This window comes from Diadema setosum, chromosome 21 (assembly GCF_964275005.1).
Source record: "Diadema setosum chromosome 21, eeDiaSeto1, whole genome shotgun sequence".
NCBI lineage: Eukaryota > Metazoa > Echinodermata > Echinoidea > Diadematoida > Diadematidae > Diadema > Diadema setosum.
The window spans coordinates 25,678,430-25,750,518 of record NC_092705.1 but is presented as its reverse complement, the minus strand read 5'-3'; the positions used below and the strand labels follow the sequence as shown (position 1 = coordinate 25,750,518).

The 72,089-nt window shown below is 36.9% G+C and overlaps 3 protein-coding genes across 3 annotated transcripts; 2 read left to right on the top strand and 1 right to left on the bottom strand.

The window, feature by feature from the left end:
* The first annotated feature begins 1,479 nt into the window (after positions 1–1,479).
* On the top strand, positions 1,480–11,904 carry LOC140244711 (pleckstrin homology domain-containing family B member 1-like). Its single transcript, XM_072324327.1, has 7 exons — positions 1,480–1,578; positions 4,011–4,105; positions 5,143–5,276; positions 6,261–6,416; positions 7,861–8,176; positions 11,046–11,102; positions 11,650–11,904. Exons 2-6 carry the CDS (start codon positions 4,042–4,044, stop codon positions 11,072–11,074), a joined length of 699 nt encoding a protein of 232 aa, XP_072180428.1. The 5' UTR covers positions 1,480–1,578; positions 4,011–4,041; the 3' UTR covers positions 11,075–11,102; positions 11,650–11,904.
* A 4,545-nt stretch (positions 11,905–16,449) lies between these two features.
* On the bottom strand, positions 16,450–26,272 carry LOC140244183 (spliceosome-associated protein CWC15 homolog). Its single transcript, XM_072323814.1, has 7 exons — positions 26,151–26,272; positions 23,827–24,059; positions 23,185–23,297; positions 21,584–21,687; positions 20,929–21,021; positions 20,358–20,461; positions 16,450–19,268 (listed from the first exon to the last, which is right to left on the bottom strand). Exons 2-7 carry the CDS (start codon positions 23,955–23,957, stop codon positions 19,142–19,144), a joined length of 672 nt encoding a protein of 223 aa, XP_072179915.1. The 5' UTR covers positions 23,958–24,059; positions 26,151–26,272; the 3' UTR covers positions 16,450–19,141.
* An 8,088-nt stretch (positions 26,273–34,360) lies between these two features.
* Positions 34,361–55,195, top strand: LOC140244436 (uncharacterized). The gene is made up of 3 exons (XM_072324076.1): positions 34,361–35,049; positions 47,385–47,430; positions 53,731–55,195. Exons 1-3 carry the CDS (start codon positions 34,361–34,363, stop codon positions 54,517–54,519), a joined length of 1,524 nt encoding a protein of 507 aa, XP_072180177.1. The 3' UTR covers positions 54,520–55,195.
* The last annotated feature ends 16,894 nt before the right edge of the window (positions 55,196–72,089 follow it).

Here is a 72,089-nt window from a genome sequence, read left to right as displayed (position 1 = left end):
AAGCTAGTCTTTTTCTGCCTGTATACTTTCTTGAATACTTGATTGATTTATTAGAACCGTTAAGATATCTTAAAAAGTAAGCCTATACTAATTAATACTTCCATGTGTAGGCTTTGATTGGGGCTGACTAACTTTCTTGATATATTTACTTACTTACTTATTTACTTACTTACCGGTACTTACCTACTAGCTTACTTACCGGTACTTATCTACTAGCTTACTTATAGGCTCAGAAATGAATTACAGTAGGACATAGGCCCTATAGGGCCTATTTACTTACTAACAAAAGTTGGGTCGAGTTGTCCAATCGCAAACCCGACCCTGGACAACTCAACCCGGTCGAGCTGGGCCAGCCTCCAGGGTCGGGCTACTGTATCCCGCAGTCGAGTTGTCCAACTGAGGTACAAATTTTGTGGTTGTTGTTATTATTTTAGTTTGAATTTACATTTAATTACATTTGCAACGATTAAACTAGCTTTGATTCACTGCCAAGTACAAATATAATCTTATGACTTAAATTTTCATCATACATTTACAGTCCGCGGGAAATAAGTCGTGGGAAGCCGAAAGAAGCTGTATAAAACAAAATGTAAAGAACCTGTAAACACAGTGGTACATTTCATGTGCAAACAGGGGAAACTCTTTAAAGGGTCCTTTCATTTGCCCAGAACGAATTTCGTTAGCAGAAAAAACAATTAACCTAACACATCACAAACAACCAAACACATCTACAAACAAAATCAAAACGAAAAGAATTTACAGCCATGTCACAATTATTCATTGCATGATTCGGGCAGGCAAAACAAGCTGGTGAATCAGATCAAGGCTGAGTTGTATCATTGAAATTTCAATGATGTGATTTTCTTTTTCGTTTTTACGTGCTATCATGATCGTTTCCATCTGACTTTTACTTGACTGTCTATTACTTTTCTGTTCTCATTGTTTGTTTATCAGCATTTCGTATACTTGAACGGATATTTTTATATTTTATAATACTCAGTAATTATTTATTTACTATAATCCACTTGACGCCAGTCTTGCCATAGTCGCAATCACAAGACAAATTACTTGATTTTACTAGCAGTTTTAGACAGCGTAGCACTCGGAAAGGAATGTGAGGATAATTTATCTTTGTGAGGAAAAAAAATACATCATCGTAATATTATCAAAACACTAATTATGAGGTATGGTCGGAATATCATCCTAAACTAGAGTATGAATTCATCATAATAATTTGAGAGAAATACTTTAGGTGTGCTTCATAGACTAGTCATAATGATGACGTCATGCTCACAAGTTGAGTTCAGCAAGCAGAGGAGAGGAGAGGACGGAGCGCTAGCGCACGGTTTACGGAGCATTGCATGGCTTTGCGTGTGTGAATTCCGAATGCAATAGATTCGATCACGCAATAGTTTATTTACAGCAAAGAACGTACAGTGTACGCTCTTTGATTAACAGTCACCTGATAAGTTATAGCTGTGTATGTGAATCTCCACGTCAAAAGTTAGTAGGACCAGCTACCAGTTTTGATCTGAGTTTGCGCGTCGAAAGTCGAAACAATCTCCTATAAAGAGTGACGTGAGTATGAATGATTGCGAGGAAACTGACATGCGATCAGCTGATCAGCGGTAGATTAATCTATAGATGTTGTTAGACGATAGATCATCGACAGACCCATGGAGACAAGAGCATGCCCTGAGGAGTTTTCATCCGATACAAGGCGCTAGGCCCTAACGTTACAACAGTGATGTTGCTCTGCTCTTGTGCACACACATCTCTGCCTGAATGCATCTTTACGTTTGCGTTGTGATACGTATAGTAAGGGTATGGTTGAGGGGTCTAGATATCGCGCACGAAAATTTGAAATGCTCTTATAATAGAAGTTATTCCATAATCTACCTGAATTTCTCAATGAATATCACGAAAATGCAGAAAAATCACCTCCCAGAATCTCCTGATGATACGATGACGGAGTAGTGCGCTGTCGCCGTTTGTATGTCGGACTTTTTTTTATGCGTTCACCTTCTCGGGGTATGTAAGGATCGCGCAGCTGCCCTATGTAGTTTCATGCGTGAAAGTGTCTGCCCCTCTCTGCGGCTGTAGCGTGCTTCGGCTTTCGTAGAATATTATCAACGATCGATCGAACAAATTACGCATTCTATCGGCTACGATCATACGAACGAGACAAGCGAGACGACACGTCTAGGCTACAACATCCTTAAAAAAAGATTTTAAGCTGAGGTAGGTAAATTATATTGTAAAAAACTGGAAATTTAGTGAAAAATTTGTTCCAAAAAATTGGAAATTTGGTGCAAAATTTGTTTGAAATCAAAATTTCTTACCTGCTTTCTTCTCATATTTAGCGGTTGTCAGGTATTTTTATTCCATGGGCGTATCGGCAAATTTTGCGCTTAGTCCTACGCGTAATATTGCTTGCTATACGCAGTTACGCTATGCGCGATCATTACGTCCCTGCGCGAGACCTAGTATAGTAAGGGTACTAGGTCTCGCGCAGGGACTTATCATAATACATCATAATACATCATAATACTCACTCTCATAATCTCAGTAATACTTCCTTACTTGTTGTAGTGAGTTGTACTTGTAATACCGGTACGTGTTTTACGCTTCCGGCTTTCTGTGCATAAGCCATAAATGCATAAATGCGTCACCGAGTTTCTAGACGAGATTCTGATTAACGTTAGAGTCCTCTCTCTTTCTCTGTGTCTATGCAACACGGTCTTGTTGGATGATGAAATGAATTACTAATTAAATGTTAGGCCTAGATCTAACTGTTGAGTAGATCTAACACGTTGACTATACTGTATCGATTGTAATACAGTAATAGACTAGTGCTAACTTTAGTAGAACTGTGCTAGTTAGACTTTTTTTTAAGGTGTAACTGCTAAGGGATTGTACAGTTTTGGTTGAGACCTATTATTTCAGGTTTCTAACATTTTTGGTGAGATAATGAGAAACCTCTTATGAAATATGAAAGAGCATGTAATTCTTCAAGGAATTCAACGTTTTGATGAAAATTGGTTTTGAAATGGCCGAGATATCCAAAAAAGAGCGATTCTAATAAATTGTGGGACCCACACTCTAGACTAATACCATCGCTTTGTTTTACTTTATTTTTGGATGTTTCAGTCATTCTAAACCCGATTTTCATCAAATAAACTTTGAATTCCTCTTAAAATGGTATTCTCTGTACTACATGTACAATCATAAGTGTTTTCTTGGTATCTCACAAAAAGTTAATAAAAGCCCAATTCTCATCTCCACCAATACTGTACGACCCCTTGATACAAGGTATTCACTCAAAAAGTGGTCGATGAGTAGTAGGTCCAACTTAACAACTAGAAGTCTAGACTAACGTTGGGTCTAACCGTTTTCATAGATACGAATGAAGTGGGTGATTATGGCATGGGGATACTCATTCATTCCAAGAATTTTCTACTAAGTATCATAAATTGGAACGCACTACCACCGATAGTCACTGGCATCACATGTTGAATGTTTGTTGGGTTTGTTGGTTAGGTATGTTAAAGCAGATCCTATTTACAAACAGTATATGAGGGTTTTAAGAAAACCTCAAAAGAACACTTCACTATCATCACTTCTTTTTTTTCTACCTACCATATCTATAAAAAAAAAAAAAAAATGTTAGATCTAACATTGAATTACAGTATTAGTTTAAACTCAAGTCCAGAACTTTAGCCCATTGTTCTTCATTGTGGGATGCATAAAGCCAAGAAAGGGAATGAACCCCCCCCCCCCCCCAAAAAAAAAAAAAAAAAAAAAATCATGTTGAACAAGCTCTATTCTGTGCAGTGGAATGGATGCTGGAGTTGTGTTCTTTTTTTCTTTCTTTTTTTCCATGTTTCATGATAAGTCCCATGTCAGAGTATACGAGTTGCTATTTTTATGATGGTCACTCATTCCTCTTTCCCACAACTTTCTGTTTTAAATCCAGCTCTGCAGCTTTGTATTTTTGTTTCTCATTTTAGATTTTGCAAGTTTCAGGAGAATCTGGTCGCTATGGCAACAAGTGCTGATGCAGCGAGTCAGAATGTCATCAAAGCTGGATGGCTTCAGAGAGAAAGTATGTCTTTTTTTTTTCCAGGGATGAATTCTTTTTCCCCAAATAAGATTAAAATGGAAAGTTGCCTCAGTTGATGTCATCATCTGAAACTACTAAATTGGACAGAACATATTGGAAGAATTGAATGTAACAATGGTTTTGATAGTGAACACAATATTTTGAGTGCCAGAACATCTTACCACAGTATGACTACCAGCTTGGTGAAGATCTGTCCCTGTAGCATTTAGCATTTTAGGATTACTCCACAATTTCTGTATGTACACAATCTGACAAAAATGTTTTATTTGTGTATGTATGTGTGTGTGTGTGTGTGTGTGTGCGTGTGTGTGCATACACAGGAAGATAATTTATTCTCTCTGCTGGAAGATATCAGAAAGGCTTTTACTGTTTGTTAGTATAATATACAAGATGTATAATATGTTGACAAAATTATTGAGGAAATATTTCTATCTGAGATGAGTAAAGCTAAACTGAAAAACTGGAGTGAATATTTAACACCTGCTGGGCACTAAATCAGTTGATATACATGTATATAGACAGCCGTTTGATTCTCAAACTCTCTGCAATCTTTAGGCCACCATTTTATATCAATTTTTCAAACCCATTTTCACTGTGGGAGTATTTTTTCCTTGTAGATAAAAGTGTAGCAAATTACATTTGCTTTGAACAAGAGGCTCCAGTACAGTTAACCTCACATAAAGATGGTAGCTTTGCATCAAGTTGAAAACTTGGCTAACTTGATTTCTAGACTGTAGTCTAAATTACATAGTAATAGTCATTAAATTACAAAGTCATATATCCTGAAAGAGACAAGGGTTCCTCGTTCCCATTACTTTGTATATTACAGAAAGTCGACCATGCCTTATTGTTCTTCATAGATTGTGGGCTATGTGTGATGTTCCATTCAAGCTTTACCCAGTCTCCTTTGTGCTCAACTTCATTCCCAAAAGTTTGTAGACACTTGGAAGATGCATCATTTGTTTTATAAAAATGGAAGTGTTTTATGAATAATATGATTCCTTTTACGATTATGGCAGGTGACATCCTGAAAAAATGGAAGAGCTCATACTGTGTGCTCAGGACCAACGGTCTGTTTTCCATTTACACAAATGAGAGATTGATGGAGGCACATGGCCACGTCAACCTTCCAAGAGAGTGCTTCGTTCTTAAGGTGAGGATCCTGGTCTAGAAACTCAATAAAGATTCCACTAGCCCGTCCTTCCAAGAAATCCCTTATATCAGCTATAGGCACTGCTTAAAGGCACACAGAGGGGAGGGATGGGAGGCATAAAGCTAGTTAAACAAGTGCGCATCCATGTTCTGAACGTCTGAATTAAACTGATTCGTACGGTAATTATATAAAAAATGATTGAAATAATGTTACAGTCGGTTCGTCTTGTGCTACAATTGTTTCACCATACGTACGCTTCTACAATGTACATAACAGCAAATCATGAATGGCTATCAAACCTGTACAAAACAGAGAGCATGTAATAGGTGCCCATGATCTACTCTGATTGGCAATTGCCTGGCCTCATACATCATCAGTACCGTACTCATAAAGAAGATGGCTGCAATAATTATGCCATCCAACAGTGCCCTCTTGGCAAATTGATTTAGTTTTTTCCCTTTTTTTTTAAATATATTTCCAGAATCAGAAAGAGTTCAAATCTAAGATTATTTTTTAAAATGTATACCAGAAGTATGCATGAAATCACACAATGACCAGCATAAGTATAAAAAAATCTCCCTACCATGGAAGGGAGGATACTTGTAACAGCATTATTTTAAGGACCTACATGTATGTTGGAGTATTATTTCATGTATTTGAACATTATCATATGGCTCAGTTAGTAAAGTTCTACATGTTTTAAAAATGGAGTCACTGCATTGATGAATAGTGTTTTTTGATGTCAATTTGTTTTTTAAACAGCCATGCAGTCAAAGTAGACAAAAGACTATAAAATTTAAAAATCAAAAGAAGAACTTGCACAAACTCCAAACGGAATGTATGCTGGATTAATGCAGAGCCTACTTCATGTTGCTCTTGCCATTTGTGTATTGATGTTTCAAGCTCTCCGTTGAGCTGTAGCATCATATATCTACACTCCGATGATACCAGTCCCGATTGTTTTTCTTCAAAATTCGCCTTCAGATCGGTCGCGATGTGCAAGGCGTGGCCGCACCCTTTGGTCGCTTTGGCTCCCTCATCGAGATCCGCACCAGCCAGGCAGCCTACATCTTCTGTGCCGACACGGATGACGACGCCCAGACGTGGAAGCTGGTGATGGACGATGTCATCAGGAGTCACGTAAGTCTCAAATTTCTGTTCCGCTTTAATATTTGAGTATGCTACAGGGTTCATAGGGGTCATGGAAAACCTGGAAAGTCATGGAATTTGGCTAAGTCTTTTTCCAGGCCTTGAAAGTCATGAAAAACTGATATTTTCATCAAAAGGTCATGGAAAGTCATGGAATTGCAAAAATTATAAAAGTTTAAGTTTGTCTGTTGTTTGTGTGAGATGTGTAGGTACCCCCTTTGCTTTGCTTTGATTTGAGATCAAATTTTCAGTCTAATATGTAAAAAAAAAAAAAAAAAAAAAAATTGTATAAAAGTCATGGAAAGGTCATGGAATTCTGGCTAAAAAGGTCATGGAAAGTCATGGAATTCAATTCATGAGAGAGAGTATGAACCCTGTGCTAAGCCTTCAGCTGGGAAACAGTAACTTCTGGAGTAGTAGCTCAAATTTTGTCCCAGTGCATGCTCAGTAATAAGCCATCAAAGGAGACCTCCAGATAAATTAGTTATACTGAGTACCGAGTTTCAGAATTTATAGTGATTGGGATGAGGAACATGTTTTCCAAATTTATAACAAATTGCAATGAACAAGAATGATGACATAGCAGCCTTACAATAAGAATGCATAAAGTGAGGCTCAAGGAAGCAGAACAAAAGAAAAGGCATGCATAGATTCTACACCGGTGAACATGTTAAGCAAGCGGCATTGTAAATGGATTATGCTTCTACAGTTCTGAAATATGTGAGGCTCTTATGTCAGCAACACTTTTCAGTGTAATATTTTAAAGATTTTTCAGAGTATTAGTTTCTCTGCTCGAGGACCACAATAAATTCCACAAATCTATACATGGAACTGTCAATTTGTGTACTACATGATGTGAAATTATGAAAATCATCTGGAATGCCCCTTTAAGTGCTGGGAGATCTGGCTGATCTCACAATCACTCTTTCACCTGCTCTTTTCGCTGCCTGTGAGACAAACACATTTTATGTATCCCACAAAGCATATCATTCAATTCATATGAATGACGACTTGTTTATACTGGGGAAAGTTATGCTGTATACCAATGAATGTTTGTGTGCAAGCTAATTTTGCGAGAGCCAAGATTCACAAAATCAAAATGCATGCTAAAGTACTTGTCCTCACTATATGCATTGAGTGCCAGTGGTGATTCGTGAAGATTTCATGCCACTGAAAGAGGCTGTCGGCTCCAATTCGGGAATTCAGGGAGAATTGTGAATTTTGCATAATTTCGTTCAAGAAATGAACATTTTCGTAATGGCTTTATTTTCTCTAAACTTCACACACACTTCATATACATAAAATGTTTGATTTCTATGTAGTTCTCTCTCTCTCCTCTCTCTCTCTTTCTCTGTGTGTTATTTTAAGAGATGAATTTTCCTTTTTTTTTCCATTTCATTTATCTTTGAACTCTTGTCCTACCCACTTTTTCCAGAGAGCTCCGCCCCCTGCTCCTGCCGTGGTGAACGCCCCGCCCCCAGCCTACGTTCAGGCTCCCCCAGTGGTTCCGCCTGTCGTGTATGCCAGCCCGCCCCCTGTCTACCAGGCTGCGGCGCCTGTCACCTTGGTGACGCCCGGGTCCACCTCGCGGGTCACGTCCACCACGTACTACCAAGATGGCCGCACGGTGACGGTCAGGCAGGGCCCAACGGCCAGCTACCCTGTCCAGCAGACGGTGTATGCCTACCCGGGACAAACTATCCTCAACCCTGGGGGCACTACCACCTTCACAACTTACCCAGCCCCTCATAGTGAGTCTATTTTTGTGATTTTATTACCTCCACCAAGGAAGGAGGAGGTTAAGTGATCATTAGTGTTGGTTTGTCTGTTTGCAAAATGACTCAAAAAGTTGAGTACGGATTAAAATGAAACTTGCATAAAAAGTTGATGTTGACACAAGGAACACCTCATTCAATTTTGGTAGTGATCTGGGAATTTTTGTGGATTTTTGAAGGACTTTTCCTCTTTTGGCATATAAGGTCAACGAACTTGGGGTTCAAGCTGTGCGTACTGGAGGTTTAAATACGCACATTAAAGTGCGTGCTCTGCTCGGGCAAGGTGCCGTGCAATGACGTAAACAAAATGCGTACTTTGGAAAATTGCATGCATGTAAGGGTGGAAGTGAGTTGCTGGCGTGGCGGAGGTCTGTGTTGTCCGAGTGCTTTTCTAGTGTTTTTAATGTGTGTATGTGTGGTACTGCAGCACTGCAGCAGTAATTGTGTCTGAATGATGTTTGGAGCAGATCTTCTATATCAGATTGAAATGACCATGCGCTCAAATCAGCATACCGGTATGCTTTGTTTTGCTTCAGTTTAACTTTGGTTTTGTTTTTTTCCAAGTGATTCCGTGCTGTCTTTACATCAGAAGTGATTTGTGAAAACTTTGGAGACAGACATGTGTACATGCTTTTCCTGGATTTTCAAGTTCGAAACACGTAGCAGTAAAAAAGTTCGAAATTGCAGCTGCCTCTACTTGGAGGAATTTCAGACTTCAAGCACATTAGAAAGAGAAATACAGGCTCGCATCACCACCTGTCCATGAAATGATTGATAACTGTTTCTGATCGAAGTGCAAATGTCATTTAAACCTGCTTTGACCCATTAAAGGTAGGGAATCCCATTTGCATGCCTTAAATGAAGAGTTGTATAAATACAGTGGTATGTTGAAGAGAGTATCATTTTAGAAACTCCCATAACGTATTGAAAATGGAAGGTAACATTTAGTACATTTTTATTGACCGTTAGATTTTGAATTGAATTTTTTTCGGGGCTCACCGTAAATTCCAGTACATTACTAGGCTACCTTTGCAGACCCATGCACTGCATGTGTGTCCATCATGTATATTTTGTGAAGAAAGTTCATCAAAACTTACAAATATTTCTGTATACATTCTTGCCACACACTCTATATGTTATTACATCAGCTCTTATACTTTTAGATTTGTGTTTATAGATAAAAAATACAGAAGATTGCAACAAAAAAGCCTAAGTGTGGCTGACACACAGAACTACTGAGTAGTTGAGTTTTGTGCATTATTCAAATTGTAGATAACTGTTGACTTCCAAATTTCTCAGCAGTGGCCTAAACAAGTCCCCTGAGGTTCATATTTAATGTTTTGCTGCATTTTGGGAGGTCTGTAAAAGGTATCCCCTACCTTAAAAGACTAGTCCCGTGTATACTCGGGTAGGAGTCTATGGGAACTGTGTGTTGTAGCAAAATCAGCCCATCCTCAACGGGTTGAGAATGGATGGAACACCTCTCAGTATGGGCAGCCATAATGTGTATTTTTGTGTGTGTGTTTGTATGTATGTATGTGTGTGTGTGTGTGTGTGTGAGATTATGAAGACAGATGTATACATATGTACACACACACAACATAAATATTGAAAATAGATAGATGTATAGATTGAGAGAAAGGTAAAACGAGGAATGTTCGCACGCATTTTGATTTCGCAAATTTCGCGAGAGCGAGAGCCAAGGTTTGTGAAATTAGAATGTATGTGAAAGTTCTTGTATACACTATATGCATTGAATGACAGAGGCTCCTTGTGGAAATTTTTTGTTGTAAAAAAGGCCACCGGCTCCAATTCACGAAAAATTCATGCTGCAAAAATGTCATGTTTTACAGTATGTTATGAACATGCATGAATATGTTTATGTTTATGAATATGTTTGTGTGTGTGTGTTTGTAAGCTTAGTCTTATGGCTTATGTCACTGACAGTTAGAGAATCATTTTTAGCTACAACCACTTAAAAAAAAGAAAGAAAAAAGAAATGACTGGCCATCATGGCTTTGTCAGAGGGTTATTTCTGTTCATATCTGTGGTATGATTGGCATGAAACCTGAATGAACAAGCATTGACGCCTCTTGGTGATGAAATCTCTGTGTATTTTACTGCAAAAGTCCTACAGTGAAGAGATGGTCAAGTATCATTCCCTTTTACACTTTCCTCAGTATCCCCGTACAATAATGCTGTCTGTCCTATTGTGACAAATGGGCCTGCATGGTTGGTGTCTGTTGATGTGTGAAATCTAAGCTATTAACTCCAAAAAGACTGGGGGGGGGCCTAAAAGGCCCCCCCCCCTCGACATTTCGCGCGATCCACGGCCGAGATCTTAAGGGGGGGCCCTTTAGGCCCCCCCCCCCCCCCAGTCTTTCGAGCTACCAAAATAGCCCAGTCTTTTTAGGGTTAAAGGGATGTTCAAATTGTGAGAAAGATTTGGAACCAGTGAAATTGGATTTTTTTTTTTTACTTATGTTTCACATCAATCCCACAGAATTTGGGGGAAGTTGTTCAGTTTTAATACGTCTGATGTGTTTTTCTTCTTTACGGCAAGAGTTTGTGTGCACCTGGTATAGATTTATTGTTTATGCTGTTATTTTTGCGTAAAGATATTTTCGCGGATGAGGGGGTCATAGACATTTTCGCGAATTGACGCCATCGCTGAAGTAAATGCACTAACATCCAAGCGCACTGAGACATTTTTGCTTGTTGTTTAACTCGAGATCCAACTGTGATTCGCGAAATTCACGAAAATTAAACCCTCTCGAAAATAACAGTGTATAAATATATGTCCCTGTCACCTTCTAATGTGCACTTTAATTTCTCACTCTTTCAGCTACCACCCAGGTGTATCGATACAACTAAGACAAAGATGGTCATCAGTCACTGTGAGGTAAGGTGATATTGCAAGGGACAAACAGTACTGTCAAAAGTTTATATTTTGGCTCAAGTGATGAAAAAAGAAGTTGTTGCAGATGTTGTTTGTTTGTTGTTGTTTGTTGTTGTTGTTGCCGTCGTTGTTGTTGCCATCGTTGTTGTTGTTGTTGGGGGGGGGGGGGGTTGGGGGAAGGAGGTCCAGTTTACTGATGTATTAAAATGTTTAGCATACACATGTAATAGAAGATGTTCCTGACAATCACACAGCTGGTATCGCAACATCTACACACTCCACCTGGATTCTAGTTATTGAAAAGGGTTGAGAATGTACATGTGGACGAAAAGCTCATAACTACTCTGTAGGTGCTTAAGTTAGAGGGAATGTACATAAATAATTATAGATATGTTGGTAAATCTGCCTTTGTACATAGAGTATAGGAGGGCTGCAACATCCACAGATTTTAAGCAAGTCCATCCAAGTATTGATTGTTACACGCTTTCCAGTCTCCTAACTGCTTCATGTGTTTTTTGTTTCATTTTTGTTTTGTTTTTTGTTGTGGCAGATAAACACACCAGGTGAGGTGGACGCATGGGACTAGAGGCGATTATTTGGAATGCAGTCGTCTTCGTGGATTCCAATCCTTTTTTTTTCTCTCTCAGTTGTCAGATCAAATGCCATCATGACAACAATGCTTGTATGTTTGCTATTCTGCAAATAAATAGCCGGGTTCACACGTACAAATTAGCGGGATGACGATCGCGATGCTCATCCCGAGTTTTTTTGCGCGCGTCCACACATACCAAATTAGCGGGATAGCGATCGCGATCGGTATCCCGCTAACTTGGCGAGCGTCCACACGTACCGAATTATCCCGCTAATTGCCGATAGAGATAACAGCAAAGCCAGCAAACTGGGTCACGCAGCACCCTTCTCTATCACTGCCTGCGCGTACTTACCTTTGTCCATTGTCTTTTACGCGTCAGTGGTGTGGTTTGCGCGCTGTTGTTGTTCTGCTCCAAAGAGGTGAAAGACCTCTTCGCAGAGGCCTCGCTGTTGTGATGTGCGCATTGCATGATGGGATGTAAAAACTCGAGATTCTAATCCCGACCGTTCACACGTACCAGCGCGGTGCCAATTATCCCGCTAATTGGCGAACCAGCGCAAGATTTCTTGGGATTAGCATCGCGATGCTTATCCCGCTAATTTTCGGGTTTTTTCTGTCCACACGTGCCAAAAACTCGGGATGACGATCGCGATGCAAATCTCGAGATTTGTATCCTGCTAATTGGTGTACGTGTGAACCCGGCTAATAAATATCTCTGTCAGGAATATAAGTAGAACTTCAGCATGCTTATATGATTTAAAACAAAATACATATTTTAATTTGTTTCATAGCCCTGTTAGTGGCAGGGGAGAGATTATGAGCTCAGGAGGACAATGCACATTTATAGCCGATAACATATGTACTTACCTTCACCTTAATAAGATGCAAAAGGCATTATTGTAAAAGTCAAAATATTTGTGCGAGTAATCTTTTTGCGCTCAGTCGGGTAAGATGAATTACACATGGTACGTAGTTCCGCAGAATCAAAATGTGAAATAGTATTACATACAGCAAACAAAAATTTTGGCATATTTTTATTTTCGAGCTAGTTTCAGGTCACGTGATATGCACAAATATTTCCACTTTTTCCAGTGACCTTTAATTTCTCATGCAATTTTCTTCAAAGCTGAGATCCAGTAAAATTTATGAGTAAATCTAATCATCCCTACTCTAAACCATTCCCCCATTTAAAAAGAAAGAAAAGAAGAAGGGAAAAGGGGGGGGGGGGGGAGGCAGTTACAAGTAATTTTTGTACAAGAAATGTGTCAATTTAGAGTAAAGTCAATGCTCATATTATGTGTTATAGCATTGCACCCAGTGAGGTACTAATTTGGCCTTAATGCGCTGGCATTACCGTTAATGAAGTTAGGCCATATTTTTCAGGGTTTTGTTTTTGATACTCCATACATTTTTGCCATTCTACTACTAAATAACTCTCATAAAGCTTGCCAACTCTTAGATGCTATAGGAGACAGCGCTTACATTGTTAATTATCATGCTACATTCCTGCTTTTAATGCTTGACCTCAAGGAATTTGCCGTTTTTGCCGTCATCATTCTGTCTGTCCATATCTTGGACAAAATTGAGAAATTTCCTTTGTATGCAGTGGAATAGAGTGGGTTTGGCTGTCATTTGTTTTTTTTTTTATGGTCAATTTGAAACGGGAATAAATGGATGTGTTAATTCAAGTGGTATAGCAAAAGTTTGTCATTGGTTCATTGCTATATGTAGCTGTCACTCTATATATGTTAAGGTAAGTTGCGCCAGTGTGATTGAATTTCAGACCAATTCCAATTTTGTTCTTATAGTACTACTTATTTTAGAAAGCATAGTGTGTTGTGATCATGAGTATAGGAAGAAATGATACTCATTCCTGTGCACCTTATTGTTTGTACTGTAGTCTTTCAAGCTAATAATGTCTATAAAAAATTCAGTTTTAAAGCTATTTTGTGTATATATTTAAGAGTAACTTTATGATAATTTGATATGCTGGTAATATGCATTTCCTTTTTTTTTTAAGTTGTAATATTTCATGCAGTTTGTTTTGTTGGTGATGATATTTTAAGTGTTGTGTGATTGTTGCGATTTATGTTAATATTCAACACCAGTTTGAGATATGTTGCTTCATTAACCTCTCGTCAGGTACCAGGTAAATCTTGGTATGCACCTCAATGCTTGCTTTACAGCCTAGCTTTTCGCCATCATCAATGACTGTCTAGAAGAGGGCGCATGTTGTCATAGTGCGACCATTCACTCGTGGGACCAAAGATCTCGGTTGTGTTGCTTTGTTAATTTTCACAGTCTGCCTTAGTACCGCAAGAAAACCAGACCTGTCACAGGTTATATCTCTCATGTTTGATTTTTGCAAGATGTGGTGATATCAGTAAGGAAGAGGGTTCAAGGGTGAAGAAGTCCTTGTGAAATAAAGATGCACAGAAATAACTCTTACATTTAATGTATTCAAATCAGTGTTTAAGGTATAATGTTTATAAGTTAATGGTTATTCGTAAGTGCTGTGTAAACTGAATACAGCTGTATACCGGTATGCACTATTGGGTATGAAGGTAAAAAGTTGTGTTTGCTTTCGGATACACTTGTATTTAGGACTTTGTGCTTCTCAAGTGATGTTAACAAAAGGACAGTGATATAGATCTTGCATCTCAAAGTGTAGTACAAATGCTGAATTTAAAAATTTTGTTCATCTGTATTATATATTTTTCTATCAAAGCACTTGATCATGTTTCCGCAGTCATGCAGGCGATTTTATCTATCTTGCACACGAAAAGCCATGTTCACCAAGTAATAATTAATCAGTATAAGATAATGAAACTTTGTTTAGCTGAGTTACTCATGTTCTGTAAGTTCCAACACTGAACAAAATTATGTTATCAGCCCTTCTTTAGATGCATAGAATTCAAGGGTATTATATTTATCACATGATTTTGCTTCAAACTTCTCCAATTTGTTACTTAACTGCACACGCTGTATATCTCTGTCACAATCCTGCAACCATTCTTAAAGTGTATAACCCATTTCATACTTATGACCGGAAGATAGCATTAGACAGAAGTGCTAAATGTACAATTTTCTTCGCAAATGTGAAAGGGAACGACCAGCATTTGTAACCAGCGGGTACTGTGAGAGTACTATGTGGGGTACACTTGTAGTTGTATGTCTGCACAAGTTAAGATGGAAGGCCGTACTGAAAGCATTCGATGAAGGTACAAAGTATTTGAAAAGAATTTAGATAATGCCCAAACAAAATATAATAATGAATATGAAAATGAGAAATGTCAAAGAACATGCGTGAGGAATTACCCTGTAGTGGAATTCTGTCGTTTGCATATGCTTGTTAAGTGCTGGCACACTTTAGGGCCATTTTTCTTTAAATTTGGGGAGTGGAAAAACGCGAGAAAAGTGGAACATTGAAATCAGAACAACTCATGCCTTACGACTCTGCATAAAGGGATTATTTAGCAATCTGTATGCAGGCGCTTCTAATTGCTGCAAATTAATCTACTAATGCAGTTTGTTTTGGCAGTAAAAAGGAGTGCATCAGCAGACTATTGGTCAGTTATGCTAGATCAGACAAAGCCATGTTGTCTTTATACCATATTTTGGAATACATTTTGGCTATTTTTAATCAGTAACGTAAATGTTTCCAATTACTGCAACTAGAGAATCTTCATTTTATCTTGATAAATCCTTGCCTTGTGTGAAATAATTTCAAAGGGAAAGGCAGATACCGGTACCCGTTATGTTTTAGTGTCTTCTGTATCGTAAAGAAACTTATTTTGCTACTGTGCCATCTGTAAAGACAATGATGTTGGATAGTGTATGTAGGTCTCTGTGTGTCCTTGTGTCTGTGTGTGTGAATGATCATGTGCACACACACATACATGCGCCTGAGAGAGAGAGAGAGAGAGAGAAAGACAGGCAGCTGATGAAATGTTCTGGAGAGAGAAAGTCATGAGATCTTTTATGCGTAATAAACTTCCAAAAACTTGGAGACCACTGTTGTTATCTTTTGTGTTCTGTTTCTTTTCTCTTGCCCCAAGTACATATACATGTTGTGTAATGTAATTGTAATTACAGTAGTTACCAGGTACTCATTTCTTATGCAAACTTACCTCATTTACCCTTTCAACCCACCCCCCCCCCCCCCCATACTTATGCCACTGATTTGATAATGAACAGACGGAAAATAAATACTGCAAAACACAATCTTTTCGCGGCATGAAATTTTCACGAATTGGAGCCAATGACCTTTTTCGCGGCATGAAATTTTCGCGAGTTGCCTCTAACATTCAATGCATATGCATTGTACTGTAAAACGAGGAATGTTCGAGTGCATTTTAATTTCACAAGGGTCAAGATTTGCGAAATTAAAATGCACGCGAAAGTTCTTGTCTACACTATATGCATTGAACGCTAGAGGCAATTCGCAAGAATTTCATACCACGAAAAATGCCGTCACCTCCAATTCGCAAAAATTTCATGCCGCGAATATATCATGTTTTACAGTAGTGTAGACAAGAATTTTTGTGTGCACTTTAATTTCGTGAATCTTGCCTCTCGTGAAATTGAAATGCACGTGAACATTCCTCGTTTCACAGTTTCAAAGTACCCTTGTGATTTTGCATAACCAAAATTGAGACAGTGATTTTCTTAGTCGCATATACAAATACCGATACCTACAAGTATTCACACAATACACCCCTCCCCCACACACATACACAAACTTTGCTTTTTGCTCTATTACTTTTCTAACACATTGTTTATTGACAGTAAGTGACGTGGATAAGCGTAATTATCAAGACATTTCACAATTTCAGAATGAAAGGAAAAGACACCATGTAATGCACACATCTTTCAATGTTCTTTGTTGGCCATATTAATATCAATATTGATGTTTTATTGATTCTTGTTTTACCCTGCACACGTACATCATTGCAAAACTTTGCAATAAACTACATCATGTATTACAATACAGGCTTGTTTAACAGTCTACATGACCATAATGGCAATTGAAAGTAGACTCAAAAAACGTACGGGAAGAGTGAGACAGGAACTGCAACTTAGCACAATCCTGAAAAACTTGCAGCTCTCAGAATTTGGGGGAAAAAAAAAAAACTGGCATGAAGCCCATCACAATACACTACATACTAGCACAGATGGATTGGTGGATGGATGAAGAAATAGACAGAGTGAGAAAGACGGGTAGAAGGACAAGAAGTGAAAGTTGCTTTGCTCTGTATTTGAACATTCACACAGAGCCTCTGGTCTAAAACTTCCCCATCGTGTGTCAACAGGGGCAACCCAGCTGAGACATCTCAAAAAAGGAAACAAAGAGCACAGGTGATACATATGCTTCCATCTTGTGAGTCGCTTGTACAGTGGAACCTCGGTCACTATAACGAGGTCAGATATGACAAGATACCTCATACAACAAAGTACCGTTACAAGTCCCATACCTCTTATATTTTTTTTAAATCTTTATCCTTGCTATAATGATATACCCGATATAACCAGGAAATTTAAGTGGTCCCACAAGCAGCTCATTAATAACAAAGTTTAACGAAGTTCCCTTGTACATATATCTACAATGACAATGACGAGTGATGGGTTTGACATGATAAAGGGAAGATAGAAGAGAAGCACCCAAAGGCGAATGTATTTGTATATGTTTCTTATTCTTAAATATGTTTCCTAAATATGCTTCCGATGTGGCATTTGTTTTGTATGTTTCAGTAGGAGCCTATACAGTGTAGTTGACAAAGCCACATGGGGGAAACTACACATTAGGACCACAGAACTATAGGCCTGAGTGAGGTGTGCACATTGCAACCACCGTCACTAACTGGCTGGACAAATGTGACCAGCACTCTATTCCAGCCGAATTGACCACCATCTGATGGTAATTGTGCTCTAGCACTATAGTTAGAAGATGGGAAGATTTTTATTGACATGTCACAAAACCCGCATGGGGATTTGGGAATTCAAAGAGAAATCAATTTCATGTTATTGTTCAAATTGCCTGTAACATAAAGTAATAGTACAGAACAATCAAATGAATAGAACAGTCACTGTTTCACTTATATCAAACACAAATTCTTGGGGCCCTCATATTTCAACAAAAAGGTAATGCATTGGTTTCAGTCAAAAGTCAATTCTTCACCATGTCTACTGGTAGGTAAAGTTTGCAAACTTGGTCTGTGTGTCTGTTTCATTGAATTAAACACAAATTTTCAGGGTCTTATAAATAAATATTACAACAAAACAGTGATCCAATATTTGTTTTAGTCAAATATCAATTCTTGGCCAAAACCTGCATTTGCCTGACAAACGGTGAGTAGAATTCACAATCCTGGTCTGTCTATTGAGTAACTTTGCCCATACAGATGTCTATTTACACTTTTTACATAAATAATTACATGTACAAGAGGTCAAGTGAATTCTAAAGACACGACAGCTAGAGAGGTTAGATCATATTGTGCCTTTCTGCATGGGAATATGACATGGTACAAATAGCTTTCAGGAAGTCAAATTGTTACCAAAAAGCACATTTGATAGATTTTCTGATCAAACATACTTCAAAGAAAATTAGTGTGCCTTTCCTACCTCCCCTTTTTTGGAGTGGATTCTTTCTGCCGAGTATTGGCTTTGTTAAGAGGAGCATCTCGCTCAAAAAATCCTGATGTACCATGAATTATTCTTTTTTCTCTTGAACTTTGCACAAACTCATTTATATCTAAAGATATTGTGAGTTTCAGACCTTAACTAAAGACTGATTTATCAATATTCATTTGATTATTTGTACCTGTAATCATTTAATTTTCTAACATTGCAATTTCTGTGCACAAATTTGCACAAAATATGAACCATACAAATGTCAATACATGCATGCATCTCAATGCCATGTATCACGAAATACTTGGGACATCAAAACTAAATGTGCCAAGGGACTCAAGACATAAGCTAGCACTATTTGTTGTGAATGGCTGTAACCATTAAAATACACCATCATGGACATGAACCCCAAGCTGCTGGCCTTGGTACTGAAGGACGCCACACCCATGTTCCTTTTCCCGTCTTCTTGCCTTGAAATGCTGCCAAGTAGAAGTGCCAGTGTGCACTACTTTCATCACGATGAGTTCAAGTCAATGTACACATACATCATGTGGGTAACTCTACGCCCCTTCTCTAGGCTGGGAAGGCTTGCTGTATCACGTCTCAACAGACATGAAAAGCATGTGCCAGTCAGCAGCGTGATGTGCTGGCTCGATAAAATCAAATATGCGTTTCACTGCGGTCTCGATTTCGGTCGGGAACTCCATGGGCCTTGCCATTTAGTGCTTCACGAGTCTCGTCTGTCACATTTACTGGCCGCCTCACGTTGGCGAGCGCCAAGTTTGATTCTCAGTCCAGTCACTGCCTCATATAGCAGGCGCTAGTGGATGTACTTTTGAAGAAATCTCTGGTGGAATTCTGAGCGCAGCGTGTCGTTGATGAATTTCTTCTCCTTCTTGTCATCTTCTCCCCTGGCACAGTTCTTGAAAACCACATCATCATCCCACCTATGGGGAAGGAAATGAAACAAAGATTCTTACTACAGAGATAGGGCAATGCTGCACACTGGCATTGGTCTGACGGTCCAAGACCAGTAACAATCACTGTCAGACCAGTAACTTTTTCTGGAATGAAGCAGTAAAAAATTGAAAAACTGGGTACCTGCTGGTCTGACAGACAGGTCGGACCGGTAGAAAAAAATGGGTTAGTGTGCAGCCCTGGATAAGGAATGTGATCTTGTCTGGATTGGTTGAAAAAACAAATACAGGTTTGTTTCCACAAATACAGTTGAAACTAAATTTCATTACAATGAAGGAAAAATCCAGGTCCCAAAATTATCATCATGAAAATTTATGGTGCAAAATTCGCTTTGACTATTTACGCACCAACAAAATTTCGATATAAAGAAAGAAAACGGCCAGTCCCAAGGACTTTGTTACAATGAGAATCACCTGTATAATACAAATCTCAATCAATGGTGATAAAAACTGTTCTGAGATCCCAATCCTTTCACCTACATTTTACCAAAATGCTATTCTGTCAAACGCAGGTACATAAAATTGTATTCTCCCACTTCTTTTCTTTCTTTCCTTTTGCTTTTACAGTTCTTCTGGTGTTGACGTATATTCCTAGCCTCTGGCACTTCTTTTGGGAAACATATCAATGCTGTTTAAACATCATGAAATACATTCACTGCCTGGCCTATGTCAAGTACTTTTATAATGGAAACTGGCACATCTAATTAGTTGCTGCACTTAAAAAAAAACAACAACATAAAAACACTGTTAATGTCACATGAAAAAAAGAGAAAAAGACAGTTTCCACTTGAGAATCTAGTGCTACAATAGGGAAGTATACACTGAGCACTGCTAAGCCCCATACATTAAGTGCTACTTCAGTTCTCATAGAGAGGAACCTATCTAAATTGTAATTCACTGCTGCAGCAATTAGAATTGTTTTTCAGTTAGTCCTGGTTGACAATCAATATTTAGTTCCCTTGTTGTTGTTGTTTGTGCTTTTAATCAGACTGTAGAGGTTGAACTCGCCAGTTTTTTTACTTGTTTTTTTTTCAACCTCAGAGAGGGCATTGCACTTACCTCCTTTTGACCTTGAAGTCTGATTTCTGAGATGACATCAGGGGATTCCCGCTGAGAATGTTTTCTGTCCTGATCCGCTCCTCTTCCACCTTCTTCTCTTGCTCCTGCATTAACAGAACATTGACATCAAAGCAATTACAAGTTTTCCAAAGACACAACAGTATTATTACATGTGTAATAACTGTAAATAAAAAGCCAGCATAACTATACCTCAATTCATGTAAACCATAACTGTGACTTAACTCCCACCTTTTCTAATATCTATATTTCTGCAAATAAAAACATTGTAATTGCTTTTATGATATTTCTTCAGGGTTTTTTTTTTTTCAGCAAACTGAATCATGGTACACAGAAACAAGAAAATAGAAACACATATACACGTCATTTAATTCACATACCTACTTTTCAGAATATCTGATGGATGAATGTCACCCATTTGCAACATGAAGGCAGACAAATATGAAAAAGACTGAAAAAACTTCATTTCTGTCACAAAAAAAAGTTAACAGAAATGAGAAGGGGTAGAATATGAGAGTTTACTGTCATAGATTTGCAAGTATTTCGACCTCACCTTTCTGGACTGTTCCTGAGCACGCTCCTTCTTGATCTTGTTCAGCTCCGCAAGCAGTTCGGCTGTGTCGTCATCACTGTCATCTGATACATCCTGCGTAGTATATGACAAACTTATATACAATTTCACTCCAGAATTTTGATTCATAATGGATACTCATCATTCTTCAAATCATACTCATCATTATCTCTATATCACTTCTCTCTTTCTCTCTATTCTTTCTTCTCCTTTTCCTTCTTTCTTTTCCTCTAATTCTTCATCCTCCTCTGTTTCATCTTACAAATCATTATTTTCCTCCTAACCACTGATACTGCAATCATCATCAATATCAAAATCATAATTGTCTTCAGCATGTTTGTTCTATCCTATTGAAAAATTTTGTCAGATCCTCCAAACATAACACTTCCCTTATGAACAATTTTGCAGAATCATTTAATGTTTTTACAATGGATAGCTTGATAACATAATTTCTTTTTTTTTTTAATTCAAAGAATTTTCAGATGTTGTGTTTTCATTTTAAGAGAATGATACCACAATATGACCACGGAGCTCTATAGCTCCAAGATATGACTAACAATATCATCATCTGCTGTTATGGCGAGCACCATTAGAGTATCTTCACATCCATTGCCATAGCGACTGCAATGAAGAGTACCTCTTCATCCTCATCATCGAGGGGATCGTCGGCATCCAGATTGGCGGCAGGGATCTGCTCCAACCTCGGCCTCTTGTTACTGCTGCTGCTACTGCTGGAGGATTCTGTCAAGGAAGTCATGTGGGGAATCAAATTCCTTTAATCTCATCATCATAGTTTCTGTATTACTGTAAACATCAATATTTTCCCGTGATTCACTTTTTGTATTCAGCTGCTTTGAAGCATGTTCGTGGGTTCTTGAATTTCCACTGCACAATTTTTAACCCATTCAAAATGTGCACATGAAATTTGTGAAGATATTTTCGCGGGTTTTAGAATTCGCACAAGCCAAAAGTAGCAGGAAATACGCAAAATTAATGTATTGCAAAAATTTTTGCATTAACAGTAGTATATGCACCTTTCTTCTTTCTGGTTCTTGCCTTCTTAAATAAATTTCCATCATCTCTTCTTTTCCTTTTATTTTATCTTCATATCTTTATTTCCTTTTATCTCTTTCATTTAACTTCTCTTTCTCTCTTTCTTACTTCCTTCTCTACTCTATATCATTCTGTAAATCATCAAATATTGAAGAGGAGACCCACTGGTTCCAAGATTAAGAAATTACAGCGAGTTCAAAATGCAGCCGCCATACTTGCCGCAGGTACACCCACATTCTCCCACACGTCCTCTGTCAACTGAACTGGTTTCCTATCAGGTCCAGAATCAATGACATGATACTTCTACTCATTTTCAAACACATCCAGAGTCCTACTCCTCCTTCCTTATCTGAACTCATAACTATTCATCTGCCATCCGAGTACACCCTCCATTCCTTACAAAGTATCCCACTGAACCATCCCACTTCCAAGGTGCCGGCCAAACTTTGTGATTGAGCATTTTTATCTGCTGCTCCCACACTGTGGATTCAATTACTCCAAACTCTCTGCAACCAGCAATCTTTCAACAAAAAATATCAAACTTCCTTAAAAAAAAAAAATCTAAAAACTCATTTGTTTCATTGATAATTCCATCATAAAGCACATTTGAACATGTACATGGTGCTATTTAATATATCAATATTATTAAAGGCATAATTTAACATTTGCAGTAAAAAACAAAAACTCAGCATTAGTGCTTCAAAATAGTTCTAAAATGTGAGTTAGGGATAGAAACAACCAATGTGAAAATTTGAACCAGTATAATCAATGTTAAGCATTGTTAAATATACAAAATGTGAATATATATTATAATAAAAAAATGTTTCCAGACTAAAAGGTCTACAGTAATGGTTTAATGAGAAAAATAGTGATATCTCCTTACATTTAGGCTTTATTGCAAAAATTTTATATGGTTGGATGTTTTGTGATACAGCTGACCTACATATATGAATCAAAACTGATATCTTGAACATTTTTTTTTTAATCACATGCTCCCAAAGGTAAACAGGAAATATGAGAAGCAGGGATGATATTGAGATTTTTTGAAAAAGTCGGAAATCAAAATTTTCAGGTGATTTTGATCCATGAAAATAGCAAAATGTGTACAGAATTGAGAAAAAAAAATCTGAAATCAGATTTAAATCTACAGAATATCATGCCTGTGAAGTTTCTTTCTCTCCTTACCTCGTCCCGATCCTCTGTCGCTCCTCTTCTCTCTGGCTGCCCTCTCCCTCTCCTCAAGGTCCTTGCGGAAGTCACGGCTGCGGAGCTCATCGCTGGTGTCTTGGCCAGGTTGCCTGTTCGGATTGAATGACAGGTTGGGGGTACTGTTTATGTTTTGACTGCCTAATGTTTTGACTGCCTAATATACAAGTATGAATGAAAAAGAGTGGGCTCTCTTCCATCTCATATGGTCTAGCGCTCCTTGTTACCAACTTCATGATGCACAAGGTATCAAATTTTCACTTCACAGGCACTCTGCAACGAGGATGATCAGACTTCAGTTTGGGTATAATGTGATTTCATCACCAAACTCGTCCAACCCTAACCCTTTAGAATGGGAGGCTTTTGTCCTTTAAACACAAGACCAGCTGTGAACAGTTGTACACAAGTCCATCTATCTAACTGTCCATGACTTTCAAGTTTCTTCTTTAACTATCTTTTGCAACAACTCCTTTATCTGACTGTGAGTGATGTATTGTGACCTGTGATTTGTTCACAATTTTACTCCTTACACATATAAAGAAGTTTCAGCATAAAAAAGAACAGGTCCAGAAATTATAAAAGCTGAAGAGTATCTGCAGTCAAGAGGACTTGTCTCCTTACCTGTACTTTAATTTTGTGTGAGCCGGCAGATCTCGACTGGAGTACTGCTTTGAAAGGGCACTCAAGTCACCTTCTCCTTTACCACGCCCACCCCTGGCTGGGTCAAAGGTTGGTCGTGCTGCTGTTGTCATGACGACCTACTTGCTCCCCACTAACTAGAAGTCCCCTGAATTCTTTGGAGGTGATGTGCATTAACAAACAGTGATACGTCACACAGAACTGTGGCTTTTATTCTGTATGGAAAGAAATACAAACATCCTTGGAATATGCGACATGGGAAAATGCTTTTACAAATATTGGATGCACACTGTATAGTCTAAGATACTATCCACTCCAAAAATATGTATTATGTGGTACTATGACAAGCACATTCTGAATAAAATTGGAGCTGCATACAAATTTGTCTTCTTTATTCTTCCTAACATGTCAATATGTATTATAGGCCACTTAAGTTAATAGTTATTTCCCTAACAAATCTGAAAATATTCCTTAAAGCATGCATGTATAGTCTAGATCATATACAGTCAAGCCTGTCTACAGTACAAAAGTCTAACAATAGTTTCAGGAAACACAAAATACACACACACACACACACATACACGCACACACAGGATGGTTGTAGCTTGTAGTTATGCAGACAGGATGAGGTTTACTGAGTAGCCATCATGACAGATCTGCTGTGCTGTAGAAAACCAATCATGCTTTTGAACACAAATTCTGGCATGGGAGGTCGAACCTTGCCCTCTGACCTTGGTGCAGTTTTTTTCTACCACTCTCCTACTACAGACCAAGAGACAGACAGATCTAACGTTTGGCTGTCTGGCACAACAATGTTATTCATCAACACCTTCACTCATTACTCTCAAAGACAGTAATCTTATTAGGGTTCTAGACTGGAATTGTGTGTAGTACGAGTAGTTCAGACTGCACGCTGTACAAATATCTGTACAAAGTGTCTGCCAAACATTAAGTAACAAAATATTGTCTAAATTCCAAATCCAATGGCAAGAGGGTATAGTAATAGTAGATGTCCAACACATCGACACTGTACATTGAAACCGACATCCCTTTATTTATAGCATTGACTTGATTGCCCATAAACAATGAACTTTCACGCATGAGACTACACCGTTACACGCAGTGGTTTTGCATTTTTCAGTGGGGATTTGAATTTGATGATGTCAAAATACTACTGAAAATTCCGATAATAAACAATATCAATGGCAGATTATATATGCACATAGGAAAAGCATTACGTGCATTTCACACATATTGTCAATAAAGGGTAGGGGTGTTGCTGCTGTTGAGTGTTGGTTTCAAAATAAGGCGCAACGCGTTCGAAGCAGTTTGTAAGATTAAGCTCGTATCAAAAGTCAATATTTTATAATGGACCGAAAATATGGAATGAGTTACCAGAGGAAATAAAGTCAAGTCAGACTTTTACGATTTTTAAAACCCATCTTAAGCAGTATTTAAGTGACAGACAATCTTTAGAATAAATGTATCATAGAAAATATTTTTGATAAGACTATACATATACTTTTTGTTTAATGTGTTTGTGTGTTTATTTATTTTTTTATTATTTTTTTTGTGTGTGTGTGTGCTGCTGTTTGTAACTTTGTAACATATATGATATTCGTTTGGTACATGTTAAAGGACTTGGCTTCATATAAGGCACCGCCTTCCTGTCAAGTTCCTAATGCTTCATGATTTCTTATGTTGACGTTTATATTTTGTATCCGTTGCAGTCATATCAGTTATTTTATACAAATTTGACGACATGAATTTAAATGTAATGTATTTGTACTTATATGTAGTGTATTTTCTCTGTTTGTTTGTATGGTTTTTATGGAGTATTGAATAAATAAATCCAATCCAATCCAGTTATCTAGTCTTACTTGGGAGCCCGTACCGCAAACCGCATTTTCAACACATGCTTGTGAATTCACTCAGAGTATTTTCTTTACATGTGAGTAAAATTTCAGGCAAATAAATGTGAGATATTTTAAGTATCTATTGACAGAAAAACATTAGAAAAAACTACACCCAACATACGGTTGCAGCGCGGCGCCCATCATCATGATCATCATATCACCATAAATAATGCAATGGGCAACAAAGCTACAGCATAAAGCATTGTCCCGTATACTCGTTTTTACGTTGGCAAGGCAATTTTCACTCCACTCAACAATTCATGTTACACTTTTAATTAATACATGTACAAGTAAACTTACGGATGCCACGTGTAAGCAAAACATCACAATTGACACATTAGGCTCTCTTTACACAACCAATATCGAGAAAAAGCGAAAGAAATACATTACCGAGACTAAATGGTTCAGAGAAAGTACGATATTCTGACTTCAGGTCGTCATCAATTTCTCGTAGGCCACTACTGCGCGTGCGTCTTACGTCTTTTGCCACTAACCTGATACAAGCTGGCTAGTTTACGTGCTGTGCTAGTGAACGGTATCTTCAAATAGAAATACAATGAGGAAGATAGTGAAATACTGTACTGTACTCATACTGGTATACCAGAGTGTTGTTATATTACAGCAGTGTTGTTATATTACATACAGTGTTGATATATTACAGCAGTGGCGTGGAAGGGCTGAGGGCTGCAGCCACCCCCCCCCCTTAACCCTGATTTTTGGCTTAAGAAAAAAACAAAAACAAAACCGTACACACACGCACAATTTAAAAAGAAAGCCCACACCTAGCCGTGACTTCCGAAGGTTCTGCCAAGAGGGGGAGATGTTATGATGATGATGATGATGATAATGATCATAACAATAATGATAATAATAATAATAATAATAATAATAATAATAATAATAATAATAACAATAATAATAATAATAATAATAATAATAATAATAATAATAATAATAATAATAATAATAATAATAATAATAATAACAATAATGATAATAATGATAATTATGATAATAATAATAATAATAATGATAGTTATGATAATGATGATGATAATAATAATAATTATTATTATTATTATTATTATCATCATCATCATCATTATCACCACCATCATCATTATTATTATGGAAGTCAATGTGATGAGTGGATTGCCAGCGCATTTGAGTTGCTGAATTATTGAAAAAATTGACTTGCATTATGCAGCATTATCAGACATTTAATCCATTACGAGGTACCTGCATAATTTTGAGGTCGATGTCAGTGTGTGGTACAGTATGAGAATATGTAAAAACATCTTCTTCTTCTTCTTCTTCTTCTTTTTCTTAAACTTCCTTATACATTGTACAAATGTATTTCTTATCATCGGCTGATTCTTTTAAAGTACTCCCTCTACGACAAAGTCGTCCCAGCCTCAAGTCTCATTGATCAAACTATGAATAAGAATGTTGACGAACCCGAGCCCCACTTTTTCGTACCAAAACTATACATCATATACCAAGGAAATAGAATATGCAGCATAGATGCCGGGTACAAACTAATCAAGTGCGGTGATGCTACAATTAGGAGACCCTCTACAAATATTTCAATGGGGACAAAACTCATGTGGAGGCTTTTAAAGATTGGGAGACTACATGTAATTCGGCCTAGATTCAGATCACACTTAATTAAGTGCATGGTAATAAGGCACACCGTAGTCCACATCTAAGGACTTCTGAGCTGAGTTTGAGCAGAACTCCCAATCCCCTGGCAAATTTCAGATTGCAATGATATAAGGTGGTTTAATCTAATCAAATATAGAAAACGAAGACATTGAATCTTTCTTGCATTCTGATATATGATTGTCTGACTTTTTTTTTTTTAAACTCAACACGTGAGTCTGGAGATGTATACACAAGAACAAGATCTTCAGGCAACTTCATGCCTCTGTTTACACCATACACAAACAAACAGCGAAACCTATTTGAACATTCCTTTTCACATAATACACTGCGCATATTGGTAAAATTAATGTTAGAACTCGTGCTCATGATACACCGTATATCCTCACGTTTCCTTGTACAGTAGTCTACGTAGCAATTTAAATGATACCACCATTCCACAGAGGTTTATTCTCATCGGTCACTCATCGGAAGCAGTTTGTTGCTTCCAGCCACCCACCGAAGTATATCGGGTCGCAGTCCGATGAATCCAACTTGGGTGGTCAACTATCAGGTGAGTGTCAGACATGTTGCGCGTTATCCTCATCGGACGACCTTGCCTCATCGGATCAACGCACGATATGTCTGACACTGACACGATAGTAGACCAACAGAAGTCGGATTCATCAGACTACGGTCCGATACACTTTGCTTCCGATGAGTGACCGATGAGAAAAAATCTCCTTGGAATCGGGGTACAAGGGCATATATAGTAGGGCCTACTGCCAAGACAGTTTCGCAACATTTTATTGTGTGGATATTCAAAATAATACTGATACAATTAATGTTATATCAATATTCAATCTGATTGAATAATGGGAGGCCCTGCCAATAAATAAATAAATAAATAAATAAATAAATAAATAAATAAATAGATAAATAGATAAATAAATAAATAAATAAATAAATAAATAAATAAATAAATAGATAAATAGATAGATAGATAAATAAATAAATAAATGAATAAATAAAAAATTAAAATATATTACAATTATGAACAACGTGCACAGTGTGATTCGACAAAATTAGCATGCAAACGTGTAGGCTTGATCAACAACCAAGTTGATTTTGACAGTGTTGACTATAACAAAACTGAGACGACATTCAGTTAAGAAAAAAAAAAAGAAGAACAAATTTACACAAACGCGTACCCACACGTTTATCCCTATCCTTTTTAAAGTTACTATCATCGATGTTCCATGTCCCAATATCAATTATTTTGAATTATAGTACATCATATTCATTATAACCTTTGTTGACGATCAGTAGACTCATGAGAGAAGGGCTTATCATTTTTTATCTTCTGAATAAAGCAAATCAGAACCCAATGTACGCACTGTAAAATGGTGATTATTGTCACACTATGAGCATATCAATCGTTCTATTGGGGAACAGGCCAGGGTCGCCCCTCCCCTATACTTTCTTTCTTTTTTTTTTGTTGTTGCATAAAGGTCTTCAACTTGGTCCCCATCTGTTTTTTTTTTGTGTGTGTGTGTGCGTGTGTGTACGTGTGTGTGTATGTATGTGTGAGTGTGTGTGTGTGTGTGTGTTTTGCAGAACGGTTTGATTTTTGTTTTTTGGTTATCTTTGCTTGGAGCAGCCAATGTTATTAGAATAGTGGCATTTTCATCTTTTATTTGTATTTTTGTTTTATCTATATTTATTCATTTCATTTATTTACTTGTCAGCCGATTAAATCCGGATGTGGCACAGGAACTAAATTCCTCCATCCTCAAAATGAATAGACATCTCTGTTCCCATAAAATGGTTTAAAGAACTACAACAATAACTTTTAGAACTGATGCTCCGCGTGATGAGATACAAAGAGAGATGGGAAGAGAGCATACGAAATTCAATTCAATATAGTTTATTTATTTCCATTTAAAAATACATAATGCAAACCGGCACACACGGTATCTTTGGCAATTTGACTTTCATACAGCTGGAAAGGGCAGTTCATTGAACACAGTATAGAAATAGAAGGAACAGATGAGATAAGTCGAGATGGGGGGGGGGGGAGAGATGGAGAGAGGGGAGGATATCGAGCAGAAGGATCGATCGTTTCAAACAGAAATATAATGTCTTTATAATTCATTCCTAACTTGCCTCCTTTAATCAATATAGATACTTCTTTTAAACTTGTGTCCAATGAATTCCAGAGTTTAGGTTAGGTGAATGATTGTAACAATATTTTGTTTGCAAATAACGTTACATTAAAAGGTAAATGAAGTGAGTTAGATTGTCTTTGTTGAGTAATTATGAACAGAATTTTCTTTTCTCAATAAACACATTTCTGATAATATTATCGGAAGTTCATTATAATTGAATTTATGCAAGAGCTGTCCTAAATGAAGATCATACAAATCATGAATCTTAAGAATGTTATGTTCGTGAAACAAAGGATTGATGTGTGAATAAAAGTGTTACAAATAATTCGGAGAACATTCTTTTGTAATGAATATTTTTCCGTCAGAAGTCTATCTGAGTTACCCCAGGCCAAAAGTCCATAATGTAAATGAGGAAGAATCAAGGTAGAATTAAGTTTGAAAAGAACAGAACGAGAAAAAAAAAACACTTTTAATTCATTTTTAACTCCAGAATTTCTAGATACAATTTCACTGATATATCAATTATATGTTCTTTCCATAATAGCTTATATTATCAAACCTATAATTTTAATGGAGTTTGCTTGATCTTAAGTAAATGATTATCAAAACAAATATTATCTGGAACAGTGGTAAAAATAACATGTATTTAGTGGGTTTTTATTTTTGTACATTCAAAGATACTTTGTCTTCAACCAAATCTCAACATTTATATCTAACAATTCGCCTTTCGGTATTTTGAACTAACTGATGAGGGTCTGAATGAGATAAAAATATATCAGAATCATCAGCGAACAAAACAAAGAAAAGCTTTTGTGAATGATATTGCATATCATTATATCAAGAACAATAATGGGCCAAGGAGGCTTCCTTCGGGTACTCCACATGCAAGATTACAGTTTGTATCATTATTCAAATAAAAAGGGAAAATATTGCATAATAACAGATCACCATTTCCTATATCCCCATTCCATGAGTTCACCGTCACAATTTATATCCATGAAAGCGCGGCGCCCCCCCCCCCCCCCCGGGGGAAAAAATGTATAATACAGTCAAACCTGCCTATAGCGGCCACCCAAGGGAGACGAAAAAAAGTTATGAACAAGTGGCCGCTAAAGACAGGGTGGTTAACATGCGGCTTTCCTCTTGGGGGAATCATTGCTTTTAAATGACCGCTATAGACAGGTGGCCGCTAAGGCAGGTTTGATTATATATATATATATATATAATATATATATATATATATATATATATATATATATACATTTATACCTTGATTGCGTTGAAAGATTATTACAATTTCCATCATCAGCAATCGATTGAGATTTATCATTTTCCCTGAAGACAACGACAACGACAGCAACAACAGCAAAAACACCGGTTAGTTTAAAATGTTTAGAGGTGAGAATGGAGCCATGATTGTTGTTGTTGTTTTTTTGTGGAAAAAGAATATCGCACAATCACTCAAAACACTTCCCAAGTCCGCGCAACAACAAACTCCGGATACTTTTCTGGTTTCATTTTCAAGCCATCGCATCTTCCCGATAATTAAGTCGCACTTGTGAAAGGTAAACCTGTGATGAGGAGAAAGTGTGGAAGAATGCCTTGTAGACACAGTTACAGTGAAACACCTCCTGCAGCTGCTCGGAAATAATCATCATGCTGACACGACTAACATTCCGCAACGAAAATACCTGCCTGTTTAACCTTTACGGCATATGCCCGACATTTTTTGTTTGAAATCCGCCGAAGGACCTAATTCGCGCCTCCGCGCCAATCCGGTATCTTCGCTCCGCCAGCGCTCCTGTGCAGGCGTGTAGCACGTCGGACAGGTGAAGGTGCGAACCTGGCGCTCTTTGGGCAGGTCAATAATTAATTGAGCAAACACGCGGTGAATTCGGCGGACAATCGCGAAATGTTGCCCCCTTTTCTCCGCCTTGTTTTGTCGCTGAGAATGCTACCGTTTTCTCGTCACACCCCTATTGTTTGGCCTGTTTTCAACTCGTCCGATAACGGTGTTAAGTGGTCTGCGCCGAGTCTTTGAAAGGCTCCGTGAAGGATCGACGGCGAGAAAGCTAATTTTTATTTGCACTCGCGCCGAATGGATAATCGCAGTAATGCCTGGACAAGAAATAGCTTCGGATGACACTTGCAACCCGCTAATTCGGTGCTTAATGCGTGCAACAAAAGCCTTATTCACAGTGCCTTGCGACAACTTTGAAGTGTTGCCGCCGGACTTTGCATATCCAATTAAACTCGTGCGAGGAAAACTGAATGCGAATTCGGAACACTCTGTGAAGATTTACCCAGAATTTGATGCTTGCTGTAATTTCATTCCATCTCGGTTTGTTTGTTTGTTTGCTACAATTTCTCATCAGCAAACCTGTTTGGGTGGACCGAATTGGACGTGCTGAGGGTTTGTACGATGATGGACCACCCCTGCAGACCATCTGCAGGAACTGGAACTATAAAATCTAGTAGAATTCAACTTGAGGCCTCATTTGAGAACTTTGCCGCCGCGCGGAAAACATAAGAGTGCGTTAACGCCAGCCGAGTGTGATGGCCAATATTCATCGCTAAAATCAGAGCCATCCTAAATTGTTAATTTTGCTTAATAAAATTCATACAAGGGATTGACATCCGTCGCTTCCCGTACTTCATCCATTTACGAACGTGACCTTTCTTCGACTTTCTTCGGTAAGCAGTTTACTTCTTAGCTACCCCTTGCTGTTATACTTGCTGTCGTTCATGTTGGGTACATGCATGAAATGCATGGAGGCCTCCTTGTTTAATCATATTCTTTTCTTTTCTTTCTTTCTTTCTTTCTTTCTTTCCTTTTTTTTTTGGGGGGGGGGGAGGCGAGGGGGAGTGGGAGCTATATATGAAGAGTTTGTTTGCAAAAACCGATAAGTCCATATTTGTCAAATGGAGATATTTGCGATTAAAGGTCAAGAAAAATAAAGAGAATAATAAGAAAATTTTTGCTTCTTTTGACCATAACTTTAAAAATATACCTGTACAGGTAGTGAGCAATATATCATTTAAAAGGTATTATTTTGTACTTTATGACAGAGATCGTACTTCAAAATCTTTAAAAATTGACTTATCGGTTTTTGCAAACAAACCCTTCATATGCACTTCCAATCATGGTTCCCAGCAAGGTGCTTTATACCACTCTCCGTGTCCTTAATGTTCCGTAATAAAAAACAGTGTGAGTTGACTTTGAACATTGGAATATATATATAATATATATATATATATATATATATATATATATATATATATATATATATATACACGTATATTTTACATATTAATCTATTACTAAATACGTGTATATGACTATAAGAGATTTAACTATAGATACTTGAGGTCGTTCGATAGGTCTCGCAATTTTTGGCTTACATTTTTGTTTCTTCAGGAAAAGTCTGTACTGATCATCTCTGAAACAGTGTTGAACGTCTTGCTGTAAATTATGCTGCCCTTAAGAAACACGATAACCCCTGTTATATGTCTGCAAGTTTCAAAGTGTTTCTATAAAAATTTCCTTACTTTGTCTCCAGTAAAAGAAGGAGGAAATGTTTTTGGAAATCTCAAAGCAATGTCATTTGTCGAGAACGATTTAGTTTCAGTGCCTTGATAATGTACATTGAATTATCAATGCGCTTGACTTTCATAGTTTTTGTGACAGAATACAGAAACATAGATTATATTTTATGTGAATGTATTACAAAACAATGAAAAAAATATATATTCCTCGGATGCAATGTATATTTCCAAAAGGAAATGTGGAGAACGTAGCTATATCTTACGAAGCAAAAACACACATTGTGATTGCTACATCTAATCCAAATACTTGTTTTACTTGTGCTACGTGATAGATAATTTTAAGTTGATTTAGAGGACATCACGTCATAAGACATGTATATTTGGCTCATAAGACACGTATGTACTTGGCTCATTAAGACATGTATACTTGACTCATACGACATGTATACTTGGCTCATAAGACATGTAATCTTGGTTCATACTAATAATCAGGATTCGCCTACCGATGATAAGTTGAGAAAAAGATGCTAGAGAGTTCAAACACTACAGATTACAATTTCCATCTAACCTTATTCCCTTTCCACTTTTTTTTTTTCATCTGTTAATAGTCACTTTTTGTAGGAGAACTCACGATGATTTTGTTACTTCAGTATCTACAGATATTTATCTACAGATCAAGATAATTATACGATATATTTTTTCTTTTCTTCTGCATCTATTTTCAGAGATTGTTCGTCAAAAAGGTAGAAGAGAATTTTAAGTTCACGAATCTACATGAGATGACGGACATATAAGAGGGAATTCTGAGTCCCTGTTCACCATCTTTTAATTTGAATTTGAAGAGGAGAGAAGGAAAAAAAAAAAGAGAAAACCGTTCAAAATCAAGTAGACGCCTGGAGTGGGAGCGGCAAATTAAAGGCAAAGGTGAGCTCCTACTTAGCGACTGGAGTATTGATGCCTTGTCCGCGATAAACAGACTGTTGTCTGCGAAGTGTTTGAAATCGAAACTTTTGACACCGATCAAGGTGTTTGTGAGGGCGGGGGTGGAGTCAACGCCGCGCCACCGCGTCAATCAAAAAAACTCGAGCGGAGGAGGATATCTTCAGAGCGGTGACTTATTTGAGGAGCTCATAAGGCAAATTTATCAAGTCAGGTTACCGTCACCGCATCGCTTTCTTGGTCAATCCCAGTTTCGACTAGCTTGGAACGTCTGGGCGACGCAGGAACCTCGTCCACTGCTAAAAGATGGCTGCTTGTGAGAAACGGTCAGACCCTTCCGTCTCGACCTTACATCCGAGGTCATCACCAGGTCCGTCTATCCTGAGGGACCCGGGACCTGGTAGTATGGGCACTCGAGGAAGTTCGATTGGACCATCTGAACTGTCAAAGGAGCCGGGAAACTCTGCAGCGCCGATCAGGGGTAGATGCAGTGACGTGGCCGTATGCGAAGAGAGTCTGCCTCTCCCGAAGCGAATGCGAACGAGATCTGGCGATCGCGCAACGACCACCCTACCTTCTCGCGCCAAGGTTCGAATATGGCGCCCGGTGGGGGAAGATATCGATAGCTGGGTGGAGACCGGAGTGCAACAAGGAGACGGTGAAGCGATCCCGGTGTCGTCTGCTCTGGCTGAGCGAGAAAAAAGGCCAGGAGACAAACCTCTCGGGTGCTTAACAACAAGCGACCAGGGGGATGAGGCGAACATCGAACGCATCACCACCAATTTCGACATCGTCGATGTTGAGGATGACGAGGAGGATGATGAAGAGGAGGACGAGGAGGACAATGACGTCGGTGAAACTGAACATGCTCTGGACACAGCAGATCAGCCGAACAAGCGTAAACAGAGACGATATCGAACGACGTTTTCGAGCTTCCAGCTCGAACAGCTCGAGAGAGCCTTCTGTAAGACGCACTACCCGGACGTGTTCACAAGGTGAGTTTTGAAAAATCCTGTGTCTTATACTATATTTTCCCCCCCTCGAATTAGGTCCCTACCAAAGCCCTTTTTGCATGTCGTGCTTCTCTATACGCCAATTTTGTTTTAAAACGGAATACGATTCAGTCTAGACCAATTATAAACCGCATGAAAGTTAGAAATTACCACAGAAATAAAAAATTTCTTCATGATATATCCCCTAATCTTTCACTATCCATAAGTAAGGGCGAATAAGTAATGCTCATCAGATTTACGCTTGATTTAAAATTATATTTCGCTGATTCGAGGGGTGCATTTTCATTATATAACTTTTCACATTGTTCAATCCGGTACTTCCTTGCAAAATTGCAGGCGGCACATCAGTGTAAAAAGGAAGACTGTCCTGAACGTTAGCCCTAAAATTCTTCCATTTGCTTTGTTCTCACAGTTTTAAGTTGTTTAACGGCGTTGTTAAGCATGGAGGTATGTGTTGTAGGTCCATGGTTGAACAATGCTTTTTCTCGCGTGATTCGTTTAATGAATCGCGAAAAAAAGAGAAGCTTTGCATATTATGATGTCCATAGTGGCGGTGGTATTTTCACACCTTCAATTTTCTCCGTGGTTAAGAATGCTCAATGATCGATATGCATGCAGTTTAAACAAAACAGAACGGGAAATGGAAAAATCAGCCTACATGTTCGTTTGTAAGTATGGCGTTTGCAGGAAAGTTTCGCCTGCGATCAGTGATAGGCCTACTGTACTGCAAGGTTAATTCAAGGTGGATTATAACAAAGTGTCTAAACTCTAATGAAGCCATTGCCGACCAAAAATAAGGCTGTGACTGGATTTACTTTATATTCAACCTTAATGATAGTGACGTTGTGAAGTGCAGGTAATGACGAAAGATTGTTTAATACTAGGCCCAGGCCAAGTAACGAATGCAAGAAATTTGACAAGAATTTCAGCATATGCTCGTATGGACCTGCATGGGTATGGACATGATACTTTACACCTGACGTTTGAAATAAACAAAATATTGATGGAACATTTGAAGAGTGAAAATATTTCGTGTATGGTTGCTATTCTAAAGAATTGCTAAGAAAATAAATTGCGAGTTTTACGTCAGTTGAGGTTATGATCAAAAAATAATAAGCACAAAATTTGTGTTCACTAATTCTAGAATGAAAACAAGAGTATCTACGATTGTATTTCCTTAATGATGATAGTGATGGTATCATCATTTTGATAAACGAGGATTGTTATGATAGTTTATTGAATTTTGATATTTATCATTTCGGTCACTGAGACAAGCAAGCAAAATATGAGAGGGAAAATCAATAGTGTAACTTAAGATGTGTCGATGGTTGTGATGCGTGCAGTGCTGAAGGGTATTTGACGGAAATGGAATAAAATGTACTGAGATTTGAGACCGCGGGGCCATATTTTTGTTATGATTATCTTAAATTCATGGTGGTTTAGGAATATTCACAGCAGACATAATATGCAATGAAGTGCTATCAGCCAGTCCACAACGTAATGTTTTTGCACTCCCTCTTAATGTTTATTTCACTCTGATGACTTTGGTATATACGACATCATAGAGCGAACTACTTCTTTGTAACGTGGTATGTCACCTACAGCATGGCATTTCGTTTCAGGATCATTAACTTGAATGTATGACAACGATTCCATTTTCACTAAAATCTGACTCTCCTTGGTTCACCATGCTATGGCACAATCCTGAGACAACATACCCTATTTTACATAATGAAAGTCACTGTCATATACCTCACGACTTTTGGTTCTTGACATTCTTGTACAGTATTTTTTTTTTTTCGATTCACTCCGTCTAAGACAAACCCCAGTATTTTACTAGTGTGACCGCTTTGTCTTACCAGCCAATCTTTTTATCTGCACAGTTAATCCGTCGTATAAATATTATGAGCAACCAAAAAAGGAGATCTAATCCCTTTCTGTTAGTAATCCCTTTTCTGCATGGTGGTCAATTCTTAATAGGATTAAGATAACAGCCTCTCTTGTGTAAACATTCAAAAGGCTACTTATTTGGGTTTTCGCATTTCTTAATCAGGTTGCTTTTTCTTTAAATCTGTGATTCGGATCTGAAGGATGCTAATTGCTGTACAATCTTTATGCCATACCCTACGGGTATATTAATAGTAAGTCACACTGGCAGTTACCTACCAACCTTTCAGTAACTCTCTAAACAAAAAGTGAACCCGCGTGACATATGGTATCTACAATCATACACGTGCTTGACTACCACTTGTTTTTGGAGCCACAGATCATTGCTGTATATGAACGGAAACGGCTAAGTTGGTATTTCCTTGTTTAACAGAACTGCATCCGTGATAGACTGTCTGGGTATATTAACTGTCCTCTTGTTCACAACGCTTGCGTTTGATGAGATGCATAAAATCAACTTATACCTGCCAGTTTTACGAGTTTCATTCGTTTAAGAATACTTTTATGACCTACCACTTTCATCAACTCGAGCAATATTTGTGCCATGTTGAAATCCTGACATTATGAGGATCCTTTCCTGACAAGTCATATATTATTATCATTCACCATTCACGGTTCGACAGGTGGAGCTAGTATGGCCTGATACTAATTCTTCTGCACCAATAATTGTACTGTCTTATTGTACTAATATCATGATAACGTAGCCAGAAAGTGCACTTTCATTCATCATGAAATACCTAGATGGACATTGGCAACTTCAGGTGTCTGGGTTCTCGTAATATTAAGAGATAGTCTTTTAATGAGGTCCTATCCATTTCAAGCTTAATCGCCCACAATGGTGATCTGCATAGTCTCTGTTATTTACTGAAAAACACTACACATCTTATTACTCGTTTCTGTATATGCGTACTGCTCAGTGCAATTGCTTATGTTTATCTATTTGCGTAATGTCATATCATTTTAAATCACTGTACTTGTTATTCTTTGTTCTGGCGCTTTTGAAATTTGTATTCAATTTGTATTTGATTGAATGCGAAAATAAATCAAATCAAAATACAAGGAGAACAAAGTCAGTTCAATTCAGTTCAGATCAGTTCAGTCTGGCATTTATTTCCATCTATCCGACAAATATTGAAACAAAATACCAAGCATAAATTACACAATTATTGTTTTATCATTTTATAAGAATGCAGAATATGAGGACCATAAAGTTACATATGATAAACAATATATACAATTTCGTAAAATAACTAAAGATAGCAATGTACACCTTGGAAGGTGCATGCCAAAAAAAGTAAATATGACAATGGAAAAAGTGGTCCATTGAAAAGCTAATCTTGTTAAAATCAGTGTGGATCACTTTACACGTGACATGTACTGAATACCACCCAAAATCAATTCATGTACAGCAAGTAACAAAAACATCATTATTATAAACAGTAACAATTTGAAGATACAATGAAATACCAATTAAGACAATGATAACAGTATTATTATCTAGACGCCAGGAATTGAGCCGTGTGTACCCGGAAAAGACAAACACAAGAGTACATACATACATAGACAGAAAGATCCGTCTGTTCGGAGGAGTCATTTAATTATTTATTTATTCATTATTATTATTATTATTATTATTTACGTTATCACTCTCCTCCGGAGGGGATCCGTGAAGCCAGACGCAGTCTCCGCGGAACTTCCCTGACGACCAGATACAGACCGATCTTTCGGTCAAATACATACATAGATATACGCACACACACTCGTATGATATAAACACTTTCACTTATAACACAAACAACAGGACTTCATACAAGGAAGAGAGCAAAATGACATCACAAAACAACAAAGAATAAGAAAAAAGAGGACAGAAGAAAGTAAAAAGAGCAGAGGAATATAGAAATAACAAAAATAAAGAAAGGTCTGTATGATAGAACACGCCTCTCATTGTGTAGGACAGGTGAAAACACGAATGCTATCACATAATTGATTAGATTATCCAATGTTGTATCTCGAAAGCAATTAATGTTTTCTACATTTATATTCAAATATAAAGTTCTTTTAAACTATCATCTAAATTATTCCAAAGTTTTGGCCCAGTATAAACCAATGTATTTTGAGAATGCACTCTTCTCAACAAGGGGAGATGACACTTTGTTTGATTGTTGCGTGGGGTAACGATGCATGTGGCTATTTCGATGGAATAAAATTAATCACGAAATACTTTAGGAAGTCGATTACCTTTATAACTAAACATAAAGTGACCACGCTGAAATACATACAAATCTTTTGTTTTTATAATTTTATGATAAAAAAACCCCGTCAATACATGATTGGGGATGGAGGTTAAAAACAATTCTGAGTGTCTTTTTTTTTTCAGTAAAAGGAGTTTATCTAATAATGTCTGATAAGTATTACCCCAAACTAAAATTCCATAATTCAAATATGTGGTAATATTAAACTTGGGTATTTATCATCAATGCAGATGAGGGAAGACAATAATTTAATCTATTATTTACGCCCATATTTCGCGAAATAATTTTACGAATACCATTAATATGACAATTCCGTGAAGGCTTATTGCCAACACTAACGCCTAAAAATCTAATAGAAGAAACTACTTCGAGGGGAGTGGTATATCAAGCACAATGTTGCCTGGAAGGCTATGGAAAGAGTTGCTATTTGCATACATTTTGTCTTTGTCATGTTTAGTGATAACTTTTTTGCGTAAATCCATTGTGTAGCATTTTTAATTCATCATTTAGTGCTTTTATCAATTTTATAGATATTGGGCTCAGGGTGGCAATAAAAAGGGTTAGAGTCTTCTGCAAATAATATAAATGAGAGTTTGTCCGAGGACTTGAGAAAATTATTGATGTAGATTATGAATAACAATGAGCCGAGTATAGGCTTCCTTGTGGAACCCCACATTCGATTGTTTTCATTTGAGAGTCACAGCCGTTGACGTGTGCATGATATTTGGATCTGTTTGACAGATAACTCGTAAACCACTGTAAGGCCTTTCCAATAATGACGTAATGGGATATTTTGGCAAAAAGTATTTCGCGGTTATAAGCTTGTGAAAGTCTACAAAAATGCCTACAGTGTTTTGAAATGTGTCAAGTGCGTCTGTGACTTTCTCAACGAAGGTAAGTAGCGCCCGCGTAGTACCAGGATTGTCGCTATAAAGCCAAATTGAAAATTAGAAAATATATCACCACTCTTGGAAAATTTCACAGCACGTATACATATTATTCTTTAATTCTAGTTCTAGTTCCTTTTATTCTAGTTATTTGATGAAGATAATGGTCTACAATTATTGACATAACCCTTCTCCCCCTTTCTTGCAGATAGGAATAACTTTTTTTTTAATTCATGTTCCATATTCCACATTTCATACAAGTTTTATATCCATTTTTTATTTCAGAAAAAGAAAAGTGTTTAACACAACAGTCAATTTGAAACAAAATTGCACAAATGTATAAGGACATATAAGTGACGTGTAATACGAGGAACCTACTAAAAAGTAAAGCTTGTAGGATGTAGGTTCCAAAGATGTAATATAGGCTTTTAGTACAATATGTCAATGTCAAAAATGACGAAACACGCAAGAATGTAACATGTCGAGAATATGATAAAGTTTACGAAGTGTACAAGGTATTGTATGATGTTCATGATTAAACTTGAGGTATCAATGCTAAGTAAAGTAACAAACTGATCAAACAAATGAAGTCACCCGAGCGAGGCATCATTGTGAGTATGCAGAGATATTTCAAGTGATCATGGCAAAATAATTAAACGTAGGATTTTAGAAAATTGGCTTTAAGATTTTGCTTAAAGGAACTTAGAGAACTTGATTGCAACCGAACAGAATCTAACTTATTCCAGAAAGAAGGGTCTGTAGAAGTAATTGTCTTGAGGGCTAAAACTGTACGAACGGGGGAAAATGATAGGATTCACTGTGTCTTGTAGGGTAAGTATGGATATCACTGTTTTTAACTTTTGTAATATTCATGTTGTTTGTCACTTTAACAGCTGTAAGCGATAAGTTTATAATGTTTACTAAGGGATCTGCCATTTGGGGAACGATATATTTGCAGATAATTATCAATTCCATCACAACCTGGGCTTTCTCCTTTTTTTTTTCTTTTTTTTCTTTGGCATTGGATGTATCTTAAAAAAAAAAAGCTAAACATTTTACTAGATTGAGGGATTGTTTTTTGGGAAAAATTTTCCCAATTGAAGAAAAGGCAACATGTTGAAAATCTTAACTATGTCACCTGTGCCATTCTTTGAACTTGCTCAACATTTTTTTTTTTTAACGATCGAGATGTCCATGTTTGAGAAGTGCATGCTTCCCTTACAAATTTACAGTTTTTCTTGCTCATCTGGTAGGCGTAATTGTACCAGTATCTCTGTTCTCCTGGAGGAGTCGTACAACTACAAATCTGCTTCAAGAAGTCTCCCCTCCCTCCTCCACCACCACCACCTTTGAATAAATAGTTCTGTTAGAAAGAAGTTCTTTTTTTTTTTCAATTCTTGTTTATGGTATACCAACATTTTGCTACTTGTGTGTGTGTGTTTTAATCCACATTGAGATATTTTCGTGAAAATGGCACATTTTGTATGGACTTCCAGGGAGAGCATCTTGAACCATATCAGTGGCCCCACTTATTGAGGTTATCCCACGAGCTGGACACCCACGAGTCATTCGGCCCACGTGCTAGGCATTGAAAGAACATCCATGTGTCATACACCCACGAGTCATGCAGCCCGCGAGATAGACACCATATGAATCAGGCCAAGGGTCTAGCTCGTGGACCGTATAGCTCGTGGGTACATTTTGCTTGATGTAGAGCTCGTTGTGTTCCTTGTTAACTTAGTGTTTAGTATGTGGGCTGTGTGACTCGTGAGCTGTATAAATCATGGGTTTCTCGTGGGTTGTATGACTCGTGGGTGTCCAGCAATCTTGCAGTCTTTCTTTCTGGCAGACAGTAAGTTGAATGTTGATTTCTGTTCCGGATTCGTTCTTTTGTGATGTTTTACTGCGTCGAAGTTTCTTTTCATAATTGCACAGTGACTCTTCAGTGTATCTGAAATCCTCTAATGCGAACATTCAAGTTCAAGTTCAAATTTATTTTCATTTCCATCGAATAAACAGAGAAAAACATTGCCTAGTGTTATGGCCTTCAGTTTCTCGTGCTGCGCCTCTGTTATTCAAGTGACCCTCAGACGCAAAGTTGTTGATATACAAGCACAGCATATAAATGTAAATTATATCCAATAAGATATCCCTACTACACATCTAAAAGCAAAGTCTTCGCATAAGTTGGATGCTACTGATGCACTGCGTGATCGTGACTCGAACGACTCAGAGCACCTATGTAATGAGTCTCGTGACTTTGCTCAATGTCATTATTTCAAGAACTACAAAGCAAATATCAAAAGTTCAACGGCAACACTCCTTCATTTATCAATATACAACACTATTTTGCTGAATAATGATTAAAGGTCCCGTTTACCTTTGGAAGCAGTGATTTCAAAATATTCAAGATATCACATTTGATACATATCGTGTAGGTCTGTTGTGTATCCTACCATACAAAATTTTTGCAATAAACCCTATAATGTAAGGAGATATCAGTGTTTTTCTCAATAAACCGTAACTGTAGACGGTTTAGTCTGGAAACATTCTTATTGTAACTATTGTTGACATTTTGTGTATTTAACAACACTTAACATAGATTATACGGATTCAAATTTTTACAGTCGTTGTTTCTGTCCCTAACTCACATTTTAGAACTATTTTAAAGCACTAATGCTGAGTTTTAGTTTCATCTGCAAATGGTAAATTATGCCTTTAAGTTTTGATGTTATCATGAAAATTCGACTTTTTGTGACTCGCGTGACACCTATAAAGCTTGTTTTCAAAGTAGTTTACTGCGAAATTGATAGCAGAATACACAAACTCTTACTGTTACACTGAAACGGATTTAATGACCTGTTAGGAAAAAACAGATTAAAAAGCCGAAAATGGTTTTAGCTTTCGTACTTTCCTTTTTTAATATGGATATCAACCCACAGGCCACCTTTATTACCCTACATAAAACTTCATATACAATCGCAAGGGGCTGTGACTTGATAAGGAAAAAGGGTGGATTCAAAATATGTGAGATGTGAACCATTTCATTATTACTCTTCATGAAAGTAACAATGAAATATTGATGACATTATCTTCGTATTTTGAGTCTGCTGATGACCCATACATGGGGTGGGTAATGAGTCAACGTATGAGTCAACTCAAAACACACAAAATAAATACTTTGTCGTATTTCAAACCGCAACATAAATTAAATGAATGTATGTATCATTCTAAAGACGATGACACAACACTTGCTCCTGCGGAAATCGCTCCGGTCTTATTTCCCCCTCATTTAAGGACTTCGGGTTATAGAGTTAGGGTTGTGATAGGGTTTTAGGTTTAGTTTGATGTGAGGATTAGGATTAGGGTTAGGGTTATGTTTGTAGGTAGAATTTATGTTTGACTTGGCGTGCAGATATGGGAGTAATCGTAGCAGGAGCAAATATCATGGAACCTCTGAAGACACGCCCAAAGAAGAAAGGATTTGTATTGAAATTGTTTAATTTGTACTAAATACTCATTCATGAGACGTTAGTTATGAGAGTTAGATTGACTCAAAGATCTTTCATTTCTATCATTTTCACTTGATGCTTTTATATGTGACTTATAGCATTGGTACTAATCATTGTGAAGATGGTTATCAAATAAATGTTCATTTCAAATCAGAAGACAAGTATAAGCAACAATTACAATGTGAACATGAGCAGTTCGACAATTCGTTATTTTTTTTTACATCTTTATAATCACTCTGATAGCAAAATGTCGTGCATAACATGATAATGGAGTTGGAACAGCCGGTATACTAAAAATTACGCTGCGCCTCTTTTTCAACAGTACTGAAGGAGGGCGACAGTAAGAGAAACATCATATTCTATAGCTGCTATACTCTCCCCACTGAAACAAATTCTCTCCTTTTGTGTGATATGGCTTGTTGGGGAAGTAAATGAATTATGAATCAAGACCACGCGAGAATGAAAAAAAAAAAAGAGGCGAGGCATTAGGCATCTGCTCCCATTGCGTCATAAACTGACTCCATTAGCCCAGTTGATATAGTGCCGGCACCGCCCCCGGTTAAGCAGAAGATGACTGGTTCACATCCCAGGCTGTTTCCGTGTTTTTCACTGGGTCTTTATAATAATACAGACCGAGAATGTGGTCTTCCTTTATTCGGAGAATAACAATAAAGGAAACATCTGTAATTGCCACCTTTTGAAGAAATGTATTTATAGCTATTGAGAATACGTTTTGCAGCAATGAACAGTGTTCTCCTTACATTTCAGTTTAAAAACGCCCCCAACAGGTGTTGTAATAAAGTATCTTTTTCTGTGAAATTCATGAGAATGGCAACGTGTAAAGTTACATTTTGGGAAGTCAATTTCAGAAGGTAGGCCTATACCCTGAATATTGCATTGGTCTTTGAACAGAAATAAAACATGCCCAAATATGATCAGGATGCATGTCACCTATGACACAGTTTTGTTTTGTTTTTTTCCCGCAGCCTAAGCAAATGAAGTCTAGTATTATATACATTATGTAGCAACGGGACTAACAGAAAATGAAAAAAGCAAACAAAACAAAAAACCTACACACACACACACACACACACACACACACACACACACATTTAAAAATTATTACTTTTCAGCCTTATCTATCCATTAAAAATAGAAAAGGTCAAACGTTCTTTAGTACATCCTAGGAAGTCTAAAATATGAGGGTGCAGGTAGAATTACTTCAGTTTAATCCATTACCGAAATGGAATTCTCTGAAGTTTATGCATATCTTCCAACCTATTCACAGTTGTTATCAAAATGAAATTGATATCAGCAATAAAACTCAAGCTCTTGTACAGCATCTGAAAAGGGCGTAGATCGTAGATAACTTAATAATAAATAACTGGACACTGCCGGAGCTGTTTCAAAATAATAATAATAATAATAATGATAATAATAATAATAATGATAACGATAATAATAATAATAATACTGACAATAATGATGATAATGACGATAATAATAATAATTTGAACGAGAAGTGAGAGCAGCATATGAATTTGAAAGCAACTACCATCAAGATGATCTTAGATGAATATATGCAATCAGGGTTTTAATTACCATCACGTTTTATCATTAATTACTATAATGTTTTGTAATTTAGGGCCTTAAGTTAGGTGAAGACATTGACATCATCTATATAAATTTGTATGAAAGCTGTTTTTAATGTCTAAAAACATCGAGTTATGACTGGTTGGTTACTAGTTCTCGTTTCTTTAATTTCATAATCGGTTCGTATGTTGAATATACCTACACTATTTGCGCTCTTTCTCAACTTCTCTGTCTGTCTGTCTGTCTGTCTCTCCATATCTCTCCTTGAAACTAGCAAGCAAACAAATAAAGAACAATCCGGACAGCGACAGTTACAGACCTGATAAAGGGGTTATATACCTGCTACCTTCCCTTGAACAACTGTATTCCCCAATAACCGTTTACCCCGTGGTTGCGGCGGGGTACTCTCTTCATGAGTTTAATGAATATTGAGTATCTATTTGAGACAGGGCCTAACATTGTTAACCTGGCTGACGTGACCGCTGCGTAGGTTTTCAAAAGGACACATTAACACCCACTCATTTAAATGTTTGCACATAGTATTACATGTATACATACATGTGTGAGTGTGTGTGTGTGTGTGTGTGTGTGTGTGTGCGTTTCGGGAGGAGGAATTCGTTTACACAAGAAAATGTAATCCATGCACAAAACTGTGTCCTGATAAGCAAAAATTACATATTATCTACAAAGATACACTTGTATTTCGTCTTTCCTCGGGAACTGGTCTAAAGCTCTGCGCATAGGCGAGCGATGTTTTAATAACTCACGCAAAAAAAAAAAAAAAAAACCCACTCACACACGCACATACACATACACCACCGGTGCTGATTTAAGATATAGCATACAAATATAACTGCATGCATCTTTGTTTGGACTAATATTACTTGGATACACTTCTGTTGAGAGACGCATATAATGTTTTTGTATCGAGTAAAACATAAGACGTTTCCATTCGAAATCAAAATACATTCGCGTGCAGCACGTGCAAATCGATTCATGACGATCATGTAAATTAGCGGGGTGACTAAATCTCTACTTACTTGTGAGACGCTTTTAACGCTGAAGTTTTCTCACGTCCGAAGTTCAGTGGCGCCGACAAAAAAAAAAAAAAAAGGATTACTGAACATTCCGTCACATACCATTTTCCTACATCATTAAACTGTGTTATTAAAGGACAAGTTCACCTTCATATACACTGGATTGAGTGAATGCAGCAATATCAGTAGAACACATCAGTGAAAGTTTGAGAAAATCGGACAATCTGTTCAAAAGTTATGAATTTTTAACATTTCTGTGCAGTCACTGTTGGATGAGAAGACTATACAGTGTATGCGTTTGATGTCACATGCGTATAAAACTGTACAAAAACATAGAAAGAGTTCCACAAAAATAATATCGTTCTACACATGTGACATCGCAAACTGTAGTAGACTTCGCATCCAGCTATGGCGGCACTGAGACTTTAAAAATTCAAAACTTTTAAACGGATTGTCCTTTAATGTTCAATTCAATTCAATTCATTTATTTTCATTCTTATTTTTCTTCCCAACAAAACATAACACAGTATAAATCAGAAATTATATCATAAGCATATACATTAGAATGTTAGAATAGGTATATGCGAAACGAATATTAACAAATAGAGATATACATACATAAAGGCAAAATGCTAAGTTATGTTTGGAGGGGGAAAAAGAGAACTGAGAGGTCCACTAAAAAGCAATGCTTGTATATTGTGAACCACTCAAGTGTTTCTGTTGTAGTCTTTTATACAATACCAAAATCTTACTGGCTGATTTATGGATTCATGAAACTCCTGGTATTCCTTTTTTTTTTTAATTTTTAGAATTATAGAGTTTGATCTCAAAACGAATCGACTCCATTCTTGTCAAGAAGAAAATTCAATTGAATATTTTAGATGATAACTTCAAGAATACTCCTTATGCAACAAGTGAGGTATAGCGTTGGTATGGTCTTATTTGGCTCTATCTGATGAAGTACTTACTTTAAAATGTTTAAAAGTGGCGCTTACGCCTTTTGCGATCAAACTCTTTAATTCCTCTTGAGATTTACATATGATATTTTAAACTTATAAATTGCCTAATGATTGTATGTTTCTATTACAGGGAGGAGCTAGCTATGAGAGTTGATTTGACTGAGGCAAGAGTTCAGGTGAGTTAATGTGCAATTTCACACTATAAAAGTTCAAGTTGACGTAAAAAGGAGGCAAATCATATGAACAGAACGATGTTTCATCACAACCGGTTTTGAAATACAAATTAAACAGTTGTTTTCTTTTTGAAAGAAGGCTGTAAGAGTCTGTACAATTCGATCCTCCCTTATATCCTTTATAACATATATACTGATCCTGTATGTTACCATTTAATCTAGACGATACCAATGTTTTTCAAACGACAGAATTTTTAATATGTTCAACTACACATAGCTTTCAATCCTTTTTTTCTTCATACAACAAAACCATTCATTCATCCAAAATGTGTTGTCAGTTATATTCATTACAACAATTCAAGAATTTCATTGGCTCACAAATCTTGAATACACATATGGTATTATGGACCTGATGTATGGAATTTAATTCACATCTTTTTGAAATCTTTCAGAAGGAAGTTAAAAGTAATTATGGTTGATAGATTTTGTTCTTTAAGTGAATAATCAAACCCATGTAAACCAAAATTGAAATATTATTTCAATGTTGTGTATATTATTGACAACAATTAACTGCAATAAGGGGGGGGGGGGGCATCGTTTTGTTAATCAATTACCACTTTAAGCATAACAACATTGACTTTTAATCATTACCTTTTTAAGTTAAATCAAACCAGGCCATTCGGGAATCCCCCTCCCACTTGCACATTGTCCCTTCTTTTGAGTTAACTCCCACAGTTTTTAGATGTTTTGTTTTGTGGAAAGTGCTGCCATCTCAAAGCATCTGCAACAGGTTTCAATTATGTCAGCTATGTCAAAAAAGAGAAAATGCAATGATTTACTGTATCATGTGTCCTGTATCTGAATGATTCATTGACTAATTGTAAACTTATTTTGCCAAAATCTTTACATCATTACAAGTTTTCATGCCCAATTTCATTAGATTCACTCAATTTTTGATAATAATGCGATCATTCAATTTCGAGTGAATTTAAATGATCATAGATCATCATTCAAAAAGCTAACTAGTACATTTAACTTAATTTAAAAAGCATGCGAATTATAATTTTCTCACATTGATAGCGTGATGTGAAAAGCGCGTTCAAAACTAATTACAAAATCGCACCAGTACCTTGATGAACGTTAAGGAATTCAAATTCATGAATAGGCAAGAAATACAGCATTTGGGCATTGTTTTTTGTGAATGCTTATGTTCATGGTAGCTGTTCATCTGTTTGATTAAATTATACGAATTTAATGCACCTTGAAATGGAACCTTTGAGCCTTACAATGAACTTCTTATTCCTCTGACAAACTGTCATCGAGGCAACATCTTGTATAAAGTCATTTTTCATACATACATTATCATTCATACATGACTTTAATGGCGGCTTGTGGAGAGTACATTAATGTAGCCTATATCTTGAATACGGATAGAGCTATATAGACCGTTAAAGGGATAGTACAGTATTGGTGGAGATGAAAATTGGGCTATTAAATATTTGCGAGATACCAAGAAAACACTTATTATACAGTACAGAGCATACCATTTTAAGAGGAATTCAAAGTTTATTTGATGAAAATCGGGTTTGGAATGACTGAAACATCCAAAAACAAAGTAAAACAAAGCGATCGTAATGAAGTGTGGGTCCCATACTGTATTAGAATTGCTCTTTTTGGATATCTCGGCAATTTCAAAACCAAATTTCATCAAATAAACGTTGAATTCCTCATAGAATTACATGCTCTTTCATATTTCATAAGAAGTTTCGCATTATCTCACCTAAAAATGTTAGAAACCTGAAATTAGCTCTAAACCAAAACTATACGATCCCTTTAAAGCATTTGACAACCATCAAGACTAGCTTTGACTGTCGACACTCTTGGAAGAACACAGTTCTAGGGCTGGTTCGATTGTGGCAATGTGTAGTGTGGACATGGGAAAGGTCTATCGATAAAAGCTACCAAGGCGTTGGGTCCAATCTGAGAAAATAATGCTGACATGTGAAAAAAAAATGATGACTTATGACCATTCTCCAAGTGTTATATTCATATATAATTATGCCCATACTGTTTGAGAATAAAGTAATTAGAAAAGAAATATGTAGAATAGGATTCAAATAAACCTTTAAAATGAAACTTTGAAATAAAAATGACATGCAACATGCAACAACAAATTGACATGAAAAGGTGCATTAGGAATTATATAGAAGAATAGAATGTATTTATGTTAATTGAATTTGAACGTTCAATGTGCGAAAGTGTTTGCCTATAAATGAATCTGAAATGGATATTTGTGAAGAGTTATTGAACGTCTGTCCAGCTAGAAAAAAAAAAAAAGAATTTCAACTTCGCGAATGGATCTCTCTCTAAATTGAATGAAATAAGATTTTAAAGGAATGACCTGAAAGGAAATTGAATGCTCAAAAAATAAAAATGAACCGTGAGAGTATGGAGTGCCGATGAAAATTGTTTGAACTTGAATTATTATTCATGAATTCGAATGCAAATCACATGAAATTGGGCGGGAAAACCTATAAAAGTTGCGGAAATAGCCTAAATTGAAATTGAAATATGGCAATATAAACTTTCACATCATGGTTTCATGAAACAGTGATACACACTTTTATACGTAGGAGACACAAATATGCAAGTATTCACTTTAATTGACATGAAATTTTACCTCCAATAGCACACACTTTTGTTATTGATACAAGTTCAAGGAAAAAAAAACTGTATACAATATATCACAATTTTGTAACAATTATGAAACCAATTGTTCAAAATAATTGTGTTATTGGAAAAAAGAGGCACATGTAACAGACAAACTTGTAGAAATACAGCTACTAAATGAATAGAACTTACTATAGAAAAATGGCAGATGATAAAATGAGGTAATAAGATGAGGTATTGTCGTGACGTCACAAGTCTCCCTCTGACCATTGCTAACTATGCGTACGTCTTTATAAAAATTATTTTGACATGACATAAAAAAAAAGCTTCCTCCGCAATTTGTATGTGTGTGTGTGTGCGTGTTGCAATTAGCTATATAGCAACCTTTGTTCTTCATCTGTGGGCGGGGGAGGTAGGGGTGATCGGTATTAACTTATATCAACCATAATTATGAACTGGACTTTTTTTTACATATATGAGCATAAACCAATATAGAGATTTGTGAAATGATGACATCATCACATAAGCTAATTTACATTATTTGTTTGTGGTTGCGACCAATAGCGCTGTTAGGTAACAATAAATCTAAATTTGTATATCAAGAAAAAAAGTCATCTGTCCCATATTTCATGAAATTTCTACTATTTTGTTTGTGTGATATCACTTTGTTCTTCAACTTGGCATTTTTTTTTATATGAATACATGAAACAATGCTTCCTGGAGGATTGGAAAGGATTGTATAGTTTTGGTTGAGGTGGTGAATTTACATCTTAACTTTCTTGAGAGATAATTAGACATCGCATATGAAATGTTAGAGAGTATACAATTTTAAGAGGAATTCATTACTAAGATGAAAAAAATCGGTTTTGAATTGGCTGAGATATCCAAAAACAAAGTAAAACAAAGTGATCCAATTAAAAGGTGGGTCCCATCGTTTGTTAGGACATATTTGTTTTTGTTTTTGTTTTTGGATATCTTAGGAATTTCATTGCCAATTTTATCAAGTAGACTTTGAATTTCTTTGAGATATCATATGCTTTTTCATATTTCACTAGAGGTTTCTCATTATCTCACAAAAGAGTTGGAAACATGAAGCCTTAACTCAACCAAAACTATACCATCCCTTTTAATTGATTTGTTTGACCTTCATATAACCTTAACATTCTTTGATCTCGGTACTACATTGATATCCAATATCAATATCATCTCTTTTCTCTCTCGTATTAATTCTCTTGCATACTTTCTGTCTTTCTCTCTTTATATTGCAACGTCTAGTATATTTCTGAAGGTACAGAATTTATGAATAGAAATTACATATTTTAAAATATAATTTGTAACAGTAAGGGTGTAAACCTGGTCTCGAACAGCTTGCTACGAGTGTAAGCTATGAATGTAATTGAATCTGACTCGTGTAATGACTACACATTCTCATTTTTATAACGCATCTGTATTGAAATTCAAAATTATCCAATTTTCATTTGCGTGTTTGTGTGCTAGCACGTAAGTTAGAGATAGATTCTGTAGGACTTTTTAACGTATTTTTTTACGTGTTTGTTTATTTGTTTTTTAATAGAATTTCCGACGCACACCGACCTATGAATACAGTGACCTTTCCTTTTTGCGTGATTGTTCTCCAACAATCCCATATTCTCAAATAATGCCTTTATATTTTCATATGATGATTATGTTCACAATGGAATCCGACAATTCGGTATGTTTGCTTAAATGAATCATAATATACCATAATGATCATTTATGGATTAAAAGTTGCCTTTCAAATCGGCAATCATTTGTTCTTGCTTTTTAATGCAGAATCTCCAATGTCCAATTCCCACATTGAGGAGTACCACAAGGTTCTGTTTTGGGACGACTGCTGTCTTTTATGCAATTGCATTTGATATTTTTAACTAAACATATTCTTCCATTTTGCCGTTCCTTTTATTCACCCATGACACCAGTAGATTGCGTTCCCTCAAAAATTGAAGAGAATAAAGACTGATATGAATCCATAACTGAAAAATGTTTCATCATGGTTTGTATGTAATAAAATATCTTTACACGAAAGCAAAATTTGTTATTCAATATGTTCAGACTATTCACAGAAATGATTGTGAAATCCCCACAAAACGTTATCATTGATAATCTGCTTTAATAGATGAAAAAGAATAAGTTAAATTTCTTGGTAATACAATAGACGGGCATCCATTATGGTGTCAACACGTATGTAATCTGTCTTCTTCAGTAGCTAAAAGAATTAGACTATCAAATAAACTGAAATAATTATTGTCATGGCATTCTTTTCTTACGATATACAATGCATTGGTTTCACGGTAGATTAAATAATTTTGGGGGAATTGTACTAAGATGAAACTAGATCATGTTCTTTTATTACAAAAGAAGACGGTTAGAACTTGTACAAAATTGTCATATCTTTCACGCGTGGATCCTGTATTCAGTCATGAAAAGATGTTCAAGATACATAAGAAGTACTTTACAGATGGTTGTTTTTATGTATGAATATCTTTACCAATATTGTCTCCCTCAGAAGCCTCTAACTTCTTTTCAATAAAGTAGTAATTTGCATTCATATCAAACATTTACGTGCAACAGTATCTAATAGATATTATTACCACAAAGATATAAGCCCTCAGACAGCATTGACCTGACGTAAGATGGAATTCATTCCCGAATTCCTTCAAACCGATAAGCCTTCTCGCTTATTTTTGAAAGAAGTGTAAAAGATATGTTATCAAGTCGCTATGTTGTGAATCAAACTGTATTTGATGTGTGTGTGTGTGTTGAGAATTATTGTTTATACATTTCGAGCCTAACCACTCACTGAAGGAGATATCTATATAAAAAAAGGTATTATTTTGAAGGACCAAGAATCTCCTGTCTTGTCCCCATCTCCCCATTCCCCCGCACCTGTTCCTCTTTTAAGTAGATAAATACAACCAGATTATATGTACATTTCTTTCAGGGTTGTCAAGCTTCGAAGCTGTGCTGTTTTCCTGTCAACCTCTGCAAACTCCATTAACCATGCATTCCACAAGAGAAAATACAATCTACATCACTTATTTACTTTGATAAGCCTGCGCTATGTTAATATCGAGATAATAATGTTACATTGGTTTCATTATTATGTTGAGGATGTATTTTTCTTTGGACAATTTTGTTCATGAAAAAGTTGTCAATAAATAAAATGAAATATGTTGAAGGTAGAAAATAGTCAACAACTATGATCACGTCTTTGTCGTAATCATGAATGCCGTTTATTTGTCATGTCACAATCTTGATTTCCCGGGCCTACTTTCCCTCTGAGTAGCTCTAAAAATGTGTGGGCAAATTCTAAAACTGTCCCTTTTCTTTTTAAGACGTTTTCTTCTTCAGTTCTTCGTCATTATCACTCTGGCGTGTATAATACACTGCATAAATACACTGCATAGTGCGCCGTTGAAGAGCCTAATCAGATCTTATTTACACAACCATATGACGTAGAATAACTGAGATAATGCAATGAAATTGTTCTTGATGGCACATAAGTTTTGTTATATCAGAATATCTAACTGTAATAGTGTCTTATTGACGTCTAATGTACATTATGTCGTATCTTGTGTATGTCGATTTTCTCAGGTGTGGTTTCAGAATCGGCGAGCAAAGTGGCGAAAGCGTGAAAAGCTAGGCCTACAGCCTCGGCTGCATCCAACCCCTTTCCCGCCTCTACTGGATCCACAGTCGTGCTCTCTGTCGATGGCGGATCCTCACGGGCATATCGTGTCGTCGCATCTCTGTCGCCTGGCGTGCATTGACCGGGCCCAGCGCCAGGGACTGATATCGCCACCAACACCTGCAACAACAGCGACAACTCTCCCGCCGTACTCTCCAGTGCCTGCTGCAGCACCTCTGCTTGGCAGCATTTGCCCGAGACCTACCTACCATCAGCTCGGACCGAAACTGGCGCCGTTTGCCAGTCCGACGTCTAATGGTGCTGCTCCTTGCCAGGCGCCATTTTGTGACTTATGGACTGGGCCGAGCGTCGCTTCAAGAGCTCAGCATGCTACTTCGGCGTTAACCCACCTCAGTGTTAACCAATCGTGGATGAATCCGTGCTCGCCATTTGCAGCCGTCCGCGCGTTGAACCGCCATGCCGACCAGTCTCTACTAGTAAGCACGGGAATCGGCGGAGCACACGGTGGACTTGGACTCAGCGGGCTTGACATGCGAGGACCAAATCCGAGAAAGTGTAGTCCGGTCCCGGAGCTGCATGGACTAAAGCAGGATGCATGGTTGAGGAGCGAGCAGCGAGCCTTCAGTATCGCGGCGCTCCGCCTGAAGGCGAGGCAGCACGCCGTCGAACTGGAGTCCAGCGAGAAGAAGACCGTGTCTCATCATCCGTTTCACAGCGGACGCTTAATTGTCTGAGAAGTTGCTGAATAGATTTTGTAAAAAACAAGCAAACAAACAAACTTTCATTTGAAGAAAAATACGTTCTACAATACCGTACGTTGGCACTCTTTGAGCCATACACTATTGTTACTTCAGACTCTTTGTATGCTAAAGCGTGCTCTTTCAAGTTTCTTTTGATCTTTTGCTCAATATAGCAAGGTATGCAAAGGATTATGTACATTACTATGAAGCACAGTGTAAACAGATGATCCTGTTGGCCTACTTAATCGGGAAAGTAATAAGATTCGGCATGACAGCAAAGACGCCTGAATGACTAGGAGCGAGTATGAATTTAATTTGCATTTGCTCTATTTAGGCCTAGTGTTTGTTCACATTATGTGTCTATGAAAGTTTTGGTATTGTTTTGTTTTTGTTTGTTTTGATGTACAACGTATGTCTATTTGTATCTTTCAAAAGTCTAACATTGTATAATCATATTAATTTTTTAGTGCGCAACATTGGCGCCACATTGAAGATCGAATCATCATGTTATACTTACGCCACGCGTTAAAGTACACAGACATACCAAAGAGAGCAGCTGGGCGTGAGATTTTGCGGCGCCCGAGGGAGCGAAGCGACCTACCGAAGGAGCATGTGGTGCCCCCCTCTCAGGGTAAGGAGCTCCAGCATTTTAAAGCTGTAAATCTTGCTATCTGATGCTATTGGCTTTTTTTAAATGTATTTTGGCTTATTCTGATAACCAAAAATAAAGTAGCTTGTCAAAATGTAACTTATATTGGGTCATTGGAAGTCCATGCTGTTGTGTGTGGGGTTTTTTTTTTTTGTGTGTGTGTGTTTTTGTTTGTTTGTTTGTTTGTTTTTTTTTGGGGGGGGGGAGGAGGGATGAGATATGAGAAAAAGCTCATCGGGTGTGAGAACTCAAGGCTCAGTAGGGTACGTTCCTTCCTGAAGGATACCTGAGCAGTGAGTTTGGTAAGTCTGGTACATGACATGATGCACATGCTTATGTGCAAATTACAGAAACAAATCAACAGGAATCTCGGGGAAACAATTTTCCCTTTATTACTGCACCAAACTTTAACTCAGTCACACAACACATTCTTCTACAACACTGAAATAAGATACATTCTCTTTTGAATCCTTCTTCTGAGAAAACACTGAGAGAACAAACTAACTCTCTGCAAACACCTATGAAAGTCTCATTGCTCGTACACACTACACACATCTAACTAGAAATGACCATGTGCACTATACCGTATAGTTGGGCAGTCCATATGTCATATCATGGAGCTACTACTCGCTGGTGATATGACGTGTATAATAGTTGTAGCCTGAAGATGGGCATTAATTTGACAGGTGAATTAATGAAAGTACGAGGTCATTTCATGTTCGAGTCGACCTTGGTGAATAGAGAGAAAGCTAACAAGCAGAATGGTAGAAATTTAGGTAAGATTGCACATAAAGGATATAAAGACAACAGAAGGAAGCTCAAAGGCATTGTTAGTACAGTGCAAATTAAATGAGGACATAATGATGCCATCGCCGTTCAATATTCTCCAATTGACGCAATCCTTACAGTTCGCTTTTATTTTTGTTTTTACTTGGAAATGAAATCCAAGGGAATGAGTCATTTAGTGATTACAGAGTTGTAATGTAGCAGAAATTGTTTCTAAGGGAGGACGCCCGGGTTGAAATGGCAAACTTATTGATCAAAAGTATAATTTTCATTATTTTTCTTTTGAATGTACAAACGGATTGGACAGTGGTGAGGCGATGACATCACCAATATTCTAAGCGGTTCGAACGATATCGTTTTGTAAAAACCTTTCACCACTTTCTCTCCATGAATATTGTTGATTTAAAGGCATTACTACGTGAATTTATATACACACACACATACACACAATGACATTTGTTTAAGAGAACAATCTATCATGAAAGTTCAGCATATACTGGTTTATAAATGTAATCTTAAATTTCTTTTAAACGCATTCAAGGATAGACTCTGTCTTATTTCAACTGGAATAATATTCCAAATTTTTAGTCCATAAAAGATATATAATTATCATGATGACAAGGTTCTGGCATACAGTGTAAACTATCTTTCGTCCTCATATAGTATCTTAATATATAATTTCATCATTGAAATGATTATAGTTAATTAAAAGTTGTGTAAGCATTATCCTGGAACATAAATATACAGATACTGCACTTTGAAAATGAAATATATCATTAAACTTCCAAATCTTTAGATACAAAAATACAGGCGAAGTGTGGGAAAGGAAATGACAGTGATGAATAACATACGGACTCCTTTTTTTACTACAATGAAAATAATCTTGTGGCATTAGTCATGCTAGAGTTTGTCTAATCTGTTGCTCAATGATTTAAATGAGGTAGTATAAACGAGAGTGTTATAAAGAAGAATCGATACCTTTCTTGACAGAAATAGCCATTTTTTTTTACAATATACCCACATTGTTTTAACATTTTTAGACACACAAAGAGAGACCAAGCAGGAGATAAACTCACTTAGTGTCTGCACATTAGTATTTGAGATAGAATTTGAAATTTGTTTTTGACATTGTTTGATTAAGAATAAATGCACATGATAAGCTACAATTATGATTACAGATGTTCTTTTCGAACCAGTCTTTCTAATTCTCTTTTTCACCGACATCCTTCTCCATGGAAATTTGAAACCGGTTGCCCCCACCCGCCCGAATACACAACCTAAACACCTCTGATACTTTTTTGTTCCCAAAGGAAATAAAAAATTCCTTGTAATCCAATCAAACCATGATCATAATATGATATTTTGTCAAAACACCCCTCTATTGGTGTTGTTAAACTGACTAAAGCAGTTTCAAAATGACATTATGAGATATTCATCGGCCATTTGAAAAAAAAAAAATGTTCCAGAAGAAAAAAAAGCCGTCACACATTTCATAAGCATATCCGTTCTTAGTCAGAGTGTGCACAATAATTATTGCCTCTGTGTTATCAAATTTCCAGGTCAAATTACTTTCTACTACGTGCTTTCCTTCAGAACCTACTCCTGCGCTTCATAGCTGGTGCCCCCCCCCCCCCCCTTATCATTATTTTTTTTTTTTTGGGGGGGGGGGTATTTCTCTCCCCCTCCCCTGTTTTTTCATTCAATTATATACTAAGTGTGGACATTGTTTTAAAGAAAATGCAATGCCATACAAATATGACGCATCTATCAAAAAAGAAAATGTTTAAGTCGTTAGTCATTACAGATGTCAAAATGGAAAGTGAGTACTGGTCATGAGTTTTCTAATCAATGAAGACAGGAGAATTGTAGCCACGAATCCTGTCTTACTCATCCTGTATTAGATTTATTATTGAATATATATATATATATATATATATGTGTGTGTGTGTGTGTATATATTTATATGTATATATGTATGTATATATATATATATATATATATATATATATGAAGAGTTTGTTTGCAAAAACCGATAAGTCCATATTTGCCAAATGGAGATATTTGCGATTAAAGGTCAAGAAAAATAAAGAGAATAATAAGAAAACTTTTGCTTCTTTTGACCATAACTTCAAAAATGTACCTTTATATGTAGTTACCAATATATCATTTAAAAGGTATTACTTTGTACTTTATGACAGAGACCGTACTTCAAAATCTGCAAAAATGGACTTATCGGTTTTTGCAAACAAACTCTTCATATATATATATATATATATATATATATATATATATATATACATACGTACATATATACATGTTGAGATTTCACGTATTGCCTCCACGAAGAAATGAAGAAACAAACTGGTAATGCATACTTGGCCAATAAATCATGAGTTTATTCGACTCAAATTTTCGGCGTCCTAGGCTTTCTTCAGGAGTCTTGTGAAGACTCGTGAAGAAGGCGGTAAAAAAAAATACATTACCAGTTGTTTCTTTATTATATATATAATATATATATATATATATATATACATGTATATATATGTGTGTGTGTGTGTGTGTGTGTGTGTGTGTGTGTGTGTGTGTGTGTGTGTGTGTGTGAGTGTGTGTGTGTGTGTTCATGTAAATTACACGCATTATACACGGGTTTCGTGGTCCAGTGGCTGCTCATGCCTTCCGCTTTCAATGATGTATCATAATGGTGGTTCCATATACATGTACACTGTCACGGCACATCCTGTAGGCGCCTACTTAGCGAGGTACTTCACGATGCTCCAATCATCATTCCATGGCTACTTGGTAGGAAGCTGCAAGATACTGCGGTTGCATTCAGCTGTGAGTGCTCGATCCAGAAAGCGGCGGCCTGTCATGGCTGGAACGCTGCCCGGGGAGCGCCGGGGCGAGAGCGCTGCAGGCAGGAGTATAGGTGTTATTCTACTGACGGGGAGAATTATACAATGTTAAGTTGAGCGATTTGACTACCAGGACGTAATGGAAAAGCATTGATGACAAACATAGTAATGATGATAATGATGATGATGGTAATGATAATAATAATAATAATAATAATAATAATAATATTAATAATGATAATAATAATAACAATAATAATAATAATAATAATATTAATAATGATAATAATAATAAACATAATCATCATCACCGTCATCATAATAACTATAAATTAACAAGTATAAAGATATGATTATAATAATCATAACAATTTTTTTATGTTTATAAAGTATAAATACGATAATGATGTACTTATAGTAATAATGACATTTATTATAACAATATGAGTATTATTTCATATATATACATAATCATAGAAGGGAGAGAGAGAGGCCCTATTTCAATTCTTCGTCGATATAGTATCCGTAAGTATTTTTATTCACTTTTTTGTCGCTTCTAATAACACAAACAATATTCTATTAGATCGGCAGGCATTATTATTTCTGTCCTGGGCATTGTATTTCAAAGGATCAGAAGAGAAGAGTAAGAGTAAAGAGTTGATGATGTTAAGTTTGTACGTAGGCTACCGGAACAAACAAAATCGATATATTCATGGAGAACACTAATTTTGTTCTGATCGTTCCCAGTTGTATTGCTACTCTGTATCTTATGAAACGGAACTTCCTCACCAATTATTATTCCTCCCATACTTTTAGGCCCCTCTTTTTGTCAAGCAGACATTGATTGAGCTGCATGCCTCTCTTCAAGGTGACAGTGATCTGGCCGGCCGGGATGGGGGGAGGATGTGCACATACAGCCACGAGGTAATCTAGAATCCCTCCCTTTGCCCCACCAGACTGTTTTACCCCCAACTAGTCCGGGTCATGTTATCTCTGGACATCGATATTAATGAGGTAGTTCCGCGCGTCACCTGTATTGCTTTACCTTCTATCACGTTAAGATTGGCTTCTCATTATTAGATAACGGCGTCCGCGATCAAAAAACAGAACTGTATTTGGCGCTAATTGTGAATCGGGTTTCGGCGTTTGTCACAGCCACGTCGTTCTTAACAATCCCGTTGCTTTATTTCGCCGAGTTCAGATAACACTTATTAGGACGGGCAAACCAAATTGTGGCGGCATACACACCGAAATGACGGTGGCGCCATCTAGGCGTAGTCTACTCGTTCAGTCGCCAATTTTTAGTTGCTCGTGTCATTTACGATTTTTTAACACGTGGTATAACATTTCGCGTAGAGGGGATTTGATAAGTGCAGAATATTGTCAACTGACCTGGTATAGCAACATGCAGTTTGAAACGCTGCTTTTCTCGATATATGATATCAGGATTCAGATTTATATGACGGAACTGTTATGAGATCTTATCATAAATTAGGCCCATCTGCCGCCTATAATAAAACAGTGTAATGCATACTGGTGAGAACGTAACAATAACATTGCATTACTTATGTAACTCTTTGAGGGCTCATTTTTCTTCAAGACTGATGAAGGCAACACGAATATCATGGTTGCTTATCGTCGATAGCACGAGATAGATTCCTCAAACTAGAAAAAAAAATAATCCAGTTCTAACGAGTCGATTATGTCACGACGTCTTGAAGTAAATGTAGCAACAGGGACATATATTCCAATTATGTCGGAGTAAAGTTTCACGCCATTCTCACACTAACCTTAGATCATGGATGGTGGAAATTGGAAGATACAGAACGGTAAAAGTTGCATGAAAATCGGACGGTAAGATGAGAAGTTATAAAATATTAAGACATCAAATGTTTTTGATTTGATTTGATTTATTCTCTGTTTGCATTTTTTTTCAAATGCATCAATTATTTTCTGCAGTTTCATTAACATTTTACAAAATAACAATAGTATGAATACTTTCAACAATTATCATCATTTTCATCAATTATACAATACATTTGTAATATAACTTTTACCAGAATCTGATGTTGATAGTGACATTGGCATCAATCACACATTACAAAAATTAAAAAACAAAACCTTGTGAAGTTTACGTACAGAGGTCTATGAAAGGCTTGCGAGGTATTGTCATTGCCATTATCTCTAATGTACATGATATGCTGTTGATATTGATATTGTCGCTGTTTAGTAAAAAGGGGGGTGGGAGGGGGGGGGGGAATCCGTAACGTCCTAATTTTAGGTCCAATTTGCCAGACCCTTTAACATTCTACTGAAGTCTACTATGTATATAATAACGTCGACATGAACAGGTTGATACTTGGGTTTTTGCTTGTTATGTTTTTTGTTTGTTTGTTTTTTGTTTGTTTGCTTTTGACATTGAAGTCCGATGTTTGGTTTTCACAATAACTTTGTATATAGTCAACTTTTTTTTGTATAGTATCAATAAATGCTTTGAGGGGAATTCATATTACAAGCCCTGCTTTTAGCTTCCCCTCCTTTCAGCATTATTTAGTACAATAGATATGCACCTTTGCTTTGCAACACAACCTTATTATATTGTGATTATACTATATTTTGACATAATTATTTAGAATATGTATATATATTTTGACTTGATATACTTTGTACATTTAATTTTTTTATGAAAATGAATGTAAGAAATTAAATCAAATGGTATGGACAGGTGATAATAGGTTCAATTCTCTATAGGAGACAATGATTATTGTAACATCTCTTTGAAAAGGCCTACGACTTTTGAATTAAATCTGGGTCCCGTTTCGTAAAACTTATTATCAGTAACAACTGCCACATTTCTATGACAAAATTTTTATGAAACGGGCCCCTGGTCATATACCCACACACTTTGCGATATTTCAGTTGACATCAGAATAATTATACCGTTCGCGCCAGAGATCACCACATTAGGTCATGACCGGATCCACATAATGTCTGAATGCCTGGTCAAATAGACTAGCAGGATTTCTGCAAGGATGTTCGTTTCGATTTCAAGGAATGGAGACGGTTTCCGCGTTAAATACACACACTAATACACACACAAGACATGACGGAAACAAACAATATAAACAACGTTGCCGCATCATTATCTCAAAACACCTCAGACGATATATTCGCAAAAACACACGAACAAAAAGAGAAAAGAGGGCATTTTCTGCCACTTTCTGCGGTGTTTTCCCTTCTCAATATTTCCTCAAATTTGGCCAATATTCGTACACATTCGCGTGTCCGCGGGCGCTCCCAATGCTTTGCGTTGATATCGACAATTTCGTTAGCGCTCGTCATTTGACGTTCAATTTGCTATCAGGTTTTGGAATGAGAATCTTATTAGGCAAGTCAATTGACATTATTTGTCTAATGTCGCTTAATTGGTTCAAGCAACCCGGCGAACACTCGACTGCGACAAATTTCCCACAAAATACCGTGCAAAATATCACTAAATCAGGGGTGTTCGCTTTCCATAAGTTGATTATGCAGTCAATTCTAAACATCAGCGGTCCTCATTTTATTTCAAGCATGCATAACTTTCTCAGGTTAGCTGAGGCAACATTTTTTTTTTTTGTACGTTGTTGACGAAGCAAACAAATTTGCAGTACACAAAGCGCAAGTATACTTGTTATATTTTACCTCCATTCTTTCGTCCTTGATAGATATATTCCATTCCATAATAATGAAATAATGATTACGATTTTCCATCTAGTTTTGATCTACTCATTTTTCATCAGCTTCCCTGATAGTCGCTTGCCTTTCTTTCTTTGCTATTTGTTTGTCATTTCTTTTTCTTCCTGGTTTTTTTTTTTCATCTCTTCCACTTGCATTTCCGGGTTTTGTTTGTTTGTTTGTTGTTGTCAGGTTTTGTTTTTTTGTTTTTTTTTTTTTTTGGGGGGGTGGGGTTGGTTTGATTTGGTTTCGTTTATTTCTGCATGCAATCAAATACACATTCAACCCAAATTTCACACAAAGAAAAGCATATGCACTGATTAAAATGATTAAAAAATTACACGAATAGATACGAATAAGCAATAGTATTGAGCAATATACAAAACAGTATACGGTAGATATTTTTTCCGGTAAATTTCAGAGATGATTCAACGAAGAAGAACCAACATTGTGGCGTACATCTACGTCCATACCTTCGGAAACTTGACGTATCTCATCGTCTTGCATAGATTATGATTATTTTTATCATGAATGCGTCCACATTGATAATTTTTCTCAGTCTGTAGCAGGTCTGCCTCCAGATCCGAAGGACCCGTGTTCGATTCCCGAGTCTTACTGAGCATTGTTGTGTGTGATCATACTGTCCCCTCTTGTAAGAGGCAAAACACTCTGTCCCTCGGATAGGACATAAAATGGAGGTCCCGTGTGTGAGAGAGTCACAACTCATGCACACCTCACATCCAACTGGACCCCATGGAAGACCATGTGCAGCTGAATATGGGCTATCCAGCTTTCTTCTAAGATGGAAAATGAAAGAACAGAAAACATATATCATATACATTGATATGTCTATCTTTTGTCTTCGGAAGAACAAGATTCTCATCTTGTTTCTATATGTAAAACAACAGCAACAACAACAACCCCCCCCCCAAAAAAAAGAAACTAATCATCGTATCAGAGTGTTAATCATGATAATGAAACGCCACGTCTGCATACTGAATGGAAGATAGTAGATATCATACACCTTGGCTTCGCAATTTATTGCGTATATTTATATTCACATTTCGATATAATGTAAACACATATATAGGCATACATATACATATTAATATGTTGAATAGCATATTGCTTTTTGCATATTTTGTGTACACTATCTTATATTCTTTGTTGAAACTGAAAATGAGTAAATGAAATGAAGTGAAGATGATCGACACCAATTCTATTATACCAATGTAAAAAAATAACAGTGTTTCTGTAAAGTTAACAAACACACACACATACAGCATGCATTCACTGTATCTTTTCCCACTTAAAAGCCCTACAAGGGACCGCAGAATAAATTGATGGGCACCTGTTGCTTGTTTTCCATTGCAAATTTGTCAATTTTTAAAGCGGCTCTTAATTATATCGTTACTTTGTCATAATTATTATGGGAATATCAACACAAGGCAAAATTGCAAATAGACGTCGAAAAGAATAATCTAAAATAAAAGTGTTCCTTCAGTTTAAGTGCAGTCGATGGCATCAGGAGGAAGGGTGTCGTGTAAGTGGCCATTTCTCAGCAGAGTTTGCATTTATCATTGATCGGAAATTGCTCTTAATTTACAACCAATTAGGTCTCTCCCTCCCTCGTCATCTCTTCTCTCTCAGATCTCTCTTTCTCTTCATCATTCCATCTCATTCTCAATGTCAACCGAGAATAATAAACGTTGGGAAGTGACCGAAAAATCGTCCAAGTTAATATTGTGGAAGTGTCAGAAAATCGGTAGAGTCACACTTTCTCTGTTGCAGCACGAAAACTCACTTTTCAAAGTGAAGCGTCATATCGTCCTGTCAACGTTTTCATGTTTGCCATGTTCGTCCATACTTCGAGCGGGGCGGGCTGCATCATGCCCCGCTCGCTCCATCCGCGCAAACAAACACCTCTCCTCCTCAAAAGTTTACTCTCGTTAGCGGAGGAAATCAATAATCGTTCCTTGACGGAGCTAGATAAAGTTGTCCGGGACTCACGTTTTCAATTTCTTCGCGCCATTCAGTGGATATCAAGCACCTTGGTGGCAGATAATGTGGCGATTAATTAGATTTAGGCGTTACAATAGCGCGCTATTGATCCTTGCGTGCGAACATACCCTATTCATTATACATGTCCCATGGAAGATGCCACGATAAATGAGTAAGGCAATACCGGCCAGGGTTCGGGTGTATTATGTGCTTGCTGGGTGTATGTCTTGCGTGTTTGTGACTATGTATTCAGGTTTTGTATTGATATAAATACTAACTGAATGTGAATGGTTAAGGATTGATATGCACAGGTGACATACATTTTCATTTTGGATGACCTGAATTAAAACATGACAGTTCTGCTGAATCTAGGGAGACTTAGGACTACATTACTTTTCATCTTGAGAAAAAGAAAGAAAAGAAGGTCTTGATTGTGATTGATAATGATGTGAATAAGCAACGAAAGTATTTCGGCGATTTCAAAACGCTTTGTGGCATCGGATCTGATACATATTAGACCTACATCAAAGCAACTGCTGCAAGTATTGTTATTATGATTCTAAAAAAATTTTTGCATGTGACTTTTTAGAATCACTAGCGTTAAGGGGTCAATCTCATAAAGTGAATCATCTGCGACATAATTATTGCTGAAGAGCATCAGATATTTATTGTCTATAGTACTTACGTTGCTAATACGAGACAATTGAACAAAGATGGGCATCAAAAACATTAAATATCATCGATTATGAAAACGTATAACGGTGTTGATCAACTCAACGGAACCTTCCTTTTCTCATCCAGGACGTTTTGATATTGAAGGGTACATAGTTCACCAAAGTGGTTTTCCATATTTCTCTTTATATGTTTTCAGACTTTACCAAATATGAATAAATTCATATGCGTCTTACGACAAACCCCTATAGAATGGCTGAAGTCAAGGTGGCTTTTTGAATTGAATTAATATGAGCCTTTACTCTGAACCACGGGACATTATATCATATAGGCCTGTACGTTTTAGTCGCTTTCGTTTCTTCCCACACTTGGTCCTTTCAAATTGGAACAACTTCCTTCAAGCGTATTGGCTTAAGTGTGCGGAACTATTACATTCATATGATTTTATCAACATCAAACATCAAAACAATCATTATCGTTTTAGTATAGAGGAATCAGAATCCGCTAAATCCTCCAGACTTCGTAACATATTGTCAACTTCGTAACATATTGTCAACTTCGTATCATATTGTCAACTTCGTATCACATTGTCAACTTCGTATCACATTGTCAACTTCGTATCATTTATTGTCAACTTCGTATCATATTGTCAACTAAAAGAATGATGGAAAGAAACTGGGAATTGATAAAATAATACAAAATAGAACGATAATTGATGACTCCCGTGGTATTGCTGAAGCATTCAACACGTATTTTGTAAATATTGGGTCAAATTTGGCCAGAAATATTCCACTAACGGGAAAAATTTCATTCATTTCTTGGTGAATCCCAATCCTAGTTCTATATTTTTCACGCCCGTAGATGCATTGGATGTTATTGATATTGTAAATAATTTTAAAGCTAAACAAAGCTCAGGCTATGATGGTATTTCAATGTTTCTTCTTAAACAAATTATTTATGAAGTAGCCGCACCTTTGACCCATGTATTTAATTTGTCTTTAATGAGTGGTGTTTTTCCTAGTAAAATGAAAGTTGCCAAGATTATTCCTGTTTTTAAGAAGGGCAGACAGGACGACCTGGGCAATTCTAGACCTATATCTCTTTTATCATCATTCTCCAAAGTACTTGAAAAAGTTGTCTACTCCCGAACTATCAAGTTTTTAAATGATCATGATATCTTAGTAGACACTCAATTTGGTCGAAAATATTCGACTACTCACGCCGTTTTGTTGTTAATAGATAAAGTTGTTCAAGCTATAGAAGCTAAATCTCACACTGTTGGAGTTTTTCTGGACCACTCCAAGGCGTTTGACACAATTGATTATGAAATATTACTGTACAAACTGTCTCATTACGGGATTCGTGGCAGCGCCTTGGAGTGGTTCAGAGATTACCTCACAAATCGATCACAATTTGTACACATTAATGATTCTGATTCAAGCACAGCAAATATAACATGTGGTGTTCCACAAGGCTCCCTTTTGGGACCACTTCTTTTTATTGTGTACATAAATGATTTGCTCTTAAAACAATAGTACATACAGGTCCGACATTCTGAAATAGTCTTGACTCTGACATCACTGAATCGTTGTCACTGAATTGTTTTAAACGTAAACTAAAAAAAAAAAAATCCCTTGTGCAGGCTTATATCTAATAATACAACATGCAATTTTATTCGAACTCCCTCTTCTTTATCAGATTCGTTGTTTATGTATTCCAGGTTTGCTTTTCGTTCTTTTTACTGAGTCATTTATGTCAAGGCTATTCCTGAATTAATGAATCATTATGTATCATGTGCCTTTTTGCGCATTCCTACAGTTACGTAACTGTGTTGCTCGGGTGACAAGGAGTCTTGTAAGCGCGTTACAGGTGGCTACTTTGTATTTCGCTATGCTCTCGTATATTTTATTTGTTTCTCTTGCTCTTTTTGCTCTCTTTTCTTTTACGTCCCTTTCCTTCCTTGAATAGTTTTCGTTACTAGGTTGTTTAAGAAGACCAACACTTTCATCTATACAGGGACCTATACATTACAAGCTTTGCTTTTTAGTAAGTCCCCACATTTCATGTTTGTTAAATTGTCTTCTCTTATATTCTTTGTAATTTTGACGCTATGTTCAATCTTATGTTCAATCGATCGTATCATGTTATTTATGTTTTGAGATGTGGAACAATAAAATCAAAACTACATGAAGTTTAAACTCAATCGTATATAGTATATTATAGGTATGATGGGACTATAAAGTACACTCTTCATGAGAATAACAATATTATATACTTTTCGAAGTTTTAAATAACGATATGAAGTATAATAATTCTGAATGATGAGACCTGAAATGTAAGGAAAGTGAGTGAAAAGTCATCAGTGGTGAAATTTGTCATAAAAACTTGGCAAATGGGAGAAAACAGAACCGGCTTCCATGCTAGAAAAACAAACAAACAAACAAACAAACAAACAAAAAACACAAACCCCGAGCAGGCCAGTATGCAATTTAGAATGAAAGCAAAACTGTAAATGCCGTCTCGATCGATATGGGACTGCATGAGGTGTGACTCGTTCAGGGCTAAAGTTACCTGTTAAGGTCACCCTGCGTGCCAAAGGCTAATGAGGTTTCAAATAATTGTGAGAGATATTTTATCTCTTCCCCCCTCCACTCTCTCTCTCTTTCTCTCTACCTATTATCCTCTCTTTCTCTCACTATCTCTCCTTTTCTTTCTCTTTCTTTCACCTATCCATACTTTCATTTCGTCTTACTTTCCACTTTCTCTCTGCCTTAATCTATACGCTCGCTATCCCCAAGTCATAGGCGTACAATTCCTGTGCTTTTGTTGTGGAAACGATCTATAGTATAATTGCAGCGTTTTGTTTAGATCACAAACTAATACTTAATAGTTTGATTAAGAAAGGTTACGTTTCCGTTTTATTTGTTTTAAATTTATTTGTTTTGACGTGACTGCTAGAAAGCATTGAATGATTAGAAGCAAGCAACCACGCGACCGATGAAAAAAATGGTTTTAGTGCGTTAAAATAGTTCTAAAATAGTGAGTTATAGGGATGAAAATAACCAACATAAAAAGGTTGATAAGTATAATCAGTGTTAAGTATTATTGAATATACAAAGTGTGAACAATAGTTACAACAAAAAAAAAAAAAACCGTGTCTAGAATACACCGTCAGGGAGACTGTTCATTCAGAAAATTAGTGATATCTCCTTATTGTGGAGTGCACGTCACGAGTTCGACACCCACGAATCATACAGCCCACGAGTTATGCAGCCCACGAGTCACACAGTGTATGAGTTCGATACCAAGCAAACATGCAGGCCGACACAGTAAAGGGATGGTACAGTATTGGTGGAGATGAGAATTGGGCTTTTAACTTTTTGCAAGATACCAAGAAAACACTTATGAAATAGTACAGAGCATACCATTCTAAGAGGAATTCAAAGTTTATTTGATGAAAATCGGGTTTGGAATGACTGAAACATCCAAAAACAAAGTAAAACAAAGCGATCGTAATAAAATGTGGGTCCCACACGTTATTAGAATCGCTCTGTTTTGGATATCTCAGCCATTTCAAAACCAATTTTCATCATATAAACGTTGAATTCCTCATGGAATTTCATGCTCTTTCATATTTCATAAGAGGTTTCTCATTATCTCACCAAAAAAAAAAAAAAAAAAAATGTTAGAAACCTGAAATTAGGTCTTAACCAAAACTATACGATCCCTTTAGGCCCCGTGTTGTAATGTCGAACTCGCTGGTTGTTTTTACCTGTATAGTGTCGAACTCATGGGCTCATCATTCAGATTCAGATTCAGATTCAGATTCATTCATTGTCCATATAGGAAATTCTTTTTGTTGGCATATAGGCGTACACATAGGAATATCTACTTACATGCATACATATACAATTCATGTACATAATTAACACATATAAATAAATGAATAAATAAATAAATAAATACAATTTCCAATATATACACAAATATCATCATACAAACATTATTTATACTCATAATACAGTAAGCCCATACATTATTACAAGTTAATGATTTATTACAATTCATTATATTTACCGATCAACAACAAAACAAAACGTGGAGTCCGTCCTTTCCGAAGAAGTGGTTCCTTTACATATAACGCACACACACACACACACACACACACACACACACACACACACTCACACGTGGGCACACATGTCTCGTGGGCTGTATGACTCATGGACATTTTTTCAATGTAAAACTCGTAGGCTGTATGACTCGTGGGTGTCGGTCTCGTGGGATGACCGCCTCGAACTATAGGGACCTCCTCGTGATTGATAGTCCGTGGTCTCTCCTGGTGAGGGACAGCAGCCCCTTCCGTGTTACACTCTAGACGTGGAAAAGCGATGCAACTTATTTTAGCATGAATCAAGTTAGATAATTATGTTTGTGTAAATAATATCCGTCTTTAGCAAGCCTCTGAAATGTTAAAAGGCATTATCTACCATTTGCAGATGAAACAAAATCACAGCTCCAGTGCTTTAAGATAATTCTTAAATGTGAGTTAGGGCTAGAAACAACCAAATGTAAAAAATTTAATCAGCATAATCAATATTAAGTATTGTTGAATATACAAAATGTGAACAACAGTTATAATAAAATAACCCGTCTATAAAAGAATATACCGTCTCCACAAACCATCTCCGCTGCTTATAGTTTACTGAGAGGAGTAGGGATATCTTGTTATATTCTAGGTTTTATTGAGAATGTTCTATATGGTATAGGATATTTTGTGATACACTTGACTAACACATATGCATCAAAATATGTAATAACTCTTTCAAACTCTATATCAAGTGTGATAACATTTCTAAATCACTGCTCCAAATGGTAATCAATACATTTAAGCAGTATTTATCATGAAAGCAGCTTTTGCTGCTGTTTTTCCCGTAAAGTAAGACTCAATTGCTCCGTTATATATAGTGACAATATGGCAAACGAAATGAAGGATCTGCCATCGCAGCACTGGCTTCTTTACGGCCTCCTTACCGGGCAGCAGCCCTTTACCAACTGAGCTGAAACTAGCGAACATGACACGATGAACTGGCAGGAACAGATGTCTTGCTGGAAATGAAATGAAATGAAATGAAATGAGATGAGATGAAATGAAATGAAATGAAATGAAATGAAATGAAATGAAATGAAATGAAATGAAATGAAATGAAATGAAATGAAATGATATGGAAATATTCAAATACATCCAGCCCATTATCATTTTCTGGCCTTATTCTAAAGTTCATGAGTTCCCAGGGAAACACGTTCCTCAGACGTTACATGCATTTAAAAAGGAAAGGTTTTACTCTTTCCTTAGGCGACCTAAGCTGTTTAACGTTTGCATTTAAATCGGATTCCACCAAGTCTTCTTTTTAACGCATTATAGCAATACTGTTTAAAGCATTGAGTGGTTGGCCCTTTCACTCTCAAAAATTATTATTTTTGCAATATCATTATCATGTTGAATGCCAAAGAAACAAATCACATATCACAAACATTATTAAACATAACAAAAACGTTTTCTTCAGAAAGAATTTTTAAAAATGGTTTAGGCTGATGTCACTTGAGTAAGAGAACTCCAGCTTTCGAAATACACACAATTCTGTCAGTTATAGAGAAAAATAATTGTATATTGTATTCCATCCGTACGTTTCACTTCCACAATGACGTCCGAGGTTTTCCTCCTACGTTCGTGAAACGTTGGTATATACAAGTATCAACGAGCGAAAGAAGGAGGGGTTTTGAAATGACGATACGGACCCAGCATGATAAAGAAATGTCTAATTATTTTCACTTCAAAAGGATGGTGTCAACATTATCGAACAGAACATGACGTGTTGCTACCCTGATGCAATAAAACATCTCTATAGTCTCCGACCCCCGCCCCCCCCCCCCCAGTTTGGAGGACGTCTGCGTTCGATCCACGGCTTCTCATTCTTCCCCCCCCCCCCCTTGTGTCCTATACGTCCCACCCACGACCAAGCAATGATGAGTGCACGTCGTAATCTTGCAGATGCAGTTTATGATAGTAAAATATAGTGTATTTAACTTCGACCTCGGTGAAATAAAACTGTACTTGAGCCGTATGCATTTGTCTTGCATATCATTATATCTGTAGTAGATCGTCTTCGAGACCATGTACTGTCTTATTATGAGACCATGCTGAAATTTGATGCATTTTTCTTCGGCTTTTATACCCGCCACTATAACAGTCCACCCCCGCGATCTGTCTTTTCGATGCGCAGGCGATGTAGTCCCTCTATATCGAGTGCATCGATCGATCGCCGAAGTTTCTGGGACGGATTACCCGCGCACAAAGACGGCTAATAAGTGCAACTAATTGGATGAGGACATCTCTCTCTTTGTGTCAATCAAACAAACTATAATCATTATTGGCGGGCATGGTTTGAGAAATTGCAATAAGGGGCTAGTCGGGCCTACAAAGGCAGTATAAGGCCATTCATTCAAAACCAAAAGCATTCACCAGAAGGAGTGGATGCGTTAGTACTCGATTTTGGCATTCGATTGCTAAAGACGCGCCTAATAAGTTAAGTGATGGGCCTGCCTTCTTTTTCTTTGACAAACGTTTGTGAAAAAGGAGCAAAACTTACATAGTGAAAGAAGTATAGCCGCGGCAACTAGCGAACATTGTCACCGGACAGGCTAAAGACATGCAGTAAGTCGATGCTGCCACAAACAAAGATGTTTTAATCAGGAGTAATAAAAATCGTTTTGGTCAAATTTTGCTTGAACCTGGTGAGTCCGTCTGTTTGATTTGATTTGATATGATTTATTGTCGTTCCACATCTCAAGCATAAGTATATAAATGCAATCGTCAGAACATAGAT

Excerpts from the sequence above, each read along its gene's own strand:
- LOC140244711 (XM_072324327.1), top strand. The coding sequence starts at position 4,042 with ATGGCAACAAGTGCTGATGCAGCGAGTCAGAATGTCATCAAAGCTGGA. Across the intron at positions 4,106-5,142 it reads TGGATGGCTTCAGAGAGAAA|GTGACATCCTGAAAAAATGG; the intron begins GTATGTCTTTTT and ends CGATTATGGCAG. Across the intron at positions 8,177-11,045 it reads AACTTACCCAGCCCCTCATA|CTACCACCCAGGTGTATCGA; the intron begins GTGAGTCTATTT and ends TCACTCTTTCAG.
- LOC140244183 (XM_072323814.1), bottom strand. The coding sequence starts at position 23,957 with ATGACAACAGCAGCACGACCAACCTTTGACCCAGCCAGGGGTGGGCGT. Across the intron at positions 23,298-23,826 it reads CACACAAAATTAAAGTACAG|GCAACCTGGCCAAGACACCA; the intron begins GTAAGGAGACAA and ends CAATCCGAACAG. Across the intron at positions 20,462-20,928 it reads CTCAGGAACAGTCCAGAAAG|GAGCAAGAGAAGAAGGTGGA; the intron begins GTGAGGTCGAAA and ends CTGTTAATGCAG.
- LOC140244436 (XM_072324076.1), top strand. The coding sequence starts at position 34,361 with ATGGCTGCTTGTGAGAAACGGTCAGACCCTTCCGTCTCGACCTTACAT. Across the intron at positions 35,050-47,384 it reads TACCCGGACGTGTTCACAAG|GGAGGAGCTAGCTATGAGAG; the intron begins GTGAGTTTTGAA and ends TTTCTATTACAG. Across the intron at positions 47,431-53,730 it reads TGACTGAGGCAAGAGTTCAG|GTGTGGTTTCAGAATCGGCG; the intron begins GTGAGTTAATGT and ends CGATTTTCTCAG.